This window comes from Schistocerca piceifrons, chromosome 6 (assembly GCF_021461385.2).
Source record: "Schistocerca piceifrons isolate TAMUIC-IGC-003096 chromosome 6, iqSchPice1.1, whole genome shotgun sequence".
NCBI classification, from domain to species: domain Eukaryota; kingdom Metazoa; phylum Arthropoda; class Insecta; order Orthoptera; family Acrididae; genus Schistocerca; species Schistocerca piceifrons.
The window spans coordinates 33,865,526-33,937,614 of record NC_060143.1 but is presented as its reverse complement, the minus strand read 5'-3'; positions in this window follow the sequence as shown (position 1 = coordinate 33,937,614).

The following is a 72,089-nucleotide window of genomic DNA, read 5'->3' as shown; positions in this document are numbered from 1 at the left end:
GTGATGTCCTTAGGTTAGTTAGGTTTACGTAGTTCTAAGTTCTAGGGCACTGATGACCTCAGAAGTTAAATCCCATAGTGCTCGGAGCCATTTGTCCTAAAAGCGGAAAATGATAGTATATTGAAGTGTTCAAATGCTGAAGCATCCTGTTGATAGCACATGTCGTCCAGAAGCTACTGCTACACGGCCTGCTAGTGGACAGGGATATGCAAGAAAGACGAGGAGGATCTCGTGAAGGGGAAGGTAAAAAAGATCCAGAAACCAAGTTTATGGGTGTCTGGAGAGGGCAGGAGGATATTAGAAGGGTCTTTTGATTTTTGACTGTGCTAGAACCTCCAACATTACTGATCACACCACACTGTTGCTTTGTTTCCCTAGCATCTAACACAGACAGGAAGCAACCATAAGAAGAGGCACGGCGATATAGATCGAATTAATGTAAAAAAGGAAACAAGACAGGGTTTCATTTTGTCTTTCTTTAATGTCAATGTACACGCTGCAGGGATAATGGTGGCTGGGTGAGCGGGAGAGAAGAGGATGGGGGACGGTGGAGGGGGGGGGGGGGGAGCACTTGGGAGGAGAGGACGTACAAGCCGATAATCATTCCTGGAGAAGAAATACATATAATTGTAAACTGGAGGAAATAATATAAAGTATTTCGGAGATGCTTATGACCCTGGCTGAAAATGCTGTTGTTAAGAATAACAAAGCGAACAAACTGGCCTAGAGCTGAATGTGGAGAAAAGAATGAGAACAATCAAAGCGATCATTCAAGGAGTGGCTGATTTTAGTAGGCTGTGTTATGTGGATTTGGATACATTTAAATCATCTAGTGATGTAATCATCACTAACCGAACCGAATACAGACTGTATAATGCTATTATCTTTCCAATGGCAACATAAAGCCGAGTAATGAAAAGAGAGCTGAGAAGCGGGCATCTGTAATGTATGTGGCCAAACGTCCCACAGGCGACGTCACCCACAGGGACAAAAGATGCGTGGGCCAGTCCTGGGAATTAAACGCGCCTCAGCTATCTGACGCCTGTTTCATCGTGTCCTGCTTCAGCTGCCTACGGTATTGTCTTGTCTACTAGATATGCAATCTACGACTTCTTTACGATTGCCATATTTGCACTGATAGCTGTGCTTTAAGCGACGACTATATGCTGTATGTGCTGCATCTCCGGACTTTATTTGAACACAGTGCATTAACCACTGACCCTCCCCCTCGAATGTAGTTTAATAGAATCGGTGTACGTGCACCACACGTATCAGTTCGAGAAAATGAAATCCTCAGCAGTGAGTCCATAGCGACAGGCTGTTGGCTAATAGAATGAGATTTTCACTCTGCAGCGGAGTGTGCGCTGATATGAAACTTCCTGGCATATTAAAACTGTGTGCCGGATCGAGACTCAAACTCGGGACCTTTGCAAGACTCGCAGGAGACCTTCTGTAAAGTTTGGAAGGTAGGAGACGAGGTACTGGCGGAAGTAAAGCTGTAAGGAGGGGCCGTGAGTCGTGTGTGGGGTAGCTCAGTTGGTAGAGCACTTGCCCGTGAAAGGCAAAGGTCCCGAGTTCGAATCTTGGTCCGGCACACAGTTTTAATCTGCCAGGAAGTTTCACGTTGGCTAATAGTTTGACGGTTTGCTTCGACTTTGTGAAAATAATTTTCTGTAGAGGCATAGGTAACACCTTAATCTTTGGAATACCCCGTGTAGATACTCACACTTTTCCAACATTATACTTGCTCTATCTACTGCTCTATCCACTCTAGTCCCAAACACCTTAGTTTCTGTGGTATGATGATGCAATATAATAGCAGTCAAGCACAAAGTTGCGTAGAATATCACGTTCATATTTCTTAGCTTCATTTTTTGTTGAATCTTCAAATGTCGCACTCATCAATAAAAGTGTGGAAAATGTTAAAGAAATGCCATAAAAGATTTTAGCTTTAGCGTAATATGAAATATATTCTTCCGTCGTTAGCGTAGTGGGTGCGTAACTTACTATTCTAACTATATTCTCAGTAACGTTGAAAGTATTTGCTTTTGCGAGAGTTTCTACTTTTTTCTCGCTCATCAACATGATGGAAGTCAGCAACTGTCTCTGCACACTACTCTCCTGTAGCAGACCTCGCTTTCTTTAACGTGGCGTGTAACATCGTAAAATTATAAAATGCAGTTGCTGTTGACCCGAATGTCATTTACGTGTATTGAGTCCCAAGATCAAGCAAAAAATTATCTTTGTTTTTTCAATTCTGCAATCAAAACCTGTGCTGCAGCCCACTCAGAATAGTATGTGAGGGAGGTGTGCCAGGTAGCGGAGAAATAAGATTTCCCTCTCACCCTTCCGCCCTTGGCTGCCCATGGTCTGTGTTATCGGCTGCCGAAAAAAAACTCGCCTTCCTACTACGCTCCACAACGTTTGTAATCATTCAAAAATGGATTCTATGGACAATAAACAGCTGTATTATCTCGTTTTGACATTCCACCTTGGATATACCAAACAACAGGAGAGAGTGTTGCACCTTGAAATGAGTTTACCCAGTAACACTGATGTTTCTTGATTGGTGCTTCATTCTAGTGACCGGTTTTAGAATCACGTGAAGGGGTGCGCGTTTTTGTGGTTGTGAAACATGTGGTTGTGTTTTGTGCAGCATCTGCGAATATTTTTAGTTCTGTGTATTTAAGTCCTGAATAATACATTAAAGCTAACTGGAAGATATTGTTAATTCTCCAGTTACAGAATTTTATAGTGAGTAAAATTCTATATATTTCTAAAACTAACTACATAGCGCCTGAATCGTTAAGCCAACTATATCAGTTGTGCACCATCTAACACTTAGCGACACAAAATCTTCTACCATGGAACATATGATATTTGGAAATAAACTGATTTTCTTTAATGTCTTAACAACTTTACACCTCTTCAGAATGAAAATTTGTGTTACTTTTCAAAACCTTCTATTTCAAAATGTGATAAACTTTTAACTGGTCTTTAAAAATACTTCTGCCTAATATGATTTGACTTACTGGTTATTGAAATGTAGTAAAGTAATAACGTGACAGTAGAACATTAAATATAATTTTATTATGTAATGAATGTCCTCAAATCTACGTAGTCCTTTTCCGTTTTCTACAAGTTTGTAACTTGTATATAAGAAATTTAGTATTCTATCTGTAGTTACATAAGCATGCTAATCTCCAGTTGTTTGCTTACGAATCTCTGTTGAGATATTTTTATTTTCTATTTTGTCTCCAGTTAATAAGACAGGTTTCCTTAATGATTTTAAATCATTGTTCAAACTTTTTCTACGTGTTTTCACAGAGTTCCTTCGTGTATTATGTACTCTATACTACGGCCACGAGTGATCTCACAGAACTTCGCAGCAGGTGCCTATAGACTATTCTGGATGCGAACGTTCAACATGTCGCATGAACTAGGAACTGCTTTTCAACACACGCGAAGTCATGACACATACATATTGTTTCTGCAGTCCGGACTAGACTCTGTTGTATTTTTTCAGCGTAGCAATGTTCACATTCACACGTTATCGCGATCACATCCAACTTACGATTTATCTGCTGTTTTCTGCTATCCACCCCGTCTATGGTTTGCACAATTACGCCTCAACACTCACGCCCAAAGCGCAGCACGTATACCGGCTAGCAAAACTAGCACCTTTCAATCAGTTAAAGTTGTTAACACTTGTGCTAGAAACCAACACAGTCGCACTCATGATCCAGCGCGCCCACCGTCCACCACAGCTGCAGCAGCTCCAGAGTCCCTTAGGGTCCTGTTCTGCCTGTCTCACTAAGATGAAGGCCTATTATTGTTTGTACTATTCACCTTATCTGACTGGCTTCCACACATCTTTTTTTCGATTTGTTTAGTTCGAAGCAGTTGTAACCTTTCTTAGCTACGAATGACTTAATATATTTACTGTATGTGTCCAAATTACGTTTTAATTTACTTATTCTTATCCTTGTTCCTTTTTAGTATCTAAGACACTTTACGTTAAGTATTCAGCCCTAGCTACTTCCTCCAATTATTGGGCTCGCTGAAACATCTTACTATATTTGGTCGTCCTACGCTTGACATAGCACTGATTGGATTAAGCATTACAACACTGCACAACACTTTGCCATCGAAAAGATTGAATTTTATTTTTGCTCATTTGCTGAATGAAGCACAATCGTTGAAAGAAGACTGACGAAAAAAAACAAAAAAACTGAGAGGATTACGCGACCATCGGATTTTTGTGATATTTAATGTTCATGGAACATGAAATTCAGAACTGAAATAAACATCTCGCGAAACAGTTAGATGCAGCTCTCTAAAATTCTCGAGGAAATCGACTATGGAATTTTCCAACAATGTTAAACATGCTATAATAAGATGCAGATTCTGCGAGGAGCAGCGCGGCTCTGTGGTAGAATGCCCGCTCACTATGTGTGTGTGTGTGTGTGTGTGTGTGTGTGTGTTTGTGTGACGGGAGGGGGGGGGGGGGTGCCTCGAATCGATTCCAGATGGAATAAATTTTTAAACGAAAGTGCATCTTGTACAAGAACTTCTTTAAACCGCAAGAGACTGATAGTTGCTAGATCGAGTCTCGTTTCAGCCATTATTGTTTTCGTTTTTTCCGATCAGTTCGAATAAATATGTTATTTAAATATAAAATTCATCAAATATATTATACTTAACACGTTTAACTGTCGTTTTTATGAAAAATGCACATCTTCCTATTTCTAATTATACGAGGGCATAAACCGAATTGTTAATTGTAATAAAGGTTACCTCTCTTTTTGGTTCTTAAATTTAATATCAAATTTATACAAAAAGTGGACTTTTAATTCTGCATTGTTGTTAGTGGTACAGAGGGCGTTGCTTCGCTTACATGATGTAAGCTGTGGCTACTTGTACTGCTCTGTAAACAGTACCCTCAGTTAAAATCTGGCAATATGCATGTTAAAGTCGTATACTAACACACGTTGCCACAAGCCTGATGAGACTATATGAATTGGTTTAAATGGTACGTTAGCTAATATGTTGTCACTACTATTGTGCAATTTGATTTTAGTTCATGTCTTTCATTTAACAATTTCTGTATATTTCTTGTATTTTTTATCATTGAGCATAGTTATTCAGTAACTGAAATCAAAATCTGCAATAAAATACAGATTGTACTTGTGACTGATTGCTCAATTCCCTTCCCTTTTCGGGTTGATTTAAGGACTGTAATAACAACAAACTCAACTTTGACAGTTATAATTTATACAATATATAATCGAAGTTGGTATTTACCATTAGCACTACCATTGGGATCAGAGGTATGCCGACTATAGTGTCGAAGTATGTAGACTTATGGATCATCTGCGGTACGACTTGTAAACAGTAATCAGCCGTGCAGTCCGCAGCGTACAGAACGCCTCCTCTCGCAGTGTTATAAGCTGACTGTTGGTATAATATGGAGAGGATGGACAGGTACTTGTTCTTTACAGACGATGTAGTTTACATTACTATTTGATTCAGGTAATGCTGTATACATGGAATGCACCTCGGTATTGTCCGCACCCGGAAGCTCAGTGGCCAGCGCGATAGAATGTCAATCCTAAGGGCCCCGGTTTGATTCCCGGCTGGGTCGGAGATTTTCTCCGCTCAGGGAGTGGGTGTTGTGCTGTCCTAATCATCATCATTTCATTCCCATCGACGCGCAGGTCGCCGAAGTGGCGTCAAATCGAAAGACTTGCACCAGGCGAACGGTCTACCCGACGGGAGGCCCTAGCCACACACACACACACACACACACACACACGACCTCACTATTTCATGATTTGTTAGTTAGTTTATTACATGTTCCACAGACCATTTGAACGATTCTTTAATGGAAATGATGTGGAATGAGTAAGAATATGTAGTGGCCAGCGCGATAGAATGTCAATCCTAAAGGCCCCGGTTTGATTCCCGGCTGGGTCGGAGATTTTCTCCGCTCAGGGACTGGGTGTTGTGCTGTCCTAATCATCACCATTTCATCCCCATCGACGCGCAGGTCGCCGAAGTGGCGTCAAATCGAAAGACTTGCACCAGGCGAACGGTCTACCCGACGGGAGGCCCTAGCCACACACACACACACACACACACACGACCTCACTATTTCATGATTTGTTAGTTAGTTTATTACATGTTCCACAGACCATTTGAACGATTCTTTAATGGAAATGATGTGGAATGAGTAAGAATATGTACACATAATTAGTGTTAACATTAATGAATACACTACTTTTTTAGTCCTACTCGTGCAGCTACACTTTTTTTCTTTGGAATAGGACATGTTCAGGAGAAATGGTTTTAAGTAAGTTTTGAAACATACTCTGCTACGTGTCAGAAATTTTATAATACTAGACAAATGATTAAAAGTGTTTCTTGTTGCATTCTGAGCTGCTTTCTGAGCCACTGACAGCTTTAGCAATGGGTAATAAATGTCATTTTTCCCTCTAGTGTTGTAGGTACAGACATCAGTGTTCTTCTCAAATTATGAAGGATTAATTATGACTAATTTCATTAACGAACATGTGTGTTGTGATCTCTGTCATAAATGCCTGTCAGTTAAAAAGCCTAGCTCCTTGATGAGGTACATACATGACGTCCGTGGTTGATCATCAGATATTATTTTTACTGCTCGCTTTTGTGCAAAAGATATTTTCACGTCATCAGTTACTCTAGAAAATTATTCCGCAAGTATTATTGAGTGGACATATGCAAAATATGTCAGGAAGTTATATCGTATGTTTCCAAGATTAACAATTATACGAGGAGCAAAAGTAGCTGAACCTGACTATTGTTAGTTTCTCTCTAATGGGATTTATTATAACATTAACAACGTCTACAAAAAGAACCAATTCTTCATACTGAGTGTTAAGTAGACGATCATCCAAGTATATAAGGCACTGGAATAGACCTGGAACTGAACCCTGTGGGACTCCCTTTGCGATTTCTCCTCAGGTACTAAAATGGTACACCCTTCCAATATCTTTTGAATTATTCAGTACAAGCTTTTGCATTGTGTTTTTTAAGTATGATTCAAACTAGCTGAGTGTAAAACTATCAGTTACATAAAACGTGAGTTTTTCTAACTTGATCTACCCAGTCAAAAGCCATGGAAAGGTTACAAAAAATAACAACTAGTGATATTTTATCTTTTAAGACTTGTTATGTTTGATAAGTGAATATTTAAATAGCAGTCTCAGTCGAGCAATCCTTCTGGAAAGTAAATTTTGATATGTCAAGTAAATTAGTACTACTTAAATGTGAGACATAGTCTGTTAAATTACTTTACCTTTCGTACTTTTACTTCCGATGACGAACCATGTATTTCATATTATTAGTTACCAAGGATTTCTTATCGCTTTGTATGTTTTTTTTGTTGTAAATATTTTATGTGAGTGTGTGTAATATTATAATTTGAGCTTCTCGTAACATAGTTAGTAGTATACTGTTTGTTCAGTTTTTAATGCATTTCATGTGCTCCTTCAGTTTGGGTGCAGAATTCCTGATAACAGCCTATGGACCGAAACCAGTCGTATAAGAAACAAAAAATTTATCGGCAGCTTCTGGCGATGAATTATGACGCTTTTCAAATATGTACGATGTGTGGGGCGTTCTTATAAGCCGACTTCATACTTGGCTATGCGAGAGTACCAATGGGTGGGGAAGCCGTTTCTTTCACTCGTTTTTGCTTCCGTTCGGGAAAGTCAATCGTTCTCTTTCTGTTTTGCTTTTCTCAACGTCCTGCAGTTTCTCAGTTCTACCTATGGGCTCACGGGATTCCTTGACAGCATGTACGTTCAGCCTGTGTAAAGGCAAGTCCTTTGGTGGCTGGAACTTTTTCTACAGCCGGTCAAGCCACAAACAAATTCACATGTGCAAGCCGTCAGGTAAGCAACTGAAAAGCATCCTGTATCAAACAGAGCTTGCATTTTGCAGAAATCCTTGCCATTGTCATGCTCTTCATTCTTCATCATTTAGGTTGAGTAATTATGGAAACAGATATTTGTAAAAAAATACTCACGTTTAGTAAAATGTTCTTCGGATGAGGGTGTTACCAACCATAAATCCCAGTGAACACCCGCTCACACTGAACCCCCTGCCCCCTCCTCCTCTTGGATCGGCGCCTGGATTGTTGAATCTTGGCGATGAAAGAGATTTTCGTCAACATTACTTTGTGGCTGAGGTATAATGTGCCGTAAGACTTTGCATAAATGTCCTGGGATCAGATACCTTACTTTCCGTACAGTTTTATATAAGTAACTATATGCAACATGGTGCCCATAAGCAGCCAAAATCCGCTCTTCGACATTTTTCCAGTCGGCATTATACTTACTTCAGACTTAATCTGAGCACATCGCAATGGGAGAAATAAACGCGGATTTATTGAGAAACACTCCTTCCGTAATAAATCTGAGTACTTGTAATGACTTCAGTGTTATTCCACTATAAGCCATACACAAGACGGTGCACAATAACATCCTTAAACATACAGTCGCAAGTACACACTCTGAAATAGTAAGAGATACCAGCTTGTGGTCTCTCAGTAAGTGACGTAATATTTGCGGTCTGATCCTTACAGCCCTCAATCGTTTCATGCAACTTGTAGGAACATTAAACATACAGATTATGCCACTCTTACAGCGCATTGCTCAGAAACAAAATTACATCAACTATCGGTAGGCGGAAATATTCATGAACTTAATGATAATCTGACGGCTCACTACAACAAAGATGCGCCCAAGCGTGTAGTTGGAAAGAGAAAAGTGTGGCTTCTCTACTCACAACTGATTTACGTCAAGTGATGAACAATTGGATGCTGCTCGTGGATATTTTACACCAAATCTGACGCCTTAACGCAACAGACATACAGAAAACAGTGAAACGGGCAAGGCGATGCGTTCTCAATGTGAAAACAGGCACATTCATTCCATTGCGACAGTCATACGTGTTCCGCGATTCTGTGGGAGATATTTCGTAGCAAGGTTGTTGCAAAGACAAAGCAATAATCCTGAGCGGTCCATTCGGCATGTTGTTGGGGCCATCTGTACCGCGCTCCATGGTGTCGTTGTTGCAAAGATGGACCTCGCCATGGACGTTGGGAGTGAAGCCTATTGCGCACAGTTTGAGTCGTAACACGACGTCCTGTGTCTACGCGAATAGCATTATTCAACATGGTGGTGTTGCTGTCAGGGTTCCTCCGAGCCATAATCCGTAGGCAGCGATCATCCACTTCAGTAGTAGCCCTTAGGCGGTCTGAGCGAGGCATGTCATTGACAGCTCCTGTCTCTCTGAACTTCTCTATGTCCGAACAACATCACTTTGGTTCACTCCGAGGCGCCTGCACACTTCCCTTGTTGAGAGCCCTTCCTGGCACAAAGTAACAATGCGGACGCGATCGGACCGACCGCGGTATTGACCGTCTAGGCATGGTTGAACTACAGACAACACGAGCCGTGTACCCCCTTCCTTGTGTAACGACTGGATCTGATCGGCTGTCGGACCCCCTCCGTCCAATAGGCGCTGCTCATGCATGGTTTGGGCGGGTTTAGTGACATCTCTGAACAGTGAAAGGGACTGTGTCTGTGATACAATATCCACAGTCAACGTCTATCTTCAGAAGTTCTGGGAACCGGGGTGGTGCAAAACTTTTTTCGATAATAGGAAAGGAAATAACGAAAATCGTCCGAAGTGAAAGTAAGTGACAATCCAGGCATAACAATGATCAAGAAATAGAAACTAAACAAAGTCCAATCTATATATAAGAAGGAAAACCCAGCATAACCGAGCGACGTGGCACAGTGGTTAGCACACTGGACTCGAATTCTGGAGGAAGACGGTTCAAATTCTCGTCCGCCCATCCAGATTTAGGTATTCCATAATTTCGCTAAATGGCTCCAGGCAAACGCCGGGATGGTTAATTTGAAAAGAGCACGGCCGATTTCCTTCCCCATCCTTTCGTACTCCGAGCTTGTATTATCTCTCTAATGAGCGCGCTATCGACGGGACGTTAAACTCTCATTTTTCTTCCTGTCAGAAGAACGTCTTGATTATTGATCACGATTTTACTCTTTGTATCTAAAGCCGTGAAATACTTCACTTCACATACTTCGTCCACAATAATTTGACTGACTTAACCACATTCAACTTGTCAGTCCCCTTTCGTAAGCGCCATCCTACGAGTGCTGCACAAATTAATGTGACTGGTGGCCTCAAACATGCCGTAGACAACTGGAGGCCACGATGTCGACATCACTGCACTTCAACAATGTATTTAGTGCAGTCAGCTGTGACAAACTTTTCACAGAAACGTGACTTAACAAATTTGGCGTAGTACCGGACAAGAGCGAGTTGTCTGAGTGAGTCCATCGAGAAAATTCTCTCAGGAATGTCACAGGGGTCGAACTGGTCCCACTGTTGTTCCACTTGTATCTCAGTGATATAAATACGTACCATTTCTCTGCCAATGACCTTCATATTTACTTAAGTACAAGACCTGATGATACGAGTATCAATTTTGCAATCGTCCAGCTGATCGTCGACGTGTATTAGGTGTTCAGACAGGCGCAAAATCTGTGTTAAATGCTAAACGGCAGAGAGCTCCAAAATAATTGTAGTATCGTATCACGAGTTAATTTAATCCTGAAGTCCGCGAAGAAATGACTCTGATTCTGTTCGACAAAACTCCCAAAACCCTGTTACGAAACAAAACAGAACTTAGGTGTAGCTTAGAAGACCATATCAGATCGGCAAGAAATATTGTCGCCATTTTCACGCATATTTTCTCTTGTCTCTTCCACACGATGTGAAATGGAAACTGTTGTAGTTTCTCGTTCTGCCGAAAATCAGTCTTTTTCTGGATTATCAGTTATAAGACTGTTTTGATCCAGCCCGCCACGACTTCATTTCCCATGCCAACCTCTTCATCTCAGAGTAGAAACACCCAATGTCCTCAGCTACTTGTTTGACGTATTCCAGCCTCTGTCTGCCCCCACAGCTTTTACCTTCTACAGCTCCTAATAGCACGGAAGTTATCACCTGATGTCTCAACGGGTATACTGTTACGAAAGACGGTGATTTTCCTGCTTCGTACTAACAGTGGAAAGCGCTCAGCTCTGTAGTCTCTGCAGAAACGCGATTGCCTCCAATAATATTCTCTGACTGAGGTAGCTGTAAACTAGCTGTAGACTTACTGCACTACACTTGTTGACAGGACGCAAAACGATTTAATTTTTCCAGATCTGACTATACCACAAAATAACGAAAGCCATTGGCTGTAAACCCCGTTTTCTGTACAGTTATTACCCAACAAGTCGAAATTAGTAAACGTTTCAGAAATGAAAGGACGAAAACTGCCCGACGTCAAAGGCGACGTAATTTTCCAGGAACACTATTGACAAAATTTAGAGAACCGGAATTTAAAACTGACTGCAGAACGGTTCTGCAGCCGCCTACGTACATTTCGCGTAAGAAACACATAAGATAATAGAAATCAGGGCTCATACGGCCGCATATAGATATTTGCTTTTCCCTCGCTCTTTTTGTGAGTGGTACATGAAGGAAATGACTAGTAGTGGTACAAGGTACCCTCCACCAAACACCATTTGGTGGCTTACGAAGCATGTATGTAGATGTCAATGTAATACGTCTTCCATACGTACAACAACACGTTCTCTCTCTCAAGTAGCCAGCTTGTTTTCACCCTGACCTGAAATTGAAACACGGTGTTTTAATAGTTTGAATATTCACTCATACGCTTTGCATTACTTCAGACTTGGAAAGTTAACGATTACGACTGCACAGCACGCAATGTGGAAATATTGTCCTATTAACGGAAGTTTCAGGTGACACAGAAACATTCCAAAATTTCCATAAACTTCGTCTACTTTTGTTCCCAAGCATTTTCTGATACTTTAAAATTTCCCTACTACTCAATAAAACGTTTTACAGCTGAGTGCAACACGAATAATCGTTACCGGATCTGAGCACTGATTCCTCTCAATTCAAGTTCACAACTCCTCTACCACTACTACAGCTCGTGAAATATCTCTCTCCTGACTGGCTAAATCGCAATATGTCCAGTCAACTTTCGATTATGATTCATAAAAACTATTTTCTCGTCTTGGATCGACTCCATTCCGGTCTTCTGACTGGCTAAATCGCAATATATCCAGTCAACTTTCGATTATGATTCATAAAACCTATTTTCTCGTCTTGTATCGACTCCATTCCGGAATCATTTTAGTCGAGATTATAAACAATACCTTCTAGAAAGAAAACACATTTTGCCCCCGATATGTGACTCAAATCAGCACCACACAATCAGATTCCCACTCTCATAGATACTCTGTTACGCACAATTACAATGATTCATACTTCACATACATGGTAGATTTATTCCCTCAATACTCATATATATATATATATATATATATATATATATATATATATATATATATATATATATTACTTAACAGAATCATGATTACTTAAAAATGAAATTATTCTTTAATATTGAGCGTTTTTCAAAAAATGACTTCTTTCATTATTTATAGATCAGATATTCAGTCAGCCTTCTCGACAGACTTCTACACAAAACATATTAACATGTCCGTAAGTGACTTTTCAATGAAAGTTCTACATTGGTGTTTTATGTATTTCTGTATATCTCAAAAATTACTTTACATAATAAACTGAAATACGTGGTGTTATTTTTATTACAAAAAATTTCCGAAATTTCATCTTATTATGTGTATGGCAGAAGTCGGTTTCAATTTACAGTACTGAACGTAATAATCACTCATTCTCCAGGTACCTACACGCAGCTCGGATTGAGATATATATCATCAGGAAAGATAAAAAAATAGTAAAAAATAAAGTAGTATAGAAAATCAAATAAAAAATAAATATCAAAATACGTAGTGAACTAAGATTATATTTTTTATTTCATTTTATTGTAAACATGATTTCTGAGTGACCATTTAAAAAGTCAACCAGATACACTTCTTAATCAGCAAACAGATCTTCAGAACAAAAAAAATGCATTCCTCCATAATGTTACTCACTTCCTACTAATCACCAATTGGAAATGATCTTTATACAAAAATGGATTCTGATTTTCTACCATATCATCTACACTCCTAGATAAAACATCTGCTACTACTTTTTCAGTTTCATTAATGTATTTGTTTTAGAAGTAATATTCCTGTAAATACAGAGCCCATCTTTCTAGCCTTGGTTGTTCCAACGTAAAGATTTGTAAGAAAGTCAAAGCCCTGTGATAAACATAATCAATTACATTGTGTCCCAGTAAATACTGTTGAAATTTCTGCAATCCAAAAGTTATGAGCAAAGCTCTCTGCTCTGAGATACAATAATTGTTTTCTGCTTTCTGTAGAGATCTACAAGCAAATGCAATGGTTTGTGTACTTCTCTGTCCGCTTGAAACAATGTCTCATGCACACACACTGTTATACAGAATAGTTTTGCGAAGTCCGGGTAAGGAAGTAAAAAAAATTAAATCGACTTTTTACTCACAGAAGAAACATCACATACACTCTCATACCATCCCGTTTCCTCCTCCTATTCTGAGTACTTCAGTTTTTTTGTCCGTTCCTGTATGTATGATATTATGTTAAATAAGAGGGGCACTTGAAATGTGTAGCAATGAAGGCGAATGGAAAACAGATTTGCTCTGAGCCACATGGGAAATTTGCTGTTCATCTGCAAAGGAAACACACCCGTTGTAGAAAAATCCTTTGCCCTGTGTCGTGTGCTAAGAAGTACGAAATGCGGCGAACATCACTGCGCTTCATGTTTGGGTGCCACAATAATGAAGATAATTGGCTCTGAGCACTATGAGACTTAACTGCTGAGGTCATCAGTCGCCTAGAACCTAACTAACCCGCCCGCATCTCGTGGTCGTGCGGTAGCGTTCTCGCTTCCCACGCCCGGGTTCCCGGGTTCGATTCCCGGCGGGGTCAGGGATTTTCTCTGCCTCGTGATGGCTGGGTGTTGTGTGCTGTCCTTAGGTTAGTTAGGTTTAAGTAGTTCTAAGTTCTAGGGGACTTATGACCACAGCAGTTGAGTCCCATAGTGCTCAGAGCCATTTGAACCATTTTCAACCTAACTAACCTAAGGACATCACACACATCCATGCCCAAGGCAGGATTCGAACCTGCGACCGTAGTGGTCGCGCGATTCCAGACTGTAGCGCCTAGAACCGCTCAGCCACTTCGGCCGGCAATGAAGATAATTGCTAACAGTTTGGATTCGTATCTTTTGTTCTGTTGGAGTCTGCAAGGTTTATTGCACCTGATGTACATACATTGACGGAAAAGAAAATCACATCACCAAGGAGGAGTTGTTAGGCATGTTTGTACATCTGAAAGACGATGTCTGTTCAAGTTTTGTGCCAGTCGCATAAGAGTGGCAATAATAGCGCCACTATGAGAATGCAGATCAGGTTTGCTTTAAATGCACGCTCTAACGGTCGTGAGCGTTAGTTACATTTAAGAATGGACGTTATGAGTTAAAGTTAGTCATGAATGCCTTAAGGCAACACCGACTCAGAGGAAGGCCTCGGCGCTTGTTGGTGACGTCACGTCAGCTAGGCACGGTGAACGCCAGGTTTGTTGCGGGCAGAAACGCCTGGGCGTGCTTATCACTATAAATCTCTTATTTTTGGACAAAATGTTTGCTATTGTTTTGGATTCTGCAGTTTTATTTAGATGAAAGATTTTCTTACTATCGTAAAGCTACAAATAAAGATCATAGTTCTGTATTACTGAATCCTGTCGAAACAAACGTAGATCAATATGAGAAGATGCTTTGCCCCATTGCAAGCTTCGGAAATTTTGCATTCAGGAAACTATATTTACTTGATCCATTTTGTTATCGAAACTTACCCCAACCCCCTTACAATTAATTCGTTTCTTTTATTTATTTATTTGTTTTCGTTTGACATCGTCACTGGAAACGTGAACTAATTTACATGTGTAAATGTCCAACTGTTGCCAGTCATTAGATTACAGTCGTTTTCAACGAAAGGAATTCTAAACAGGAAACAAAATAGCTTCATACATCGAAAATACTGCTGAGCTTAAACTTTTTTAAACATGCACACTAGAAAAGATAAATATTCCCCTCTTGCAACTGAAAGGAGAAACTTTATAAGATAAAAAAACTTAATTTGATAAAACAAGTATCTCTCTTTTGCCTCTTCTTCTGTCCCCCAACCCTCCCCCAACGTGTTCAATCGAAATATATTTCATTAAAATTCAGTGCTCCTCACCCCATAGCCAACCAAGATACGTAAAGAAGAACACCATTATGTTCACAGTTTCTCGTAAAAGCAATCCAGTACAAACGTAACTTTCTCAGATTTACAAATAAGGTAAAGAAGTACGAATTCTGTTGCTGCTGGATCACGAAGTTGTTTTTGTATGTCAATCCTTAAAACAGGTGGAAATTTAAGTTCAGGGGTACACTATTTGTTAAGAACTGTAATGAATTGCTCAATTAATTGATTGCAGAAATCTCTCAACAACAATGTGTGTTGGTCAACTACCGCCAATAGTTACACATTTTCCTGTGTCAGGGAGGGAGACACCACCATTATGAGTATGCCTGCAACAGACCTGGCGTTCGCCGTGCCTAGATGACGTGACGTCACGAACAAGCGCCGAGGCCTTCCTTTGAGTCGGTGTTGCTTAAGGTGGCAAACACACCGTTGTCATAACCTCACTGAGGTTAAACGGGGTCGTGACACTGGATTTTCGTTTTGCAATACTACAGAAAGACTTGGCAGGAATTTAGCCACTGTACATGATTGCTGGCAGCAGTGGTCACGATAATGTACTGTCGCAAGAAGACGAGCTCAGAACGGCTACATGGCACTACCGAGAGGGAAGAATAGCTTGTTGGGCGTATTGCTCTGGCGCATTGTACTGCACGGTGACACAATGAAATGTTATAAATCGCTTACTTTAAGGATAACTCCGAGACAGATGCCCTGTGGCGTGCATTCCACCGATCCAAAAACACCGCCATTTGCGACTGCAGTGGTGTCAAGCTACTGCTCATTGGATGTCACGGTGGAGGTGTATTCTTTTCTGATGAAATCTGTTTCTGTCTCGGTGCCAGTCGGTTGATCACAAGGAGACCAGTTGAGGGCCTGCAACTACTCTGTCTGTGTGCTAGACACACTGGTCCTACGCTTGGATTGATGGTCTGGGGTGCGATTTGGTACGACAGCAAGAGCACTCTCGTGGTTATCCCACGTATGGTGACTGCAAATTATTCAGTCAATCTGGTGATTCGACCTCCTTTGCTGCCATTCATGAGCAACATTCCAGGTGGTGTTTTCCAACAGAATAACGCTCACCCACATACCGCTGTTGTAACCCAACATGTTCTGTAGAGTTTCGATATGTTGCCTTGGCCTGTTGGATCACCAGATCCATCTCCAATAAAGCACATACTGGGGCACCATCGGGCGAAAACTCCAGTGTCAAATACAAACACCATTTACTGATCAAAACATGGTTCAAATGGCTCTCAGCACTATGGGACTTAACAGCTGAGGTCATCAGTCCCCTAGAACTTAGAACTTCTTAAACCTAACTAACCTAAGGACATCACACACATCCACGCCCGAGGCAGGATTCGAACCTGCGGCCATAGCGGTCGCGCGGTTCCAGACTGAAGTGCCTAGAACCGCTCCGGCCGGCACCATTTACTGTTCCTCGTATTGACGGCCAAGCGCAACAGACATGGAACTCCATACCACGGAGTGACATCCGGCACCTGTACAGTGCAATGCAACCACGTCTGCATGCTTGCATTCAACACTGTGGCGGTTACACCGGTTGTTAATGTATGAGCATTTCACATTTGCAATGCCTTTTCTCGACCATACAATAAATGGTTCAAATGGCTCTGAGCACTATGGAACTTAACTTCTGAGGTCATCAGTCCCCTAGAACTTATAACTACTTAAACCTAACTAACCTAAAGACATCACACACACCCATGCCCGAGGCAGGATTCGAACCTGCGAACGTACGGTCGCGCAGTTCCAGACTGTAGCGCCTAGAACCGCTCGGCCACTCCGGCCGGCTCGACCTTACACAAACCTGTGATCTCGTAATGTTAATCACTTAAATATGTTACCTAGTAAAATGTATTCCCGAAATTTCATTACTCTACATTAATTATTTTTTTATGTTGTGATTTTTCTCACCGTTAGTGCATTGCTGGCTGTTCATACTAGCTTTGTGCAAAAGGCAATATTATCCTCTCTGACTGTCTCATGGACCATTTCTCCTTATCTTCTTAGAATCTCTGCACAAGCATAGCTTTGGAACTTTATTCAGTAATGTATAGTGACAATGGTTACCTCATGCTGTGACCAGCTCCTACCATCGTAGCTGCTCATTATGCTCCAAATTTCGTTAAACAACACTGATTGCACATTGCGTCATCTTTATTCACATTGAGTGAACGTTAGCAGCGAATAGAGGTACCATGGGAATAAAATTTTTAAAAAGCGGCTCTTAAGACTTACACTGTTAAGTTAGAACATTACGACCATCGCCCACTATAAGACGGAGTACCGTCTGGTGCCGTTTTGGACAGAGACAAGTGGAAAACCATTCAAGCCGTAAATTAGTTATAATATTTTCATATGTTTTCTGCTATTGTCAATATTGCGCCTTTACTGAACTGTGACATAGATAAATGAGCGCACTGCGGAAGTAGTGAATAAGACCCTTTGTGTTCAGTTGCGTGTGGTTCACTTGTTAGTGAGTCAATAGTATAGCGCTGGGGCGTTCTTATTTGAGGCATAGTAGCGAGCAGTTGAGTTTTTCAGAGAATGAGATCTGTTATTTGTAAATCTGGGAGAAACTATCTGGAATACTTAATTATGGAGATAAAAACTGGTTTACAATACTGTTTTATTTTTTGTGTTAATGGAGAAGCTTTTTGGAGGAATTTTTAAACGTAACCCATGCATGCGCAAGCAAAAGATGTTTGTTCGTCAGAACTTGTAATTGAAGGAAGTAATTGAAGGAAATCTTTGTCCCTCAGATAACTAGTAATATTTATGATTAGTGCTAATTTCATCTCTTTGTTTTCATTATACCACAAATTACGCAATTGGTTGAGATGCCTGTAATTTTTGCAATAAGAGAATTTCGTAGTTGGTAGAGTTATCAATAAACAGAGTTCAATTTTCCAAGAACGATTTTCTTTAAAGTAAAATCTGTAAGTAGGCTGTTTAGGTTTTCTTATTGGTAACGCCACGTAGCGCTCTGTATGAAAAATGACTGGCTGTGGTGTGTGCAGTCTGTGGCTAGTTTGCATTGTTGTCTGCCATTGTAGCGTTGGGCAGTTGGCTGTTAACAGCGCGTAGCGTTGCGCAGTTGGAGGTGAGCCGCCAGCAGTGGTGTATGTGGGGAGAGAAATGGCGGAGTTTTGAAATTTGTAAGACTGGATGTCATGAACTGCTATATATATTATGACTATTAAGGTAAATATATTGTTTGTTCTCTATTAAAATCTTTCATTTGCTAACTATGCCTATCAGTAGTTAGTACCTTCCGTAGTTTGAATCTTTTATTTAGCTGGCAGTAGTGGCGCTCTCTGTATTGCAGTAGTTCGAGTAACGAAAATTTTTGTGAGGTAAGTGATTTGTGAAAGGTATAGGTTAATGTTAGTCAGGGCCATTCATTTGTAGGGATTTTTGAAAGTCAGATTGCGTTGCGCTAAAAATATTGTGTGTCAGTTTAAGCACAGTCATGTATAATTGTTCAAAGGGGACGTTTCAAATCCACCTCCGTCATTCTTAGTAAGGTTTTGAATATTTTGTCAAGTGTACATTGCACCTTACGACACGCGTAGCAAGAGATAGTTTCCGACAAAAAAAGAGTATTTTTCTTTAGTTGCTGGTTCTGCTGATCCGTATCTGCTTTCGAGAACGTCAGTACATTGGACGAAAAATAGCATGCCGCGCAAGCGGGTAATAGACAAAATTATCATGTGTTGTGCTAACCAAGCCAATTAATTTTTAGTGAACAGTTTTGGTAATTTCATACAGTCATTTTTTCTGAGTAGAGCAGTAATTTATTTTTGTGGTTATTCCAGGTCAGACATTGGATGGACTTCGTAACACCCAACTTTCATAATGTACTTCGGTATTGAGTTTCGGTTATGTAGTTTTCACTGAGCACACAATTAGCTTCATTGGGCAGTTAATTAGATTCATTTTCATTATTTCAAATTCTGCATTTCATTAAGTTTAAAATTTTGTTTCACGTCACTGTTCATATCTGCAGCACAGGGTCAACCAATAGTCATTATTGGTCAGCAGTTGAACACAATATCTAAACCGCACATTAAACGAGAAGAAACATTTGGAAAACAAAATATTCAGTATTCACGTACTGTAAGATGTATGCTTCGCCGGCAATGGGCGAGGCATGACAGAATCTCTGACCAGAGATTAGTTTATCGTTAGTTGTTGCTTGTCGCTAGTCTGCGCTTGTCTGCGCGAGTCGGCAGTAGTAGTCGAGTAGTAGTCGGACGGAGTCGGCATGCGTCGGCTGTGTGCTCTGCTCGCGACTGTGGTCAGGACTCTGGAGGATGAGTATTGTTGTAGAAGGTAAAGAAGCAGCCTTGCGCATATTTAATAATGTATGTTAATTGTAATTTAATTTGTTCCAAAAAGATGCCACAATAATAATTTATATAATATGAAGTAACTCTTTTAAAGAAAAGCATTCATTTCAATTTAAAGAATATTTCCAATGCATAATCATTCCTTCCAATAATAATTTAAAAAAAATATACGCCAGCACTGCACGAAGCTGTGTCGGAAAATATCTAATTAAGAGCAGATATAATTGCAGGTTTTATTGAGGTAAGAATTTTTTGCTTTTTTTATTCAGAATACAGGGCCGAAGGTCAGCGTTGCTGTCCTCATAAAATTTATCAGGTTACTAAACGTTTTTATTATTTTGGGTGTTTAGAAATTTTTCTGTTTCGAACTTGACATTAAATGAGAAAAGAATTTTGTGGGAATATTAAATGTGAATGCATTTTTGTACACAGACTATAAATGGGAGCCAATTTTGTTCAGAGGTTACAATATTAGAAAAATTCATTTAATTATTATTTTTTTGTGGCGAGGCTACACTTGGCTCCATTTTCATTTTTCAATAATATTTTTGTGTGGGGAGGTTACAATACATACACAAATTTTTATAAAAAGCTTACAGAGTGCATTTATTCGCAAAAGCGACTTTTAGAAAGGGCAGATTGTTATGCCCCGCGGCCTGGGAAAGAGCAACTCGGCGAGACTGATCGGCTTTTGGCGTGCTGCTGTCATAAGCATCTATGGAAAGTGGTTGAAGGACGGTGAAATCACTAGGCGGCAATGTGTGGGGCGTCCACGCCGCCTCGTCACAGAACGTTGAGGTCGGAAACTTGTCTGCTCTGTAAAATATGATAGGCTGTGGATATGGTAGATATGGCGACAGAGCACAATGTCGGCGCAGGTACAAACGTTTTAAATCACGGTGTTCAGCGCACATTGTTGAACATGTGTCTTCGCAACGGCCGCCCCGTGTGGTTCCATGTCGATACAACGACATCGTCAATTGCCATTGCAATGGGCACAGGATAAACTTGCCATCTGGTCAGATGAATAACGTTTCTTGTTAGGTCAGGTCGATGGTCGTGTCTGCATCCGCCATCATCCAGGCGCATCGCTGCTCGGAACGTGGACCGCGCCACAGATGCAGACTGGCGGGGCCAGAATTATGTTCTGGGGGAAAAATCTGACCTGTGATAGGAATAGAAAGTGCCTTTTCAGCTGTCTACAACGTGAACATAGTGCTCAGAGCCATTTGAACCATTTTCGAACTTGACACATCACAATTTGGATTTCAGAAAGGCTGCACGACTCTAAGTGCTATTTATAGATTCACTCATCAAATAGTGCAAGCTTTACGTAATAATATCGTCTATTGATATTTTTTGTGGTCTCTCCGAGGCCTTCGACTGTGTAGATCATACACACCCTCAGAAAAACTCAAGTTTATGGAATTGATGGTTTTACATACGGCTGGTTTGAATCATACTTGACAAACGGAACAGAAAAGGTTATGCTGAATAATTTAGATAATGTCGGAAAGGTAGAAACTTCTAGCGACTGGGGTAAAAATCACAAACGGAGTTCCACAGGGTTCAATTATGGGTTCATTCCGTTCCTTGTACATGTGAATGACCTTCCACTTAACATTCATGAAGCAAAACCGGTACGTTTTGCAGACGAGTTAGTAAATGATACTTTCCACAGAATTATTAAGTGATTCCCAGATAACGAACTGTCCCTAAATTTGGAAAACACACACTACGTTCTGTCACAGTCGTACCAACGACTGATGTAGCACATGAGCAGGAGTTAGTAAGTAGGGTAGAATGATCCAACTTATTGTTGAAAACTGGAACGGCTACAAGCACATTACTGGGTTTCTCAGACAATTAAGTTCAGCTACTTTTGCTCTCGATATAGTTGCTCATCTTGGAAGCAGACGTATCGAACTCCTGCACATTTTCACTCAATAATGTCGTACGGAATAATTTTCTCGAGTAACTCATCACTTAGTAAGACGGTATTGATTGGGCAACCGTGAGCAGTAAGAATAATGTGTGGTATTCACCCAAGGACATCATATAGGTATCTCTTAAAGGAGCTAGGCATTTTAACTGTGCCGTCACAATACATATTTTTGCTAATTAAATTAGTCATAAGTAAACCATCCCAGTTTGAGAAGAACAGTGATGTACGTACCTACCACACTAGAGGAAAAAATGACTTTATTACCCATTGTTAAAGCTCTCTGTGGCTCAGAAAAAGAGTTCAATATCCAGGAACAAAAAGTTTTGATCATTTTCCCAAACATAAAATGTCTGACAGGTAGTGAAGCAAATTTTAAATCTATTTTGAAAGCATTTCTCCTGGACACATTCTTCTATTGCATTGACGAATTTCTACTTAGGAACTGGTAAAATAAAAGAAAAATTGGAAAAAAGATAAATTAAGAGTAGGTGCATTAGTACGACTAAAGATAATAATGTCTTTTAAAGTTAACAATAATCATGTACACATATTCTGTAAACTGATTCGCTCCACCCCATTTTGTAAAAGAATCGTTCAAATGATCTACGGAACAGGTAACTAACAATTGCAGACCTGCATCCCTTCGTGCTTGAGTCTTCCCCAGAGGCGGCGACATTTTTCAGCAAGATAATTGTCCGTGTCACAAGGCCATAATCGGGTTATAGTGGTTTGAGGAGACTGATAGTCAACTCACGTTTATGTTTTCTTTCTTTCACGTTTATGTTTTTTTTTTCTTGGGCCCTGACTGGTTTGGTGTAGCCCGCCACGAATTTCTCTCATGTTCCAACCTCTTCATCTCAGAGTAGCACTTGCAACCTATGTCCTCAGTTTTTTCTGGATGTATTCCAATCTCTGTCTTCCTCTAGAGCTCCCTCTAGTACCATGGAAGTCATTCCCTGATGTCGTAACAGGTGTCCCTCCTCGTTATCAGTGTTTTCCACATATTCCTGTCATCTCCGAGTCTGCGCAGAACCTCCTCCCTCCCCACCTTATCAGTCCACCTAATTTTCAACATTCATCTGTAGCACCACACCTCAAATGCTACGATTCTCTTCTGTTCTGGTTTCCCCTCAGTCCATGTTTCTCTACCATACTATGCTGTGCTCCAAACGTACATGCCGGCCGAAGTGGCCGTGCGGTTAAAGGCGCTGCAGTCTGGAACCGCAAGACCGCTACGGTCGCAGGTTCGAATCCTGCCTCGGGCATGGATGTTTGTGATGTCCTTAGGTTAGTTAGGTTTAACTAGTTCTAAGTTCTAGGGGACTAATGACCTCAGCAGTTGAGTCCCATAGTGCTCAGAGCCATTTGAACCATAATCCAAACGTACATTCTCATAAATTTCTTCCTCAAATTAAAGCCAATGTTTGATACTAGTAGACTTCTCGTGGCCAGGAATGCCCTTTCTTCCAGTGCCGGTATTCTTGTGATATCCTCCTTGCTCGTCACTGGTTATTTTGCTATCTAGGTAGCAGAATTGCTTAACTTCATCTACTTCGTAACCATCAATCCTGATGTTAAGTTTCTTGCTGTTCTCATTTCTGCTCCTTCTCATTACTTTCGTCTTTCTTCGATTTACTCTCAATCCATATACTGTACTCATTAAACTGTACATTCCATTCAGCACATGATGTAATTGTTCTTTACTTTCACGGTGGATAGCAACGTCATCAGCGAATCGTATCATTGACACCCTTTCACCTTCAATCTTAATTCCACTGCTGAACCTTTTTTTTCATTTCCATCATTGCTTCTTTGATGAACAGATTGAACAGTAGAAGCGAAAGACTACATCCCTGTCTTCCACCCATTTTAATCCGAGCACTTCGTTCTTGGTCGTCCACTCTTATTATTCCCTTTTGGCTCTTGTACATATTACCCGTCTCTCCCTAAAGATTACCCTTATTTTTCTCTGAATTTCAAACATTTTGCATTTGAGATTGTCGAACGCTTTTTCCAGGTCGACAAATCGTATGAACATATCCTGATTTTTCCTTAGTCTTAGTTCCATTATCAACCGCAACGTTAGAATTGCCTCGCTGGTGCCTTTACCTTTCCTAAAGTCGACGTGTAACACACCCTCATTTTTTTCTCCATTAGTCTGTATTTTATTCTTGTAAGCAACTTGGATGCATGAGCTGTTAAGCTGATTGTGAGATAATTCTCAAACTTGTCAGCTCTCACAGCCTTCGGAATTGCGTGGATTATATTTTTTCGAAAATCAGGTGGTACGTCTCCAGGCTCATACATTCCACACACCAACGTTAATAGTCGTTTTGCTGCCACTTCCCCCTATGATTTTAGAAATTCAAATGGAATGTTATCTATTCCTTCTGCCTTATTTAATCTTAAGCCCTCCAAAGCTCTTTGAAATTCTGATTCTAATACTGGATCCCCCATATCTTCTAAATCGACTCCTGTTTCTTCTTATATCACATCAGAGAAATCTTCACCCTCATAGAGGCTTTCAATGTATTCTTTCCGCCTATCTGCTCTCTCCTCTGCATTTAACAGTCGAATTTCGGTTGCACTCTTAATGTTACCATCCTTGCTTTTAATGTCACCGAAGGTTGTTTTGACTTTCCTACATGCTGGTCAGTCCTCCCGACAATCATTTCTTTTTCGATTTCTTCACATTTTTTCATGAAGCCATTTCGTGTTATCTTTCCTGTTCTTCCTATTTATTTTACTCCTCAGCGACTTGTATTTCTGTATTCCTGATTATCTCTTAGCTACCAAATTCGAGGGATCTAAACCCGATGGAAATATCTTGGATGTTATCGGATGCCAACTTCGCGTCCTCCAAGGCATTAGGCGTACCATGTTGTCTCGAAGATGTGTCAGGGTCTTGTGGCTCAGTCTTTAATTCTGCGTTCTTACACACCATTCGTAACCGCGCTAGAAGCAGTTTGTTACCAGGTTTATTGTTCATTTCAAACAATAATTCGTGTAAATGTATACTGGGGCTTCCTGGTTAGCAAAATCACTTGTCCACAACTATCCCACATTAAAAAGCTGTTGTGATGTTAATGGATACGTTTACGAGTGACAAATTTATTTTTGCCGTGAACGTGTCGGTAATATCATAAGCAAAAATTTACACATGTTAAAAAAATTGGAAAAAAGGTTTATGTAATGATCAAAACATTCGTACTGCACAGGAGCGGGGTTTTAATTCCAGTTTGGAATTTTTAGAAGGGTTCATTGTATGGCTGTTCCATTTCAATTCGGGTGGCAGGAAACCGTGCATATTTTGTGGGCGTTGAATTTTCTGTCGTGTAAAGTAGACGTTAAGTTAACGTTCCTTGCAAAATCGCAGCTGTAATAAACAAAGACCTCCAGGTTTTTTAAGGGTCAAAGTTACCGTAATTTAATAACATCACGCAATTCTGAGACTCGTAGGTCATAACCGTCCAAAGCAAAATTCTGATATAAAATTCAATAGGAAGATAACATTGTAAAATTTGAATGGTATTTTTGCAGTAGGTTTAGAACATAAGTGTAACATAATTTTCATCATGTTTCATACTTTTCCTGAAAAACACAATTGTAAATGGAATAAAAATTACGAAATATTTTTCAGTATTTGGTTTAAGAGCGGCAGTAGAGAACATTTTATAGTGTCTTCAATAGAGAGGTGTAGAAAGAAAGAAAAAATAAACAGAAACAGAGGCAAAACCCGCTGTCTGTACTACACCATATTACACAACGCAACTCTGTAAGCCTTTCTAATGTTGGGAGGTAGACGGTAGGCTATCGCGACATAATTACAGAGCGAGTGAAAATATTTATTTTTTAACTATTTTTTTCGTTTTCCAGACAAGGAACTCCATAAAACTTAAATCTGAAGCCAAATAGCAATAAAAAGAGGTTCAAGCTTATGTAAGTTCAATCTTTATGAAAATTGTGTTTATATATTTTTTTTTAAATTGTGTTAATTGGTCTTATGTTCCTGTACATCTTCATCAACAATAGACATTCAGCTTCAAAATTAATCGTAGTTCACTAAAATCCGATGTAAGGTTCTTGAGTTACATGGCAGACAAATAGTTTCGTTCGAAAACGAACGCAAACTTTACCGAATTTTAAGTCGAGAAGTAGTTAACATTTAAGACATAACTTCCTGAATGTTTTTCTCTTTTACATTAACTGACACATGTAGGGATCATTACTGGTTTTAAAAAACACGAGTTAATTTCTAATTATTCGTCCGATTCGAAGTGGAATAGCCCCGTATGCAGCAGATTATCGACTACGTGGATAGTCGCCCACACAGCGCGCACCAATATCCGCCTGCAACACACCGAAAAATTACAATTTTTAACTTACCTATGTGACCCTCATAACAACAGAGGAAGAAATAAAAATGTGAAGAAACGTTCACGAACTTCCGAATCATAGCGTTGGACACAGCCCTTAAAAAGGACACGAATATCAACAATCGTGCAGGCCAACAAACCGTTCAGCTATATCGACAGACACATACCAATATGAAGACGCAGCAACGCAGCGGGCTAGCATTCGTCGTTCAAGCTGCCTGCACGAACTTTTCCGTCTACACGGAGTATGCTTCCTAGCCACACCAACCTGCCGGGTGCGAACATTACCGATGGACAAGGATCACGGATATGAAACATGAAGGAGTTCGCATGAGTGGTACAGAAATATTTGTTTTACTGAATTACTAATTTATATGTTTATCTTTGTTATCTTTTTTAATTATTTCTTTTAACCATTACTGCGTCAAAAAAAACTTACAGTGCACAAAAAATTGTTGATAGCAAACTCTTTTTTACTTTAATTTAACTTCCAATGAATATCAAGAGCACAGATGGGAACTCAGTTCTAAGCAAAGAAGGGAAAACAGAAAGGTGGAAGGAGTATATAGAGGGTCTATACAAGGGCGATGTACTTGCGGGCAATGTTATAGGAATGGAAGAGGATGTAGATGAAGATGAAATGGGAGATATGATACTGCGTGAAGAGTCTGATAGAGCACTGAAAGACCTGAGTCGAAACAAGGCCCCGGGAGTAGACAACATTCCATCAGAACTACTGACAGCCTCGGGAGAGGCAGTCCTGACAAAACTCTACCATCTGGTGAGCAAAATCTATGAGACAGGCGAAATACCCTCAGACTTCAAGAAGAATATAATAATTCCAATCCCAAAGAAAGCAGGTGTTGACAGATGTGAAAATTACCGAACTATCAGTTTAATAAGTCACAGCTGTAAAATACTAACTCGAATTCTTTACAGACGAATGGAAAAACTGGTAGAAGCCGACCTCGGGGAAGATCAGTTTGGATTCCGTAGAAATATTGGAACACATGAGGCAATACTGACCTTACGACTTATTTTAGAAGCTAGATTAAGAAAAGGCAAACCTACGTTTCTAGCATTTGTAGCCTTAGAGAAAGCTTTTGACAATGTTGACTGGAATACTCTCTTTCAAATTCTGAAGGTGGCAGGGGTAAAATACAGGGAGCGAAAGGCTATTTACAATTTGTACAGAAACCAGATGGCAGTTATAAGAGTCGATGGGCATGAAAGGGAAGCAGTGGTTGGGAAGGGAGTAAGACAGGGTTGTAGCCTCTCCCCGATGTTGTTCAATCTGTATATTGAGCAAGCAGTGAAGGAAACAAAAGAAAAATTCGGAGCAGGTATTAAAATCCATGGAGAAGAAATAAAAACTTTGAGGTTCGCCGATGACATTGTGATTCTGTCAGAGACAGCAAAGGACCTGGAAGAGCAGTTGAACGGAATGGATAGTGTCTTGAAAAGAGAATATAAGATGAACATCAACAAAAGCAAAACGAGGATAAAAGAATGTAGTCGAATTAAGTCGGGTAATGCTGAGGGAATTAGGTTAGAAAATGAGACACTTAAAGTAGTAAAGGAGTTCTGCTATTTGGGGAGCAAAATAACTGATGCTGGTCGAAGTAGAGAGGATATAAAATGTGGACTGGCAATGGCAAGGAAAGCGTTTCTGAAGAAGAGAAATTTGTTAACGTCGAGTATAGATTTGAGTGTCAGGAAGTCGTTTCTGAAAGTATATGTATGGGGTGTAGCCATGTACGGAAGTGAAACATGGACGATAACTAGTTTGGACAAGAAGAGAATAGAAGCTTTCGAAATGTGGTGCTACAGAAGAAAGCTGAAGGTTGGATGGGTAGATCACATAACTAATGAGGAGGTATTGAATAGAATTGGGGAGAAGAGGAGTTTGTGGCACAACTTGACTAGAAGAAGGGATCGGTTGGTAGGACCTGTTCTGAGGCATCAAGGGATCATGAATTTAGTATTGGAGGGCAGCGTGGAGGGTAAATATCGTAGAGGGAGACCAAGAGATGAATACACTAAGCAGATTCAGAAGGATGTAGGTTGCAGTAGGTACTGGGACTGAGGACCACAACAACAACAACATAACTTCCAAGTGCACTGAAAAATGGAAATGTTAATTAACAAACGTTGAATCATAATTTCTCAATAAAAAAGGAGTTGTCTTTATGGGCCACGACATTGACTTCATCGGTTCACTTTCTTTTCGGAAAAATTTAATGTTTGTATCTCGGCAATTGGAGCACATAGAGCCATGTTGCACGTAACGCAGTTACGCGAGTAAATGGATATTTATTGCAGTATAGTCGGCGCCAAGACGGACGTCGCAGTACGTCAGCTAGAGACGAGAGTTCAAAAGGTACAACCGCCTGATCCCAGTCACCTTAGCAGCGGTGCGGCCAACAGTAGTGTTTGTCTATCCACATAGTCTGAAACATTTAGCCGGCCGGTGTGGCCGTGTGGTTCTAGGCGCTTCAGTCTGGAACCGCGCGACCGCTACGGTCGCAGGTTCGAATCCTGTTGCGGGCATGGATGTGTGTGATGTCCTTAGGTTAGTTAGGTTTAAGTAGTTATAAGTTCTAGGGGACTGATGACCTCAGATGTTAAGTCCCATACTGCTCAGAGCCATTTGAACCATTTGTAAAACATTTCAGTACACAGTGACCCGACAGGTTTGTGTCAAAAATAAATCATGTGTCCGTGTCTCATAACATGCAAACATTTCACATTTTAAAAATTCGAAACAATACGTTCGTTAAACGGTTTACTCAAAAAAACGAGCATTTCTCTCTGTAATTAAACAAGTATGTTTTTTATCTAGCAAGAAACTGAAGTAGCTATATTTTTTCATGGAAAAATCGAAATTTTAGCGGGTTTTGAATAGTAATGAACAGAGCAGAACGCCTCTACGATGCATGCAGTTTACCCAGTCAGAGAGTTCTACAAAAACGGGGCTACATCAAAGTATGCTAATAGCACAGTTTAACGTCCATTGCCACGTATAAACATCAAATGACGGGATAAAAAACAGTGCTGTTGCGACAGAGCTCTGTTTCACATTTAGCACATTTCCCGTGACATTTTTTTGACATTTTTCCGCCAAGCTCAGAATGTGATATATGTGGAGTACCGAAATTCAGCATAGAACGATAAGTCAGTCACAACTATTCTCAACCTCCAAGTGGAAGTTCCCACTAACCTAAACGGGTAAAACGAAAAAGGGATTCATGTTACCGCAACAGAGCTAAGTCACCTTCGTTTTCTGACGACGTTACCTGTTTTCCTCTTGTGCATATAAACTTAAGCAACCCAACTAAAGAGTTTAGTCGAGGTTGTTTGAAAGTAGGTCTCAAATCATCTATAATCAGAGTGAAAAACGTATTTTCAACAAACAGAAAAGAAAGTTAGTGACACTTTTCTCCCGTCACGCTATATTTGAAATATTCACTTAGTGGTTACAAATTTAACCAAGACCTTCAGAAATTATTCACTTCCTCTTAAAGTAGTTCCCATGTTCCAGTTTCGGTCTTCCATCATAGTTGCCAATATTTTTATGTAGAAATTTAATACTGTAGTTAACTGAAGCACTACTGTTAAAGTCACTGTTTATTAGACAATTTAATACTTCATTTCTCAGTCATACCCGTCACTGTCTTTACAATATTTTCACTTTGGTTATCGCCACTCTGGAACATTTCCCATCATATTTCTCAAATCTTGAATTAAATACCGTTTCGGACGAGTACCATTTCCCATCATAACTTCTTAAATTACCTTCCCCCGGATTGTTTTATTAATATGTTTCCTATTATCGCACTTTCTACTTCTTGTAATAATATTATGCAATACGTAATATTTACATAATATTGTTACATTCCGTCCTGGATTTTCTACTTCTTGTCTTTCACGAACATCATTGCTACTTAACAATCGCAATATTCAATGCAACTCGTTTCATTTAACATTCTCTCTACCTCTCATCGCACCACGTTTCCGTACTCAATTGTCAGTTCCTAACCTCCGGATTCATTTTACTCAGCTAGAAAAATAATGTTGTGGTGACGACAACGCCCAAGTAATGTCCACTTCCCGAAAGAACTAGGTACCACGATGTGTATTGCTAGGGGTAGTATCTTTGGTTAGTTATCAAAAGGTCTTCAGTCAAGGGTTCGAAACCCGCCATCGCCTAAATTTTGATTAATAATCGGCATTGGCGGCCGAAGTCTTGCGGAATAAGAAGTGACCCTCATTCTGCCAAGGGCCTTGCCAAAGAGAGCGGAGGAACAGACAGAGGCACTCTCTTGTCCTTGAGGTGGGAAACTGCCCCTAAAGGCGGAAGAATCAGAAATGATCAAGGGCATGCGGATGCAGGCAATGGAAACAACTGCATTAAAGGCACACAACGTGTATGCACAGGACATATAGCCCGTAATTGAAAAGGTGTCATGATGATCTCTCGCATTGGCAAAACATTCCGGAATAGTCCTCCATTCGGATTTACGGGAGGAGACTGCCGAGAGGGGAGTAGCCATGAGAAAAAGACAGAATAACCAACGAAAGGATAACATTCTACGAGTTGGAGCGTGGAGTGTCAGAAGCTTGAACGTGGTGAGGAAACTAGGAAATCTGAAAAGGAAATGCAGAGGCTCAATCTCGATATAGTAGAGGTCATTGAAGTGAAATGGAAAGAATACAAAGATTTCTGGTCAGATGAGTATAGGGTAATACAACAGCAGCAGAAAAAAGTGACATAACGGAAGTGGGAAGGGCAGAGAGTGTGTTACTCTGAACAGGTTAGCGATAGGGTTGTTCTTATCAGAAACGACAGCGAACCAACGCCGACAACCATGGTTCAGGTGTACATGCGAACGTCGAAAGCTGAAGATGAAGAGACAGAGAAAGTATATGGGTATACTGAAATGTTAATACAGTATGAAAAGGGGGAGGAAAATCTAGTAGTCATGAGAGACTGGAACGCAGTTGTAGGAGGAGTAGAAGAAAAGGTTACAAGAGATTATGGACTTGGGTCAAGGAATCAGAGAGGACAAAGACTCCTCTGTTCAAGAATCAAAAGAGGAAGAAGTGTACGTGGAAAAGGCCAGGTGATAGGGGAAGATTTCAGTTAGGTTACGTCGTCGTCAGAGATTCCGGAATAGATACTGAATTGCAAGGTGTACCCAGAAAGAGATGTACTCAGATCAAAATGTAGCAGAGATGAAGAGTAGGTTGAAGTATAAGAGATTGGTCAGGAAGAACGAATACAAAAAAAAGTGGGATATGGAACTACTAAGGAATGACGAGATACGCTTGAAGTTCTCTAAGGCTATAGACACAGCAATTACGAATGGCTCAATGATAGTGCAGTCGAAGAGGAATGGACGTTTCTAAAAAGGGCAATCACAGAAGTTGGAAAGAGAAACATAGATACGAAGAAGGTAACTGCGAAGAAACCATAGGTAACAAAAATGGTTCAAATGGCTCTGAGCACTATGGGACTTAACATCTGAGATCATTAGTCCCCTAAAACTTAGAACTACTTAAACCTAACTAACCTAAAGACATCACACACATCCATGCCCGAGGCAGGATTCGAACCTGCGACCGTAGCAGTCGCGCGGTTCCTGACTGAGCGCCTAGAACCGCTAGACCACCGCGGCCGGCCATAGGTAACAGAAGAAATACTTCAGTTGACCAATAAAAGAAGGAAGCACAAAAATATTCAGGGAAATTCAGGAATACAGATATGCAGGTCACTGAGGAATGAAATAAATAGGTAGTGTGTGGAAGCTAAGAGGAAACGGCTTCAAGAAAAACGTGAAGAAATCGAAAAAGAAATGATTGTCAGAAGGACTGGCTCAACATATACCAAAGTCAAAACAATCTTCGGTGAAATTAAAAGCAAGGGTGGTAACATTAAGAGTGCAACCGGAATTCTGATTGAGATGTAGGTGTGTCCGGCTCTTCGAAAAGCGCGCCAGGCGGTGTGCTTTCGCTTCGCGTTTAGTTTTTGCGGTGGCGATTTAGGCTTGGCGCGCTGTTTGGATCGCTACCGCCCGCTGGCGGGAGATGGAGCAAGAGTACGGCCGCGTGACAATCGAGGAGTTACGTTCTGGGCTGTGACCGAGAGAGGTGGTGGCGGAAGCGGGGCCCTGCTGTTGGGGGTCGTCAACTGCTCGCCACGTGCTTTGGCCGACCTCTTGGCTGTCAGGGGCTGAGTCTGCCTTAACCGCGTGTACGTGGCTTATGAAGCTTAGAAGCCGTGGTGCAGGAGATCAGTGCGCGGGGCCATGTGTCTTCTTATCGGCCGTTGAAACCACTGGCAGCGGTTGGCTCTGACGAGCATAAGGAAGTGCAACGTGATCCCGGCGCTGTGGTGGAGAGTGAGAAGTTGAGTACTGTTTTTGGTTCAAATGACTCTGAGCACTATGGGACTAAACATCTGAGGTCATCAGCCCCCTTGAACTTAGAACTACTTAAACCTAACTAATCTAAGGACATCACACACATCCATGCCCGAGGCAGGATTCGAATCTGCGACCGTAGCGGTCAAGCAGTTCGAGACTGAAGTGCCTAGAACCAGAACCGCTCGGTCACCTCGGCCGGCTGTTTTTATGTAACAGAGTTAGTTATATAGAAAAGGGTTTTTCAAGTTCTAGTGAAGTGTGAGATTCTTCCATAAAAGGGTTTTTCAAGTTCTAGTGAAGTGTGAGTTTCTTCACCAGTGGTTTTGTCGGGGTCTTCCTACCACAGATTTCGTTTGCCTGTCCGCGGGAATGTGGTAATTGCTTCGTGGTCGCGCCGTTTCATTCACACCTTGATTGGGTGATTTAGGGTCGGTGTTTTGTGTCTATGTGGTTCAGAGTCTGTACAGGCGCCACCCTTGCTACATCTTCTGGTTTTGGGTAACTCGGGGAGATGGTGGCTTGTAATGCAAGTTTTTGTGGGGCAGATCTGCTGCGGCCCTGTACACCACCAATAACTACTCCGACTATTGTGATCTGGGCCCCTTTAGACGTGTCACTCCCTCACCGAGATAAGGAATTATTTTATATTTTATTTTATTTTATTTTATTTTTTTTTTTTTTTGGGTGGTACCGTGAAGGTTTGTGTGCTGGCTTATTCACATTTATCTTGTAAAAACTGACAGGTGCAATATAAGTTATGTAATTGACAATAGATAATTATTTTAACTTTAGTACAAACTAGCTACGTAAAGGGTTGTTTTTTTTATTGGGAAGTTGTTAACTTCATACCTTGCAATCTTCTTTTCATAAAGAAAATTTGTCAGCTATTGGAAATTGGTTTGAAATTGTTTTTTTTTAAAAAAAACGCCAGACTTTGAAATTTATTATTGAGAAAGTCTTTTAAAATAAAAAGGTATCTTTAGCAGTGTGCGTTCCTTCACCAGCACCTCCTGGCCCCTACTTCCACGATAACGTTTTGGAATAACATGTGTACTTGAGTTGTTGTTTGTGAACCGCCCTAATTGATGGTTCATTACTGGTAACAGAGCGTGGTTGTACGTTCGCTACCTGATCCCCTTGAGTTGCTGGTGGAAGTTTAGTTAGTAATGATTATTTTTTTATTTTGTTTGTTCACATTTACTTTTAGAGTGTATATTTCAGGTTGTGGTGGCGGTGAGGAGGTGCCCGGGCTTAGGATTGCTCCTGCTCGAGCAGCTTTTGTACGAAATTAAAATTCGTGGGATTGACAAGGGCAAGGTTCCAGAGCTGGCCGCATGTTTCCGAGATTCCTTGCAGCGGCCTGTTGTTGCTAAGGGAGTCATTGGGGGTCTGCTGGCCGGCGTAGCCGTGGCCTTTGAGGCGGTGGGTGAATTTGAAAACAATCTTTGTTGGTTTTCAGTAGATCAGCCTAACCGGAAACAACTTACTAATTACGTGCACATTTGATGCATATTTCTAATCGGGTTTCTGACTTAGAGCAAATAGTTTAGAGTGACGCTGATCGTAAGATCGTTTCGAAGTTGCAGCAGAAGGTGGCTGCGTTGCAGCTAAGCTTAGCTTGTTTAGAATTTGATTCTGAGGAATTCAGTGCGCAGGTCGAGCCGGATCGGGCGCAGGCGGGGATCTTGCCGAGTGTTCAAAACCAGAAGATGGAAGGTAGTTTGGAACCTTTTGCTAAATCACGTAACCTAATTGTACTTCTTTTGAAGGATATAGGGAAGTTAACTGTTGATTCTTTGAGTAAGCCAAAGGGGGACTTAGAGATCTTGTCTCTAGAGCTCTCGCTGAACAGATGTCCTTGCTTCAGCTTAGGCAGAAGATTATTAGTGAGAGACTTACTGCGTGCTTTAGGAAGTATTTAGGGTGTCACTACATTTGGAGGGTACACGGAGAGTGCGGGAGCCTACAGCAGTATGTGGAGAGGGTGAAAGTTGCCTCACAAGCGATCTTGGTCGATATGTCTGAGGACCAGTTGGTTTCCGTGATTTTGGAAGGGATGGCTGCTACAGATAAATTGCATTTTATCTTCAAATCCCCTCCGGTTACATGGGAGGATTTGCGTGGAGCAATAGCCACGGCGTCTGCGTTAAAGCTGCGAGAGGATACAGGGGGCGCTAGGGTTTCTAGGCCCGTAAAAGAACTTTTGGTGGCCGAGGAGCGCGGTCGGGGTATAACCGCTGGGGTTGAGACAAGGCGATGTTTTCGTTGTGGTGAGGGTGGTCGTTTAGTTCGGGATTGTCCTGTTCCCCGTTGTAGTAGGAGTAACAAATGACATAAGGGAAGGCGGCGCGCCTTGTTTGGTAAATTTACACCTTGTTGTGGGTGTACCGTCGTAGCCGAGTCCCGATCGTCTTCCCTATATTTGTGTTCAGCTTAACCACGAACCCATTTGTGCTTTGTTGGATTCTGGTAGTACGTACTCCTTACTTAGTGAGGCTTGGTTTTTGGAGTTTGGCCGCCTTACTAAACTTAAACCCGAGAAGATCCCGCTTCGGAGATGTCGTGTCGCTAATGGTCAGGTGTTGCCTCTGGCGGGGTGGGTTAAGGGTAGTGTTTCGGTAGGGCAGTTTTCTTGGCCAATCATCTTCGCTCTCGTGACGCGTTTGCCAGTGAACCTGGTACTTGGCTGTGACTTTATTTCTAAAACGCAGCTGGTGCTGGATTATTTTGGTGGACTCTTCTTCTTTAAGTTTGCTTCATTGGAGAAGTTCAGTCTCTGTGAATGTCGGGAGGTGTTGTCAGTGGTCCCTGCCTTTCTGGTAGCTTCTGTTGATGAAGTGGCTATTAGCCACCTCTCGCTGCAGCAAGGTCAGCAGGTGCGTGAGTTATTATGGGAGTTTCCGGATTCACTGAGAGATAAACTGGGGGTGACTATCATTCTGGAATATGTCATTCGTTTGACCAATTACGTTCCTGTTAGGCAGTCCCCGTACCGGTCGTCTCCTCCCAAAATGAAAACACTACGAGGGAAGGTATGTAAAATGTTAGAGCAGGGGGTTATTCGTCCCACCACATCTCAGTATGCCTCCCCGATATTTCTGGTCCCCAAAGATCAAGGGGGGATTTCAGGGCGGTAGTAGACTACCGGCGTCTTAATGAGAAAGTGATTTTGGAATCAGTATCCCTTCCTGACCTCCACAACTCGTTTACTTGGTTTGCTGGCGTGACTTGGTTTACGGTACTTGATTTGAATCAGGCCTATTATCAGATTCCATTGACTGAAAATTGTAAGCATGTTACTGCCTTCTGTAGCGATTGGAATCTGTATGAATTCAATAGCGTTCCATTCGGTCTTGCCACTGGGGCTGTTGTTTTGACCCGTTTATTAGATAATGTGTTGGGTGATTTATAGTTACGTTGCGTCTGCAATTATTTAGACGATCTAGTTATTTATAGTAGGTCATTTTGAAAGGATACAGTACCACCCGACATTGAAAATAGGTACAACATACTTCATTATTTTTGTCAGAACAACACATTTTTTTGTAAAATAACTCAATTTCAATTAATACAGCGAAGCCGGATACCAATGTGGGAAAGAATGACAATTTATTTATTTAATTGATCACATGTGCACTATCACAAAATAAATCCCTAGATCCAGTTTGGTGAGATCTGTGAAATGAATGAATGTATGGTCGTCTGCTAACCGCAGATAGTGAATGTGAATATATGATCATCTTTGAGGCGATCCTTTTGCCACCTTTGGTGGGACCAAAGAGATGAAATTTACCTGAGCTTTGAGCGCCTGAAATGTGGCTGACCAATACGGTAGCAAGGTGCTCCCCCACTTCGACAGAGGTGCGAGAGGACCCGAAGAACGGCCATGTTTCAGCACTCTGCCGCTGGATCTGGTGCTGTTAAGACCTGTCTTAGGTGTGTTCCGTAAAGACAAAAGAGTGGAGACATGGTATGCACGTGGAATACTTAAGAGTAGTTTGACATAATAATTACTCTATTTCAGGAACTTTTGTGGGGAGAATCAAATGTCAGGCAGGTAATATTAATGGGATCGTAGTAACCTTCAGAAGTGACCAACGGTCACAATGAAACCACGTGTAGCAATAAGTTGAAATACTTCCGTGTGCTTAAGTTAAGCTGAATTACTAGCGTGCGTACTATAAGTTGAAATATTTAAGAAATGGCATGTGCAGGACTTGAAATTAGAGACGAGTACTTCCACGTGGTGAGTACTGTGTCAGCCTCAATCTGTGTATGAGACAAAGGTTAAAGAGAAGTACTCGTCCATGGTATCAGTTGAGGACTCGCGTGTGTGATGAATATGTTCTTAATAATACTTTGCACGTTATGTTTCCGTGTGACGCTTGACTCAAACTATAATACTCTGAGAGAGAAGCAAGGTGAGTCAGCCGTCTATCCAGCAACGCCACTTGGCTTGCATTGCACAGGAAGACGTGCATATATCTCCAGAGCTCATAGTAGGAAAGTAGAATTACGAAGTGGGGCAGTGTCGTGTGAAGCTGGGATAAATATTAATTGAAGTGGGAAAGCTGAAAGTGATAATGTTGTGACTATTCCCTGTGTTGTATTTCATGTTGTAGTGTGGTGTATGTCATGTAATTTAAGTATGTGTGGTTTGCATGGGAGAGTAGCAAGGTAGTTTCAGAGGTAGTGGGTTATGCGTGTTCCTTTTGTACCGCTCGTTCTGGAGGAAAGTTTCGTGATGATGGTTGTGAGAGTCGAAGTGTGAGATATAGCAAAAAGATCCACCATCCTATCCAAAAAGTGCACTGTAGCGTTAAATAATTACGAGACCATAAGGTAGAGAATCACCAATGTAAAGTCATGCCCACTGGGCGGAATTTCTCATGTGTTATTGTTGTAGGTTATAGAATTTGTGTGTTTAGGTTATAGAATTTATCGGAATAAATAAGATAGTGAAAAGAAAAAGATTGGTGGCCTTTTCCTTCGAATTGTATGTTGTCATGATATCCAGAATTCATAATGTGTGCGCCACTCATATTCAGAGCGATGGCCAGGTGTTGATAAAAGCCGTTAAATAAAAAAAGAAAATGTGGTATTGCCAGTGCGTAGTGAACAGAGTTCTGTAAATTACTGATAGTCATATGGCGTTTCCGTTGCGTATTATTCATATAGGAGGATAATTTGTAACTTAATTGTGAGTACGAGAGTTCATGTTACTCGATAAATAACAATGAATCCACTCGCTTGGCAGACCACTCATCTTGCAGGCCTGACTGCTTGATGCCACAGTATGAGCAAGGCATGTGGGTGCCTCTCATAATTTCGACCCTGCCAGGATATTTTGCTGTTAGAGTTTGCTGTTAAGATTTTTTTATTTGATGGAATACATTGTGATAGCGCTAAGAAGTAAATTTTTTTTTGTTTGCAATTTCTTTCTGGATTCGTGAGGATCTTTTATTTTTTTTATGTAATCGCTTGCCACGTCGTCCAAGGCTGGAAGATCGTTGTATAATTTTTTTTGCGTAATGTCCGTAGTAACTAGGTCGCAGTCGAAAAGTGTAGTCACCATGGAGAATAGTGATTCTGGGGTGAACGTAGCAGTGCAGCAGGAAGTAGGTGTCGACCATGGGCTAATGAGCGAGAACGGCAAACAGAAGGGGCTGAATTCTTTTCCCGACGACGCGGGCGAGCCGGGACTAGGTCAGGTATGCAGTGAAAGTGAAGCTACCCTTAGCGAAGCTACCGTTTCTCAGGCGAACGAGGTGAGCGCACCGAAAGTAGCAAATGACAATGTGCTACTGCAGCTTTTACAGAGGATGGATAGAGACAAAAGGGAGAGAGATAGGGAGATTAAGGAAATATTGGAAGCGATGGATAAAGATAATAAGGAAAGATGGGAAGCGATGGATAAAGATAGTAAGGAAAGTATGGAGGCATTGGATAAGGGAAATAAAGAGGCAATGAGGAAGCTACGCTCAGTTATCGATGAGCGTCTGCCCGCAGTTAATAATCGGTTAGATGAGGGGGAGAAGAATCTGGGTGCGTTGAGGCAAGTATGTGACGCCGTGAAAGAAAAAGCCAATAATTTGGAGGTACGAATAATTGCAATGGATTGTAATATTACAGAACGTAGGGACGTGTTGCCAGATGAGCGAATCAAAGAGGTAGTGGAGGACTTACTTGCAGATAAACAAGGGGCATTAGACAGCGTGGAAGCTCAAGTCACCCGGCAAGAAGTGGCGCTAAATAAACACAGGGATGAAGTTGCGGAGGTAGTGGTCAGAATGAATACGATTAGCGCAGATGTAGAAAAGATCAGTATAAGAGGCGAAACAGGCTCTGACAGTACGCAGCGAGAGGTTTATGCCGACCAGGAGGAGATAGAATCACTATTACAGTTTAAAGAGGCACAATTAGAAACAAATAGGAAACATAGGAAAGAATTAGCACAGTTGCAATTACCGTGCAGAAGCGAAGGTGATACACCACCAGGTAGACTGCAGAGGGAGAGTGAGATAAATTCAAAAAACGAAAATAGGCAGAAAGAGGAAGACGAACTCAGAGTTAGAAGAACGTTTGTGTCGGATAAAACAGGTGGCAAACTCAGCTGGGTATAGTCCAAGGTCGGAAAACATAAATGCGGAAGAAGAATGTAGGAGGCACTTCGTGTCGGTACAAACGTACACTTGTTTTCCGGATCCTGATAATTACCAACATCCATGCCTGTGGCTGTCTCAATTTCAAGATTCGTTACCTTCATCGTGGGGACCGCTCCTCAAAATGAAGTTTGTGTGTAACCATTTGAGGGACGAGGCTAGAGCGAAAATGCAGGAAGTTATTAAAGACTTTAGTAGCTACAAGATATTTTGTGACAAGTTTTTAGATGAATTTTGGTCGAAAAGTAAGCAGGACCAGGTTAAGCAAAGCATATTGATGATGCCAAATTGTGACGAGGGTAGTATAAGAGATCCAGTGTCGTGCTATCAGGAAATGCTGAGACGAAACAGGTATTTGGATGTGCCATACGAACCTGGGGAGTTCATTAGGATCTGTATAACGAAGTTGCCAGTGAGATTGCGCAGAGATATAGTGATAGAAGGCAGAGGCTTAGACGATTCCGCGTCATTTCAGCACTTGTTACAGGAACTGGGTAATGAGAGCAATATTGTGAACGGCGACACGACGCATAGGTCAGAAAGTGTCGAGGATAGGAACGGCAGAAACTATCAGAATGACAGGAGAGAATGGAATCCTGGCATTTCATTCTTGTCATAATGGATTGAAGGATAGGAGAAACTAATCCAACATATCAGCCCTTAACATCTTGCGTTAAAACACATGCAGCTGGCACTGAAAATTGTCTATGTAGCAGACATACTCTACTAATATGTAGGAATGCAAACAGCATACTTCTGATCAGAGAATAAAACACCAGTAATGGCATCTGTTAGGCTGGTCTCTCAGAGCAAAATTTGCAAATTTTTATTTGGGACAGTAAAGTAAAAGGACTGTTACCTCAAAACAAAACAGTTGTTAAAAAAAATGTTGTGTAATAATGCCAATGAGTCCAATTTAATTAGTGTGATTTGACTATTGCAGGTACTTAACACGTAATGTAAAAAGTCAACATGTGATCGAAGTTTTTAAATTAGATGCCATCTGATCTATAGTATGTCACAGTCGTGGTGACAGTTATAATGAAGTGCTGCGTATGGTTGTTCGGAATCTGGTGTTAGTGAAAGAGGCCACTGGCACCAAAGTTTCTAACACTTGGGCTGTCCCATTTCTCCCAGCTTGTATATTCTCTGCACACATTTAATTTTCATGTAAGCACAGATTCCTAACTAGCAAATTCTTTGCTGTGTATAGTGGACCATTCAGAGTGAGGCGGATTGTCCATGAAAATGCTGTACTGATTGAGACGATCAAGGGAAAACAATCGCGTGGGCTTCATCACATTTCTAACATCAAATTATGGAAAATTGAAGGATAGATCGAAAGTAGGCAAGTTGTGGTAGATAGTCAGTGTATTTACTTGTGGTGTGTAACGTTGTGCAGGGTCAAATCGAACATAACAATTTTCAGGCGGGATGTCAGGAAGTATGACGGAATAAACTGGTCGAATGAGTCATGAACAGGAGTCAACAGAGTGGTGTATGTACGTATTTTTTGTCATATGAATAAGGATCAAGCAGAAACGACGTGATGATTAATGATTGGATAAAGATGGTAGACAGAGAAACGACGTGATAAATAGTAGTGGATAAAGGTGATATTTAAGGAGGGAAGCGACGTGAAGCAGTGTGATTAATAAAGAGAGATTCGACGTGATGAAACAGTGGTAAATAAAGGTGAGTAGAACTAATAATGTGGAGATGTCTTAGATGTATGTTACAGAGAGGCCTGTGTATGCTGCAATCGAGATTGATGCGAATGGCGAAGGAAGACCAGGAAATGATGGAGTAATGGACGGACGGAGAGCCGAAATACGAATGAAAAGATGAGGACAACTGCACAACGTGAAGGGACATAAAGGGAGTATGAGATCCAGATGGTGAACGTTGTGGAATACTGACGTAAGATGTAATATAGGTGTAAATCTAATTCTTACCATACATTTGCAATATGAAAAAAATAACTTTTGTTGTTGTTGTTGTTGAAGCCTGTTACCAGTATAACTAATCAAAACGGTACCAAGAATGAGTACAGTTATTTTGCAGGATGAATAATTTGTGTATTTTTTGTTCTTAGATGAAATGTCGCAATTCTAAGTTGATATTTAGCAGGATGAATAATCGGTAAAGTGAATGCAGAGGTAAGCCGATGGAGAGAGGTGCCAGAGTGAAAGGACGAATTCGGAGACTGGAATGTTATCTCCGAAACAGCTTCATGTGTTATGTGGTTGAGTATAAGGGAGCAAAGGTATGGTATGTTGTCGTGAGTGTGGTGGTGTTATGAGTATAAAGGAGCAAAGGTATGGTATGTTGTCGTGAGTGTGGTGGTGTTAAGGTTAGCTGACTTCTAGACCTATTCTGTTAGTGTATTAATGGATTGAATGAGAAGAAAATGTGATGTCTGGTGAGTGAGAGTCGTAGAGTAGTGTGATCAATGCACACTCCTGTAAAGGGGATGCTACCGATCCATAACTAAAACATTATTGTGTTTTATTATTTGATTTGGATGAACCTCGATGGCAGGTCAGCATCTGACATCATGTGGATGGTACATACATGTCCTAGAAATGTTGTTATATATAATAAAAAGGTAAAATATATAAAGAGATACTAATTTCAGTCTGTCACAAGCACAAAGGTGCATTGTATGTTGTAGATTTAGAGTCACAGTTTCTAAAATGTTTATTGTGTTATGATGTTAAAGTAGTTTACTATTTAATAACATGTGGTAGGTAATTGAGAGCTGTGTAGATTATTTCTTATTTTTTTTGTTAGAACACTTTCAAGGGGTATTAATTTCAGTCTGTCACAAGCACAAAGGTTCATTGTATATTGTAGCTTTAGAATCAACAGTTTCTAATATTTTCACTGTGATAGGATGTTAGAGTAGTCTACTATTTTATATTGCAATTATGAGTTGTATAGATTGTTTCTTATTCCTTTTTTTTTTACACTTTCATGTTTTGTATGAGGGATGACAGGTACAATCAACAGCACAAGTGTGGGCTGTATATAGAAAAGAGATAAATGTTGATGTTGTATATGTAGAAAACTAGGGTGTATAATTTTATGTTTTTTAGAACAAAGATTCTTTTATTACCAATGTATCTAATAGATCATACATGTAATCAGAGTATTTAAATAATGTAAGAATATCCTTTTGCCCGTAATGTTGCGAGATGCACGGAAGGGTCTGACTGATTGGGTGTCGTTGCGCTGAGGTGCTACGCAGAACGCACCCATACCACTGGCGGGAGGCCAGGCTGACGTCGGCATCGGAGAGGTGACAAAGCCGCGGCACTCCCCACTCCACTGCCGGTCGAGGTACACTCCACGCGCCCACTACAGCAGGTCAACGGCCTGGGGCGACACGCACGTACCACTGGCCATTCATTAGTTCCACCACCCTTACGACTGGGGATAGTATCCCGCAGAGGCAACAGCGGGTGGTTTCTTCTGCTCAACGGCTCACGTGGCGGAGCCATGGCAGAATGAACGACGCGCGGCAGAGTCCGGCGGGCATTTTTTACCAGCAACTATTAACTAGTACTGGACTGTGGAGTTGTGAAAGAAGATGACTGCTCGTATGTCTCCATAAGGTGGAAAGTCAAGGACTGGTGTTTCCACGTTGGGAGTGGTGGAAAAGATTTTTGTCTTTAGCAGACAGGACGATTGTTTTGTTTTGTCTTGACCACTGAACGGTGGGATCCATAAGCTTTTGGCAGTGACTTGTTAAGTGTGCTTTGTGAATTGCATGTGGGACGCTTGGTATACTTAAAGAGGACAGTTGTCGTTTGGTGACTAATTATTGTATGAACGCAAGAAACTAAGTGGGACATTGACATTTGCATTTGTAGTAGGAGACATTTCTTTAATTGGTGTGGGAATAAGTGCTGTTTATTGGAACTTACGACTTTTAATTACACCATGAACTGAAAGGACAGAACCGTGGGTAATAGTAGTTGTAGGGCCATATCTGGACGACCAGATTCGTGTGGATGGTACTCTGAGAGTGACTATGACATTTGTGTTTAATGTGAGATACAGTTTAATGTTCAGTGCGTGTTCAAAATGCCGATCTGAGTGACCTAAAGACTTTCGTCCAGGTAACCATGGGAGAGCTTTGACACCGAGACAGTGTTTCTAGGGAACCTGTCAGCAACTTTTTTGACACCAAGAAAACCACAGAATGAAATGATTCCGTGTGACTCGCAAGATAGGGAATAATGTATTTGTACTTGTAAATGTGTAAATTTTTTTTATATGTTTCATTCCTGAAGGGACAGCAAGTGTAATTGTATTTCATTAACGTATGTGTTTAGAATAGTTAGTGTGTTTTTTGTTTGTTCTGGGTTATCAAGTTCACGTAGCATGTTTATTAGAATATTTGGTACAATGATGCTTTAATTATCAGCCAGTGGCGGAATACTAACTTAACGGCTCTTGTTGCATTGGTCAGAAAGGTTGTCACAGTGGACAAGAGTTTGCATTGCACAACAAATATCGGAATTAACTGATGCATTTGATGTCGTGGACAGTAATGACCTCGTTGGTGTGTTGACTGAAGCCACTTATTTTCATTATCACAGTGGTGATATTTCACATTAGTGTAACGAAGGCTAGTCAAAATGCAAGTTCTTGTCGTCTCAATGTGTAACAACAGAGAAATGAGCAGTAGAGTAAGATACGAGAGCTACTGGTGGATTCAAGCACTTATTGCTAACTATTTACTGCGTGTATCGATCAAAGTTGATGGACTGACTAGCTCAGCAGCAGGTATTTGTACTGGTGAACAAGGATAAGGTTAAACTCACAGCCGAGTAGTGGTGGCAATTGCTTAAGTGATGATAGTTAATGAGGTACGACATGATGTCTTAGGTTGACTATATTACGTAAGCAGTATGTAACTTGTGGTATATGTCATTGTTTTTCTTCTCAGTTTTATTTCTCTGTAGGTTTGATGTATATTTTAGAGTACTGATATGGAGCCTGACTTCTACGTGTAACTAGTGTACGCAATTTTTTCTTTTGTTGATTTTGTTTTGTATTTAGACATTGACGTGTAAAGATTATTACAACGCAATTTATGAATGTCAGATTACTTGTTCTGTGTTTGGGCGGTGAGCTATTTAAAATTTTATGAGTACAATTAGTATTTTTTTATTTGTTTTAGGATTATTGAAGTTTGGATTCCTCCTAAAAATAACGGAGATCCCGGTAAATAAGCAAATTTTTATTTCACCATTATTTTTTATTTGTATGATGTAATGTTTTATTTGTCATTTGGATTGTTGTAAGTTTGTATGTGTACATTACTCCGGATTGTAGAGAGTACAATTATACAACAAATGTGTCAATAATTTGGTAAAGTAACAGCATTTGGTCGTTTATTTGAGGTCACCAGGGACTAAGGTCTCCTCCTGGTTACCTTGATGACTTGCTACGTTTGTTCTAATACAGCTTTCTTAAAAAATGTTCGGAACTACCCTCACATTGCAAGGATAGTACCGTGCCATTTTTTTCTGCATGGGTAGCCGGTGGTGAAAGGGTACAGTACCACCCGACATTGAAAATAGGTACAACATACTTCATTATTTTTGTCAGAACAACACTTTTTTTGTAAAATAACTCAATTTCAATTAATACAGCGAAGCCGGATACCAATGCGGGAAAGAATGACAATTTATTTATTTAATTGATCACATGTGCACTACCACAAAATAAATCCCTAGATCCAGTTTGGTGAGATCTGTGAAATGAATGAATGTATGGTCGTCTGCTAACCGCAGATAGTGAATGTGAATATATGATCATCTTTGAGACGATCCTTTTGCCACCTTTGGTGGGACCAAAGAGATGAAATTTACCTGAGCTTTGAGCGCCTGAAATGTGGCTGACCAATACGGTAGCAAGGTGCTCCCCCACTTCGACAGAGGTGCGAGAGGACCTGAAGAATGGCCATGTTTCAGCACTCTGCCGCTGGATCTGGTGCTGTTAAGACCTGTCTTAGGTGTGTTCCGTAAAGACAAAAGAGTGGAGACATGGTATGCATGTGGAATATGTGACGTAGCATGTGAAAGTTGCTGAATTGGACGGGTTACTCCTGTAACTTAAATATCAGATCTGAAGATGGTTCTGAATGAACCGAAACCGGTCATATGAATAATAAAAAAATTTGCAATCAAGACGGATTTAAAGTAACAGAATATTTAAGAGTAGTTTGAAATAATAATTTCTCTATTTCAGGAACTTGTGTGGGGAGAATTAAATGTCAGGCAGGTAATATTAATGGGATCGTAGTAACCTTTTGGAAGTGACCAACGGTCACAATGAAACCACGAGTAGCAATAAGTTGAAATACTTCCGTGTGCTTAAGTTAAGCTGAATTACTAGCGTGTGTACTATAAGTTGAAATATTTAAGAAATGGCGTGTGCAGGACTTGAAATTAGAGACGAGTACTTCCACGTGGTGAGTACTGTGTCAGTCTCAATCTGTGTATGAGACAAAGGATAAAGAGAAGTACTCGTCCATGGTATCAGTTGAGGACTCGCGTGTGTGATGAATATGTTCTTAATAATACTTTGCACGTTATGTTTCCGTGTGGCGCTTGATTCAAACTATAATACTCTGAGAGAGAAGCAAGGTGAGTCAGCCGTCTATCCAGCAACGCCACTTGGCTTGCATTGCACAGGAAGACGTGCATATATCTCCAGAGCTCATAGTAGGAAAGTAGAATTACGAAGTGGGGCAGTGTCGTGTGAAACTGGGATAAATATTAATTGAAGTGGGAAAGCTGAAAGTGATAATGTTGTGACTATTCCCTGTGTTGTATTTCATGTTGTAGTGTGGTGTATGTCATGTAATTTAAGTATGTGTGGTTTGCATGGGAGAGTAGCAAGGTAGTTTCAGAGGTAGTGGGTTATGCGTGTTCCTTTTGTACCGCTCGTTCTGGAGGAAAGTTTCGTGATGATGGTTGTGAGAGTCGAAGTGTGAGATATAGCAAAAAGATCCACCATCCTATCCAGAAAGTGCACTGTAGCGTTAAATAATTACGAGACCATAAGGTAGAGAATCACCAATGTAAAGTCATGCCCACTGGGCGAAATTTCTCGTGTGTTATTGTTGTAGGTTATAGAATTTGTGTGTTTAGGTTATAGAATTTATCGGAATAAATAAGATAGTGAAAAGAAAAAGATTGGTGGCCTTTTCCTTCGAATTGTATGTTGTCATGATATCCAGAATTCATAATGTGTGCGCCACTCATATTCAGAGCGATGGCCAGGTGTTGATAAAAGCCGTTAAATAAAAAAAGAAAATGTGGCATTGCCAGTGCGTAGTGAACAGAGTTCTGTAAATTACTGATAGTCATATGGCGTTTCCGTTGCGTATTATTCATATAGGAGGATAATTTGTAACTTAATTGTGAGTACGAGAGTTCATGTTACTCGTTAAATAACAATGAATCCACTCGCTTGGCAGACCACTCATCTTGCAGGCCTGACTGCTTGATGCCACAGTATGAGCAAGGCATGTGGGTGCCTCTCAATTTGAACATTTGCTTCATTTGCGTCAGGTCCTGGCTAGGCTCCAGACGGCCGGTCTAACGGTCAAACCATCTAAGGTTACACTGGCGAAACCACAAATTTCCTTTTTGGGCCATATCGTTTCGGGGCAGTCAGTCCGGATCGATCAGGATCGCATGAAAGTCTTGCGGGCCTTGCCCCTTCCTTAGGATAAGCGGGGAGTGGCAAAGTTCATTGGTATGGCGAACTATTTTAGACGTTTCGTACCGGATTTTGCCTTCTTAGCCACACCATTGAATCACCTCGTAAGAAGGGTGTTCGTTTTGTTTGGGGTCCCACTGAGCAGGCTGCCATTGAGCAGATTAAAACGGCTATTGCCAACCCGTCGGTCCTTGGGGTCGCCGACTTTGAAAAACCCTTTGTTGTGCAAACGGACGCGTCAAATGCTGGAGTTTCGGCTATTCTTTTACAAGAGTCGGAGGGCCATAGACAACCTTTGGCTTATGCGTCTCGCAGGCTAAATTGACGCTGAGTCGAAGTACTCAGTGTACGATTGCGAGGCGTTAGCTGTTCTCTTTGCTTTGGAGAAATTTAGTTTTTATCTGGAGCATAAGCCTTTCCAGCTCGAGACTCATTATCAGGCTTTATGTTGGGTCCTGGCCAGACCACGCAAGACGGGGCGGATCGCCCGGTGGGCCGCGAGGATCTTGGCTTTTAAGATCACGGTCAAATATATTAGGTGTACCGAGAATGTGGTGGCAGACGCCCTTAGTCGAATGTTTGACCAGCAGCACGGGGGTTTGGGCGACGGACAAGATTACTCACAAGAAGTTCAGGCCATGGTTTGGGCGAGGTATCCCAGCTGTTCGGGGATCTTGCCGAGAATCAGGATCAGGATTCCCAAATAGCACCGATTAAGCAATGGGTGAAGTCGGGTGAGTTAGTTCGGGGATATAGTATTAGGAAAGGAATTTTGTGTAAAGACGTGGGTCGAGATCGTCATCACAGGATCTGCTTCCCCCAAGTGTCGATTCAACCCTTCATGGGGGGACATTTGGGCACGTATAAAACTATTCAAAGGATTAAACAATACGTTACGTGGCCTCACCTTGAACGGGATGTTAACAGCTGATAGCTAAGTGTCACTTATGTTGGGCTGCTAAAGCTAACAATGCTGTGTGGCAAGGTCTATTGTCCTCCGAACGTGAGACCAACCCTATGGACCGTTTATATATTGATTATGTGGGTCCGTTGCCTCGGTCCAAGAGAGTCGTCATTGATGCTTACTCTGTTTACGTGGCTGGTTCCTAGCCGGAACGCTACTACCGAAGTCACTATCTCGCATCTCACCAACATCTTCTCTGTTTTCAGTCAACGTAAGAGTTTGGTGAGTGATAATGCTCCCGCCTTTTTTTCGGCGAAGTTTAAGGCCTTTTGTTTTGGGAATGGTGTTAAACATATAACCACTATCAGGGATCTTTTGCAGGGTGCGTGAATACGAACTTGAAATCAGCCCTTATAATTTACCATCAGGGTAGTCCTAGTAGGTGGGATTCCAATTTACCGTGGATCAACTTCGCATTTAATATGGCGGTACACGAGGCGTTGAAAGTTGCTCCAGTCTCTTTATTGTTCGCCTAACTGATCAATTCCCCCTTGTCAAACTTGTGGCGGATCCAAGATCTACTCCCCGAGCGGGTAACCCCATGTCTGATTAAGAAGAATTGGAATCAGGTGCGCCATAATACTGCTGCCGCTCGGGGTAGACAAGCTTTGAGATATAATCGCAATCGGCGGCATTATAAGGGAAAACCAGGCGATCAGGTTTATATCAGGAATTTCTCTGGCTGGGGGAGGGATGAAGACAGAGTAAGCAAATTTACTCTCCGCTTTTTGGGCCCTTGTACCATCCTTCGGATTCTGGATCTGGTTAACTTGCTGGTTAGGCATAATCAGTCTGGTAGGGAGTACCAAGTCCATTTGAGCCAGGTTAAGTCCGGTTAAGTTGGCTTTCGGTTACCAGCGCGTGGTCACCTTTGCGGGGGTAGGTTGAGACGTAGTTGTGTCCGGCTCTTTGAAAAGCGCGCCAGGCTCTCGCTTCGCGTCTAGTTTTTGCGGTGGCGCTTTCGGTTTGGCGCGCTGTTTGGATCGCTACCGCCCGCTGGCGGGAGGTGGAGCAAGAGTACAGTCGCGTGACGGTCGAGGAGTTACGTTCTGGGCTGTGACCGAGAGAGCTGGTGGCGGAAGCGGGGCCCTGCTGTTGGGGGTCGTCACTGCTCGCCACGTGCTTTGGCCGACATCTTGGCTGTCAGGGGCTGAGTCTGCCTTACCCGCATGTACGTGGCTTATGAAGCTTAGAAGCTGTGGAGCAGGAGATCAGTGCGCGGGGCCGTGTGTCTTCTTATCGGCCGTTGAAGCCACTGGCAGCGGTTGGCTCTGACGAGCATAAGGAAGCGCAACGTGTTCCCGGCGCTGTGGTGGAGAGTGAGAAGTTGAGTACTGTTTTTATCTAAGAGAGTTAATTTTATAGGTTTTTCAAGTTCTAGTGAAGTGTATGAGTTTCTTCACCAGTGGTTTTTTTGGTGTCTTCCCACCAGTTTTCGTTTGCCTGTCCGTGGGAATGTGGTAATTGCTTCGTGGTCGGGCCGTTTCATTCATACCTTGATTGGGTGATTTAGGGTCTGTGTTTTGTGTCTCTGTGGTTCGGAGTCTGTAAAGGCATCGCCCTTGGTACATCTTCTGGTTTTGGGTAACTCGGGGAGATGGTGGCTTGTAATGCAAGTTTTTGTGGGGCTGATCTGTTGTGGCCCTGTGACTACCAATAACTATTCCGACTATTGTGATCTGGGCCCCTTTAGACGTGTCACTCCCTCACCGAGCTAAGGAAAAGTTTTCCTTGGGAACTGCCTTTAATGTGAAGGTTTGTCTGCTGGCTTATTCACATTTATCTTGTAGCAACTGACAGGTGTAATACAAGTTATTTAATTGACAAGAGACAATTATTTTAACTTTAGTACAAACTAGATACTTAAAGGCTCCTTTTGGGAATATATATATATATTTATATTTGTATATGATAAGTATAAAATCTTATTATTGGGAAGTTGTTAAGTCATACCTTGCGACATCCTTTGCATAAAGAAAATTTGTCAGCTATTGGAAATTGGTTTGAAATTGTTTTTTTTTTTAATGTCAGGCTTAAAAATGTATTATTGAGAAAGTCTTTAAAATCAAAAGGTATCTTTAGCAGTGTGTGTTATTTCAACAGCACCTCCTGACCCCTACTTCCACGATAACGTTTTGGAATAACATGTATACTTGAGTTGTTGTTTGTGGACCGCCCTAATTGATGGTTCACTGATGTTAAATGCAGAGCAGAGAGCGGATAGGTGGAAAGAGAACATTGAAGGCCTCTATGTCGAGGAAGATTTGTCTGATGTGATAGAAGAAGAGTCGATTTAGAAGAGATAGGGGTTCCACTATCAGAATCAGAATTTGAAAGAGCTTTCGAGGACTTAAGATCAAATAAGGCAGAAGGAATAGATAACATTCGATCAGAATTTCTAAAATGATTGGGAGAAGTGGCAAAAAAAAAGACTATTCACGTTGGTGCCTAGAATGTATGAGTATGGAGACATACCATTTGCCTTTCGTAAAATATCATCCACACAGTCTTGAAGACTACGAGAGCGGACAAGTGCGAGAATCATCGCACAACCAGTTTAACAGCTCATGCATCCAAGTTGCTGACAAGAATAATACACAGAAGAATGGAAAAGAAAATTGAGGGTGTGTTACACGTCGATCAGTTTGTCTTTAGGAAAGGTAATGGCACGAGAGACGCAATTCTAACGTTGCAGATGATAAGGGAACTAAGACTAAAGAAAAATCACGACACGTTCATACGATTTGTCAACCTGGAAAAAGCGTTCGACAATGTAAAATGGTGCAAAATGTTCGAAATTCAGAGAACAATAAGGGTAAGCTATAGGGATAGATCGTTAATATACAATACGTACAACAGCCAAAAAAAGGAAATAATAAGAGTAAACGACTAAGAACGAAGTGCTCGGATTAAAAGGTGTGTAAGAGTGGAATGTAGTCTTTCGCCCCTACTGTTCAATCTGTTCATCAAAGAAGCAATGACGGAAATAAAAATACGGTTTAGCAGCGGTATCAATGATACGATTCGCTTATGACATTGCTATCCTGAGTGAAAGTGAAGAACTACATCACGTGCTGAATGGAATGAACAGTCTAATGAGTACAGAATATGGATTGAGAGTAAATCGAAGAAAGACGAAAGTAATGAAAAGGAACAGCAATGAGATCAGCGAGAAACATAACATCAGGATTGATGGTCACGAAGTAGATGAAGTTAAGCGATTCTGCTACCTAGGCAGCAAAATAACCAGTGACGAGCAGGGAGAATATCACAAGAAGACCGGCACTCGAAAAAAGAGCATTCCTGGCCAAGAGAAGTCTACTAGTATCAAACATAGGCTTTAATTTGAGGGAAAAAAATTATGATCATGTACGTCTGGAGCACAGCATTGTATGGTAGTGAAACATGGACTGAGGGGAAACTGGAACAGAAGAGAATCGATGCATTTGAGATGTGGTGCTACAGACGAGTGTTGAAAATTAGGTGGACTGATAAGGTCAGGAATGAGGAAAGAAACGGAATATGTGGAAAACACTGGTAAGGAGAAGGGACAAGATGATAGGACATCTGTTAGTCCTCAGGGAATGACTTCCATGGTACTAGAGGGAGCCGTAGAGGGTAAAAACTGTAGAGGAAGACAGAAATTGTAATACATCCAGCGAATAATTGAGGACAAAGGTTGCAAGTGCTACTCTGAAATGAAGAGGTGACACAGGAGAGGAATTCATGGTGGGCCGCATCAAACCAGTCAGAAGACTAATGACTCAAAAAAGATATGTATAATTGTGAAACGTTGTTAGCAAACAGGCTTTTAATCACATCACTACTACAGAACCTGAATCTGCAGTAACAATAAACAAGCTTTTTGTAGAGAGCACATTGTGCTCATGTGGGAGTTATCTAGATGCTTGTTAAACAATAAACTGGTAGCCAAGATCGCAGGAATTGTTTTTATTCCATGATTACCATTTTCTGCGAAACTAAAGCCACCATCATCGGATCTTAGGAAACATACAGGTTACAACATCAAGGCAAACAATGGTAATATTAATAGTTGCCTGTAGGAAGCAGGCCTTACAAAATTGTCGTAAGTAGCACATAGGCGTCCGAGAGAGATGACACTATAAATGTTAAGTGTCTCCATCACATACAGCTCTCACATACGAGAACTGTTTAAAAACTAGGAGTTACTAAGAGATCATTGGAGAGATGCATCTTGGGAAATATTAGGGGAGATATGAAAATAAATTACTGGAGTAGAAGAACTAATGACTGCAATGAAAACTGTACAGCGATGAGAGGAACACGTAGTCAACCGAATGGACGGTAAACGGCCCAAGGACGTTCTTTGCTAGATTCCAAGGCGAGAAGAGACTGAGTTGACGACCTTGGCCGGCCGGAGTGGCCGAGCGGTTCTAGGCGCTACAGTCTGGAACCGCGCGACCGCTACGGTCGCAGGTTCGAATCCTGCCTCGGGCATGGATGTGTCATGTCCTTAGGTTAGTTACGTTTAAGTAGTTCTAAGTTCTAGGGGATTTATGACCTCAGCAGTTGAGTCCCATAGTGCTCAGAGCCATTTGAACCATTTTTGACGACCTTCGAAGGCCGAAGGATCACGTTATCATACTTTAAGGGGCAAAGCGGATGCATAACATTGAAAACCGTACCACAAGGAAAACTGTTGAGAAGTCATTTATCCACCAGCGTATGGCACATGGTTCCTGCTGATAATAATGATTTAAACAATGGGCAGTTCACAGTTTCGTACATGTCCGAAAGAACACACACCACCCATTTATACAGGTATAACAATTCGCCTTCATGGGCAATAAATCCACCTCTTCATTGCGGATGTATAATATCGTTCGGCATCCAGTGGTATTCTCAAAGTGGCGACCATGGACGGCATGGACAAGGATTTGGGATAGGTGGTGTTAGATGAGAATGGGGGTCGGCCGGTAAGCGTGCCGTGATAATCCGTGCCATAGCGGTAAACATTGTGTCCAGATGACGCGGTGATTACCGTATTTTGCGGGCTATAAATGCACTTTTTCTTCGAAAATTGCCTCCAAAATTCAGGTGTGTGTTATACTCGAAATTAGTGTAAAAATGTCCGGTGTCTGATTTAAAATTTCCGCCACTCTTAAAAATGGCCATATATTCGATGCCATGGGAAACCCACCTCTATCTAGTAACATCGGATTCAACTGGCAAAAGCAGTGCAGTGATGCGTCGAACTTGATTTGCGGGGATTCACAAGCTTGCTACCCAATGATGCGTCATTGCAGTCTAAAGTGCCAGTGAACTTAAAAGTGATTTGTGTTATCGGTAACAGTGCAATGCTTTTGTTATTAGCTAGTTTCGCAATGGAAAAAAATAAAAGGTATTCATATGATGCGGAATAAAAACCTACCAACTGAGCGGCATTTCGGCCCTGACCCAACAGAAAAACCCATTCCCGATTGCAGGGTTAGTAAAGAAGAACTGAAAAAAATGAGGAAAACTAAATGCGCAAATAAAGGAATAAATGCAAAATGGTTTTGAAATTGATTCAAGGACACTGTCGAATTCGCATTGGAATTAATACAAAATGATTCACATACACGTTCATAAGGTAACACTGCAGTGGAACGTAACGGACTTTAAGGGTGGAGTTGGTTGGTCCTACAAGTTTATGAAGTGTCATGGACGTAGCATGCGAACCAAAACCAAAATATCTCAGAAATTTCACCAAGAGTATGAAGAGAAAGTATTATCTTTCCATCGCTTTATTATTCAACATTGAAAGAAAGCCAGTGTGGAACTACGCCAAATAGCGAAAATGGACGAAACTCTTCAGACATTTGATATACCGAGTAATAGAACTGTTACCAAGAAAGGCGCAAAACTGTAACTATAATAAGAGGACATGGAAAAATGCACTACACTGCTGGCCTTTCCTATTCTGCTGACGGTACTAAACTTAATCAAATGATTTTCAAAAGCAAAACAATGCCAAAACCTTCTGAAATATGGCCAGGTGTTGTTCACGTAGATGACAAGGGTTGGATGGACGAGACTGGTATGAAATTATGTATTAACAGTGTGTGGGAGAGAAGGAAAGATGCTGTATTGAAGAAGAGTTCTCTTCTTGGGAAAGATCAGTTGAGTAGTCATTGAAAAATTCTGTGAAAGAGAAATTGAGACAGGGAAATACAGAGCTTGCTGTTATTCTGGGAGGACTTCCTTCGCAACTGCAACCTCTTGATATCACGATAAATAAATCATTTGAACTGCAAAATACTGCAGTAAAACAAACCCTGTCCTTTCCTTTTGTGTTATTCTGCTAGGTGTTTGTGTACCCTTGTGTATTTGTGTTTTTCCTGTCTTTATGTGTTTATCCATTAAGATTTATGTTGTAGAATTTTTCTAATACTAAGCTACATTCACTATGGTCAGGAATACTGTTATCCTCAAATATAATTTGCATTAATAATATGTTATTTTCTTTGTAAAGATGTTTAAACATTATTTTCGAAAGCTATTCTGATCTTTGATATATTTACTTATGTCATAATTCAAGTAACACTGATGTATATGTTTATTTCTATTCTTTTGTAAAACCTGTATTACTACAAATGTTATCTGTATTGTTATGTACTTTAATGATGTATTTTTTACCTTTGTAATTGTATTATTATGCTGTAAATTTATAATTGTATAGACACCAGTTCTTCAAATTAAGTTACATTTCACTGCACACGTTTCTGTTGGTCATAGTATATGAACAATAGATGAGAAGTTGGGACTTTTAGTGTTTGCACGTGTGTTAATAATTCAGCAAGGGACTGGATAACAGCATTGCTGGTTCTAAGGACAATTTCAAAAACTTTGTGAGTGCACAAGTGGTGGTTTATGGACTTGCTATATTGTCCGCAAGACTCTTCGATGGTGATTGTGCACCTGCACAGTCACAACAGATGCCTGTTGGCTATCTCTACAAGGACTACAGTGGGTCTACATCTTTGATGATCCATCAATACCATTATTTCTACAAGGACTGCAGTGGGTCTGCACCTCTGGTGGCCCACCAATACCGTAATCTCTACCAGGACTACAGTGGGTCTGCTCTGTGATGACCTACATACCAATATTCTTCAAAACGTCGACTGACTCTGCGGTAGGTTTGCTCTGTTGTGACCCATTACCTGTCTGCATGTCAAGAGTCAGCACTGTCTTTCCGTTGGAAGGACAACACTACTTCTTCAAGACTACATGGAAATCCACTACTTCCGTGTGCATTGTCTTTTACTGCTCAGACTTTGAGAAAACAAACTGCAGTTTTACTGTGATGAATGATCAGGACTGTCTTTATGGACTGTGAGAAAATTTTAGCTTTTGACCAACATTGTATTAATAAGTGTGTGCATTTGATATTTTTCTTACTGCAATTATGAAAAATTTTCTCAAATCTGTATTGGCCAGTACCCAAAGCAATTTGTAAAATTGGCTATGTAAGTAGACTGTCTAGGTTTTTATGTTGGTAACGTCACCTAGCGCACTGTATGAAAATCACTGACTGTGCTGAGTGCAGTCTGTGGCAGGTGGGCATTGTTGAAATAGTTGCTATTGTAGTGTTGAGCAGTTGGCAGTTAACAGCGCGTAGCGTTGCGCAGTTGGAGATGAGCCGCCAGCTGTGGTGGGTGTGGGGAGGGAGATGGCGGAGTTTTGAGAGCGGATGATCTGGACGTGTGTCCATCAGAGACAGTAAATTTGTAAGACTGGATGTCATGAACTGATATATATATATTATGACTTTTGAACACTATTAAGGTAAATACAATGTTTGTTCTCTATCAAAATCTTTCATTTGCTAACTATGCCTATCAGTAGTTAGTGACTTCAGTAGTAAGAATCTTTTATTTAGCTGGCAGTATTGGCGCTCGCTGTATTGCAGTAGTTCGAGTAATGAAGATTTTTGTGAGGTAAGTGATTCATGAAAGGTATACGTTATTGTTAGTCAGGGCCATTCTTTTTTAGGGATTATTAAAAGTCAGATTGCGTTGCGCTAAAAATATTGTGTGTCAGTTTAGTGATGATCAGAATAAGTAAAGAGAGAAATGTCTGAGTACGTTCAGTTTTGCTCAGCTGTTTGAAAATCAAATAACGTAAGGAGTTTACCAGCACAGTAATTCACTAATTTTTCTAAGGGGACGTTTCAAATCGAACTACAATCAAACAAGTGTGTCAGTGGATAAAACAATCATGGTATAGAGTGAGAGAAGACATTATTGTTATACCTTTAAAGAAGAGCGTCATAAGTAATGCTCTTAACGGAGCAGAGTATGGGGAAATGTTCATCAAAAATTCCTACCGTCAGATCTCACATCTATTTAGTTGAGTGCCATCTACAGGAAGATTCCGACTAGAGAGAACTTACACAACATTATGAATCGTGCCCCGACCTGTCAGTAATTCGTAGCCCGTCGCTGAGGCAAATATTTTGGTTGAGGGAGATGGCGCGCATGGAGTGGCAAAGAGGATTTTGACAATACGGGGAGGTGCGTGGTGGAGAGAGCTAAGTGGCGGTTGGGTACTGATGTTATCCCGTGCCGTTCTGGCTTGCAAGGCTCCTGTGTCCCATAGAAGATGTTGTGATCATACAAAGAGCGGGGCGTGGAGAGTTTGATGCTGTTTGGGACATCTGGTCTACTTGCAATAGGATCTGCTTTGGGAGGTTGTGAGCCTTCGGAATTTCGTTCGCCGACCTCCCTGACACCGCCACCCGGATCAGCTGTCTTCAGCGCCGATGAAGGATACGGTGAGAACATACTTAATGTGGAACCATTTGAATCACGGTTTCGTTTCTGTGCTGCATTTAACTGGTTGTTGATGCAGGTTAATTCGACGACTATTTCATGACTCCGTGCTAATGGTTCCCGCCAGAACCTTAATATTCGCTAGTTGTACTGTTGGTAGCCGATATTTTACTACTTTCTATAGAGAGTTTCTGTTCAGCCTCCCTGTATTGTAAGTGTTCACGGATTAGCGCCACTTCCGTCCATGCTGCAGTATTCTGTGTATGAGAGACTTTGATATCTGTGCCTCCCTGGTCGTTAACCTATTGGCCTCGATAGTATTGACGCTGCTGATTATTATCTAATTAAGACGTTGGTACTGTGGATATTGATTATCCTCCGGTATTTGTGTACCTTACGCTGTGAAACAGAGCAGACCGACTTGCCTTGTGCGGCTCTGTTTTGTAACTTGCTTCCTTTTTGTGGGAAGATTAAAGTAAAAATTAACCAGTATAATAGCAATGCGTTTATACTGGGATGTGTTTGTTCAAGTTTAAAATCAGTGTGAGCGAGCTTTCCCAAACTGTCGACTGATTACAAAATCTGGTCTAAGTGCCAAAAATAAAAAAGAAATTCATTTTATTGTAAAAAATATTTGCCTAACCTTCATCAACTATAACCGGGCTACCTAGGAATCAGTGTGAAAGTGGTTTAAAACATTGCCACCAGAATGTGCCAGGTGCTAAGTGCCACATGCTCTGAAACAAAATGCATGCTGTTGTTTTTAGTTTGAGATTCAATTGTGTTCAAGTTTCAGTGATTAGTCCTGTCTGTTGTGTTTACTATTGTGGTTTATGTAATGGATGAAACAAGAAAACGTAGGAAAAGGGGTGAAGGTAGTGTTTGGCAAATAAATAAGAAGCTAAGAGTCGAGGGAAAAGAGAACAATAAGAAAGTTACCTTACCTCAAAAACAACCTCCACCTGATGAGTTAAGTGTATATGATAACTTTAACGCCTTAGGGCTAAGGCTTCTTTGAAGAACTTCCCTTGATTATGATTTTTCTGTGGCGTTTCAAACTAACCTATGTTTAGATTATGCAGACCACGTTAGGTTAGGTTTGACTTTGTTCCTGGACTACATTAGACCTAACTGTGCAGAGTAGCAAGCAAACACGCTATTCGTGGCAGTCACAAATTAATTAATGCCTCTAAGTCCCGTGTTTGTTTGTTGTAGGTTTCATGCCGGTGCCGCTATCAGTGTAGAGACATTTCACTGGAAAACCAATTAAACTTATTCAATCAGTTCTACGAAATAGGTGATAATGTTGAGCAAACCTCTTATTTGATGGGAAACGTAAGTGCGTGCAATGTTAGAAGAAGGCGTCATGGTTGTTACGAAGAACCTGAGGAGAGTCGCAGACCGACTAGTGTTTTTTTATACAGTTCCTGATGACGAAGGCGGACATTTTCAAGTTTGCAAAAAAAACGTTCTGTAAATACACAGGTAAAAGTGGAAACATTGGTAAAAGCAAAAAAGAGTAGTGGTGTTACCTACGTTAAAAGTAGGGGAAATGAAAACAAAGAAAGGAAATATACACCTGCTGATGTAAAACGCATTGTTGAACACATCAAAAGTCTCACCAAGAACGAAAGCCATTACACAAGGGCTAAAAGCTCCCTTCTGTTTTTAAGCCAAGATTTAAATTACAGCAGAATTTATGAGGCGTTTTTTACGCTTTACCCAAACACAAACATTAGATATTTGTACTACAAAAAAGGATTGAAAGAACACTTTCCCAAACTGAGATTTCGCCGCCCAAGGAAAGATACCTGTAACGCATGTGATCTGGTCAAAAGTAAAATGTTGAATGTACATCATACTTCACTATAATTTCATCACAGACGCGCTGAAAAAGCTAGAGAAGAGATGAAGCGTGATTGTGTATATTCTACTACTCCTACAAGATACATGCACAGTATCCATAAATTTATAACAGGTTTTCTCTTTGCCAACATTGTCACACTGCCTAATGTATTATTTACGTCGACTTTCTTGTTACAATTTGGGATTGCATATGGCAGATAATAATAAAGGTTTTATGTTTCTTTGGCACGAGGACATGATTGGTAGAGGAGGCAAAGAAACAGCGAGCTGTGTGTTAAGGGGGATTAAAAGTAAAATTACCCGAAAAAAAAGTTAATAGTGTGGTCTGACAACAGCTGTGGCCAAAACAAAAATCAAATGGTATTGTTCCTATGGATATAGTTGGTCTAAAATGATTTCTTTGATGAAGTTCACTACAAGTATGTTGTCTCTGGACACTCATACTTTACCTGTGACCGAGATTTTGTTCTAATTGAAAGATGAAAAAGAGTAGAAAAATGTTATGTTCCTTTGGATCTTGTGAGAGTTTTGTGTAATACCAATAGCAAAACTCCTTTTCTAGCCACTATGATGAACGATGATGATTTTTATGACTCCTCCAAAGTAGCTAAAGAACACCTCATCAGAAAAAAAGTTGGAAATTTCTAAGGCTGCTTGGCTCAAAGTTTCCAAAAGAAACCCAGGAAAAGTGTTTACAAAAAAAATTTCAATTAAGTTGAAAAGTGGACGCAAACGAATGTATTCAAAAAAGGTGTGAAGATGGAAATCATAAAAGGCTTAGATCTACCCCAGCTTGAACTAACAGCCAGATTGAAAACTGAGAAGGAAAACTTAAAAAAGATTATACTGTGTCTCAAGCAAGAAAACAAACAGTTTTACCAAAATCTGACTGAGTAAACACAGCAGCTGTTTATAGACTGTAAAATTTTAATATTTTGTTTATAAAACAGTGGTAAATTAATACAAAATGTGAGTTTTTAAACTTTTTAAAAGGAATTTCTTTTGAAATAAAACTTGTAAGAACACAGTAATGTGCTTGATTTTGTCTGTGTTCTTTAATTAGTTTGTCTGCTAACACAGCACTTCTGCATGCATAACTGACTTTTCATAATAATATAGTTATTGTAGAAAACTGTAAAGAGTAGTTGCCAGATTTTTATAACAGTGAAATTATTATTATCCTTCCCACACGCCTTTATTTACAGATATAAGTGGTAGACTTAGCCCGGTTTTTATGTTAGGGAGGTTGGCACATAGCCTTGTTCTTGTTTTGTTCCATCAACAATTTTTGTTGTTCTTGTTAAATGTTTTACAGTAACTTTACTCTAAAAAATGTTTGTAGAATAACTGTCTTCCTTTGTTTAGGCTATAAAAAATAAGGATATCAAAAAGGAATGCTTTCTGGACTTCCTCAAAACAGCAGTTGTGGCACTTACCACGAATTTTATGATTAGTCGAAAATTTTCAGGCTCTTCCTGCTAAGTCTTGTGCGCTGTTTTCTCCTGTTTTTAATTTAGTCATTGGTCTTGTAAGTTGCCTATAAAATATTGTCTGTTTGTGAGAGAACTGAATACATTGATTTAGAAAACTTTCTCCTCATACAATGTGTACTTTAGATATCGTATTCAATTGCTGAGCAAAATAAACTGTTGGATGAACCTGTGTTGCGCATGTGAACAGTGTAGTGAAATGAAACTTTAAACTTCATAAAACACAAAATTTGAAATAAAGAAAATGAATACAATTAAATGCCAAAAGAAAGTAATTGTATGCTTAACGAAAACTATTCAACTAAAACTCAGTACTGAAACATGTTATGAACGGTGCGTAATATGAATTGCAACGTTAAACTAAAAGTAAGAATACCCTCAAAAATAAATTACTGCTCTACTCGGAAGAAAATAATTGTTTGAAATTAGCAACATTGTTCACTGAAAGTTAATGTACTTGCTAGCACAACACCTGACAATCCTGTCTACACATTGTTTGCACAAGAGTGCAGGGTGAGGTCTGCCCTGAAATAAAAGTGACTTGCCTCTTGCTCAGCATGCTGTTTTGTCTCTGATGTACTGACGTTCTCGAAAGCAAATATAAATCAATAGATGCAGCAGTTAAAGATAAATAATCTGCTCCAAATTCCTTTTGTCAGATACAGTTCTGTGCTTCGTGTGGCGCAAGGTGCAATGCACACACGATAAAATTCAAAAATTTACTATGAATCATGAAAGTTGGTATAAGTTTTAAGAAAATCGTTTTTGAGAAATCAAACTCTGATTATCGAGAAAAAGACAGCACAAAATAAGAAGACTCTAACAATTACATAATTCTCTCATTACAAAAATTACAAACACCCCTTAAAAGTCATCCAAAATCTTCACCAATATACAGGGTGTTTCAAAAATGACCGGTATATTTGAAACGGCAATAAAAACTAAACGAGCAGCGATAGAAATACACCGTTTGTTGCAATATGCTTGGGACAACAGTACATTTTCAGGCAGACAAACTTTCGAAATTACAGTAGTTACAATTTTCAACAACAGATGGCGCTGTGGTCTGGGAAACTCTATAGTACGATATTTTCCACATATCCACCATGCGTAGCAATAATATGGCGTAGTCTCTGAATGAAATTACCCGAAACCTTTGACAACGTGTCTGGCGGAATGGCTTCACATGCAGATGAGATGTACTGCTTCAGCTGTTCAATTGTTTCTGGATTCTGGCGGTACACCTGGTCTTTCAAGTGTCCCCACAGAAAGAAGTCACAGGGGTTCATGTCTGGCGAATAGGGAGGCCAATCCACGCCGCCTCCTGTATGTTTCGGATAGCCCAAAGCAATCACACAATCATCGAAATATTCATTCAGGAAATTAAAGACGTCGGCCGTGCGATGTGGCTGGGCACCATCTTGCATAAACCACGAGGTGTTCGCAGTGTCGTCTAAGGCAGTTTGTACCGCCACAAATTCACGAAGAATGTCCAGATAGCGTGATGCAGTAATCGTTTCGGATCTGAAAAATGGGCCAATGATTCCTTTGGAAGAAATGGCGGCCCACACCAGTACTTTTTGAGGATGCAGGGACGATGGGACTGCAACATGGGGCTTTTCGGTTCCCCATATGCGCCAGTTCTGTTTATTGACGAAGCCGTCCAGGTGAAAATAAGCTTCGTCAGTAAACCAAATGCTGCCCACATGCATATCGCCGTCATCAATTCTGTGCACTATATCGTTAGCGAATGTCTCTCGTGCAGCAATGGTAGCAGCGCTGAGGGGTTGCCGCATTTGAATTTTGTATGGATAGAGGTGTAAACTCTGGCGCATGAGACGATACGTGGACGTTGGCGTCATTTGGACCGCAGCTGCAACACGGCGAACGGAAACCTGAGGCCGCTGTTGGATCACCTGCTGCACTAGCTGCGCGTTGCCCTCTGTGGTTGCCGTACGCGGTCGCCCTACCTTTCCAGCACATTCATCCGTCACGTTCCCAGTCTGTTGAAATTTTTCAAACAGATCCTTTATTGTATCACTTTTCGGTCCTTTGGTTACATTAAACCTCCGTTGAAAACTTCGTCTTGTTGCAACAACACTGTGTTCTAGGCGCTGGAATTCCAACACCAGAAAAATCCTCTGTTCTAAGGAATAAACCATGTTGTCTACAGCACACTTGCACATTGTGAACAGCACACGCTTACAGCAGAAAGACGACGTACAGAATGGCGCACCCACAGACTGCGTTGTCTTCTATATCTTTCACATCACTTGCAGCGCCATCTGTTGTTGAAAATTGTAACTACTATAATTTCGAAAGTTTGTCCGCCTGAAAATGTACTGTTGTCCCAAGCATATTGCAACAAACGGTGTATTTCTATCGCTGCTCGTTTAGTTCTTATTGCCATTTCAAATATACCGGTCATTTTTGAAACACCCAGTAGGAAAAAGAAAGTATTAAATGAATTTCCATCTCCAAAATAAAGTATTCCAGATAGCTTCTCCCAGATTCACAATTACAAATCACATTCTATGAAGAACTCAACTGCTTGCTACTACGCCTCAAATAAGACTATCTCAGAGCTTCACAAACACAGCCTAGCACAACTGACTGAGTAATAACTCAACCACAGATATAACTAACCACATAGTCAAGGTTCTTATTCACTACTACTACGGTGCATTCATTCACCTTTGTCCTAGTACAGTAAATGTGTCAAATTATTTACAAAAGCAAGAAACATACGAGAACCTTGCGGTCTACCCTAACTTTTCTGGCGCTCCAGGGGAGTCGTTTATTATTCCGGGGGAAGGAGAGGTTGATATCAGCTTAACACTAATTATTCATTGCGTTCTTAACTCGCTCACCTGAATATGTTGTTTCATCGATCTCTCCTAAGCTGCACTCACACCTGACATTGTGGCTGGTTCCTTAAATTGGTATTTAATTGTTACGTATATTTGTAAGAGAGTATCTTGTGTGTTATTGACGTGTTCTGCTCCCGTGCTTAGCTTAAAGGTCAGTGTCGCGCGTCGGCTGGCGAGTCGGCGCCGGACGGGACACTGCACTTTTCCGCCTGGGAGGCAAAGGCGATTTGTACTAACCCTTATGTTTTGCTGTACTTACGATACCGCTGTTATTTTGTAACTGTTCTTGTTTGTAAAATTTTATTTTAACTTTAGTATAGCGAGAGAAGGTAGCCAAAGAAGGCATTTTGGAAAGACACAAGATGGGCTTTAATGATATTAAAGAAATGGAACCCCACCTATCACAATCAAAGGTGGCAACATAAGCGGCCAAAGACTCTACCAGCTAGGGCATAACCACCTATGGCGAGCCAACATACATCCACAAGCGACAACATCGGCAAGCCCCTGCCTATCAGCAACGTTGGCTGGGTATGCCAGCTGCTATTAAAGACGACCAACAGACTACAGCAGGGAAACCGACAAGCCACCACACTGACGCACAAACAAACCGCCGACACTACCCTACACTGTGAATCTATCGGGCATAAAACGATGATGAACCTAACTGTTGTAGGTATGCTGATGCTGACCGAGAAATCAACACCGGCACCCAGCGGCAGCCGCCGAGTGACAGCACCGCACAACGACAAATGTATCGACCCACACGATACCCACCACTGACAAAGCCTACCCTTAGACGATCTGTCGCAGATAGCAAGAAAACCCAACTATCGCAGAGGTTTTTTTTCCCCTTGGGTCTTGCCTTGACACTTTTTTTCCTCTGCCCTTCAAACCGCTACCCTTGTTCAACTTTTGACACAATCTATCTCCACATGACCGCGTCTAATGTTTAAGCTCAACCAGACTTAGGAGCAAACATCGCAGTACCCACATCCAGCGAGTGAAAACTAACCCTTATGCAGAGATGGCAGTGGACCTTTTGTGTTGGCCATCATGCCGGTGAGGGCGTGGGGGGCTCCACCTCTTTTATAATAAAAAAAAAATGAAACCTCCTGCCCCACTCTCTCCCTTCTAGGCCAACAGTGAGAGAGGGGAGGGAGGGAGAGAGAGTGCGTTCGAATCCAAAAGATGGGTGAAATTTTAATCTCCAGAATCTGGTCGGCAGAGGAAGAAAAAGTGGTAAGATTCCTGATCACCAGGGTATTCGCCAATGTCCTGGGCTGAATTTGATATCGTCCACAGAGTTCATGGAGCGTCGGCGTGTGAAGGCGTTGGCGGTGAGCCTTCCATAGTATGGGGAAGTTAAGTCCGGCGGTCCTCTTCATGCTAGCCAGGTTTCACCCAGTCCTTTCTTTCACCATCATACGGCACAAACATAACATCCATCACAGCCACCTACACTCAACAAATAACATATAAGACACAACTCCTATACGGGGGCCAGATAAAAGAATGGGAACACCGCGAGAAATGCGTGCTTGAACATAAATGCAGATGCTAGCCGAGCCTGCAGCGTGCGCTGTTGTATTTGACCACGAACGGCATCCGTGCAAAGCCCACAATACAAGCGTCAGTCGAGGTCAAAACAGTGTTCTTTGTAGTTCAAATGGCTCTGAGCACAATGGGACTTAACAGCTGTGGTCATCAGTCCCCTAGAACTTAGAACTACTTAAACCTAACTAACCTATGGACATCACACACATCCATGCCCGAGGCAAAAAAAATGGTTCAAATGGCTCTGAGCACTATGGGACTCAACTGCTGAGGTCATTAGTCCCCTAGAGCTTAGAACTAGTTAAACCTAACTAACCTAAGGACATCACAAACATCCATGCCCGAGGCAGGATTCGAACCTGCGACCGTAGCGGTCTCGCGGTTCCAGACTGCAGCGCCTTTAACCGCACGGCCACTTCGGCCGGCTTATGCCCGAGGCAGGATTCGAACCTGCGACTGTAGCAGTCGCGCGGTTCCGGACTGCGCGCCTAGAACCGCGGCCGGCGTTCTTTGTAGTTGTGAGTGGATTGTGTCGGAGCTAAGTGACCCCTGAACGTGGGCAAATTTTTGATTCTCATATGACTGGGTGTTTCAGTAACCAAGACAGCCGATGTGTTCGGTGTTTCAAGAGTCACCGTATCGATGATTTACAGGAATACAGGAAAAGTGAAAAAACATCGTCCGCCAAGTCACTTGCGAATGAAAGTGTGTGTTGCTTAATTGTCACTGACAGCCACGTAAGGGGATTGTGATAAAAATAAGAGGACGACAGATGTAAACTCACTGCAGAACTGAATGTCGCACTTGCGAACCGTATCAGCAACAAAATACGAAGACAACTCCATAACCTGGGAACTGTACGGCGAATTGGAACTCCAAAATCAAACATCATTGACGGAAATGCCCATAACAAGAAAAAATGGTACCGAAGCCATAGAATCTGGGGTATGGAAGAAAGTCATTCGGTCGGCTGAGTCTTGTTTCACACTGTTCCCAATTTATTGCCGAGTTTACATGCCACAGTGAAACAAGGCGGAGTGCATAGCGTGGTATTCCATGGGCTCCATGTGATCCTCTGTAAGGATTGTGTGACCATTTTGGCTGATCAGGTTCATCCCATGATACAATCTCTGTTTTTCAATAGTAATCCTGTGTTCGCAAACACAGAGACCCTGTTCATACGATAACTTTATCCTGGAACTCTTCCATTTGGTCCTTGTTCGCAAAGAAAAACAATAATATCGGAATTGTGAGTCCGCCTTGATGCAAAACACCTTGTTATTTGGTTGCTTATTTATTCCCCAAACTAGTATCGCCGACAAAAATCAGCGTCGCCGGGCCGGCCGCTATGACCGAGTGGTTCTAGGCGCTTCAGCACGGAACCGCGCTGCTCCTACGGTCGCAGGTTCGAATCCTGCCTCGGGCATGGATGTGTGTGATGTCCTTAGGTTAGTTAGGTTTAAGCAGTTCTAAGTCTAGGGCACTAATGACCTCAGATGTTAAGTCCCATAGTGCTTAGTGCCCTTTGAAACATCAGCATCGCCGAAACTAGTTTGGGGGAATAAATAAGCAAATAAATAGCAAGGTGTTTTGCAGCAAGGCGGACTCACAATCCCGATATTGCTGCTGTTCATAAAGATCGCATTGTTCAAGACTGGTTTTTTGAGCCCGATGACGAATTGTTATGTCTCCGCTGATCACCACAGTCATCACGTCTCAACGTTACTGAGCGTTTGTGGTCTTTGTGATCGTTATCCACCTCCATCACTGTAACCTGAACTTACCACTATTTTGCAGGAAGAATGGTATAAGATTCTCTTGGATACCATACAAAACCTGCTTATATCCATTTCCAGAGGACTAGAAGCTGTTATGAATGCCAACTGTTTTCCCACACCGTGTTAGGCATGGTAATGTGTTGTGGTCTTTGTGTTTCTATATCTTTGTTCTCTCCCTGTATATCCGCGAGAGAAGGGGCCATAGTGTGCGGAGGAAGGCGGTTGAACACACCGCGTGGGATCTCCCAGTCAACAATGCCATACGACTCTCTCTTTTACTATTTTTTACGTTCTACGTACATAATAATAGTGCATATTTTGACATGTACTGAATAGATCTGCGTTTATGACCGTATCTCGTAGCTCTTTCCTTTCATACTGCGTTCTTCACCAATTCAGATTTTACATAGGTCTACAGTATGCAGCACAGTCCAGGCACAACACACAAATTTTTCGATACACTTTCGTTGAAAATTATACACAGTTGCTTAGTTATGTTGCGGTTTTCGGGAGGGAGGTAATTCATAGTTCCATCTGAAATTTATGTTTTCCTTGATTTCCCCAAGTGGCTTATAGCAAACGCTGCCATAGTTTCTTTGAAAGGGCACAACTGATACCCTCCCCAAGCCGGGTAAAAACGGCACGAGACTCCAATTTATCCCTTGTAACAAAACACATGCAACAAAACTACATACAAAATATTCCACATTTCTTCTGAGATTATCCGTCTTGTGTGAAAGCGTCAAAATTTCCTTTTATGTATTGAACTCTTCCTCTCAGGGAAGCAAATACACCCAAAATGTTCAATTATTTAATATATAGATTCCAACATCTGTCTTCACTAACAATTTTTTTCCCTTTATAGCCGCCCCTTGTGCGATGGAAGCTATACCCTGAAATTATAACTCATGTCCCTCCATCCACACCCTTCTTCCAGCCAGTGTTCTCCAAATACCATTTCTTCACTGATTCTGCGGAGTAACTCATTTCTGATGTTATCAGTCCACTTAATTTCAGCATGATTCTGTAGCACCACATCTCAGACGCTTCGATTCCCTTTTTTTCTAGATTTCCCACAGTCCATAATCCACTTCCATACAGTGCTGTACACCAGACGTTTCATTCCCAGAAATACCTTTTTCAGGTTCAATGTGGTTCATGTTCATCTTTTGGAGGGAAATGCTTCTTCTGCCTGTGTTGGTTTGCAACTTATGACCTCCTTCCCTCTACCATCATTCGTTATTTTGTTGCCAAGGTAGCAAAATTGTTTCACTTCGCATATTTCGTGCTCACCAATATTGATATTAAGTTTGTCGTTAATTTCGTTTGTTGTCTGTCATACCTGAAAGTGGACGATGCGGCCTATTCTACACCTTATTTTAGATCTATATGACGATGCTATGCTGATTATATTTATATGTTTTGACGACGCCATTATGGCCTTATCACTTTAGGACATGGCGTAAAAAAGATCTGAGGATGGTCATTGCGGACTGAAACCGGTCATCGTCTAAAAAATTCATATTGTGATCAAAGACAGAAATAAACATTTGACAGTATTGGGTCACTGTTTGTATACGCGACCATGTCGCAGTTGGTGATACCTGAAAGCCTTCCTATTTCTTTGGTTGACCCTAATTCCATATTCCGAGCTCATTAGACAGTTTCATTCAACAAGTTCTGTATTTCCCCCTCATTTTCGCACTGTATAGAAATGTCATCAGCTCCTTTTATTCTGGACATCAATCTCACTTCCGAACTTTATTTTGTATCCTTCATTGCTTCAGTCGACGTACAGATTGAACAACAGAAGAGAAACATCGCTTCCCTGATTTAAATATTTTTTAATCTGAACAATTATCTCGTGATTCTTGTACATAAGAGATCTATTAGGAAAGTATCCAACTTTTGGTCAGTAAAAACTGGCTTACCTGGAGCGTTCACCTTCAAAATAGTTCCCTTGGGTCTCCACATACTTCTCCCAGCGGAGCCGGCACTGTTGAAAGCATGTCTCTTTCGGAATGGAGTTTAGCTAGATTGTCGTCGCTCCCATAATGTCCTCTGTTGTCTGAAATCGCTTTCCTTTCAATGGCCTCTTGAGAAGCCGCAGGCAACCATATCAGGGGGAGTACGGAACCTGTTGAAGCACAGGAATTTGGCTTTTTGCCAAAGAAGTCTGAATCAAGAGCGAGTAATGTACTGGAGCATTGTTCTGATGGAGGCACCAGTTTCCAGTTGACCGCATATGCTCTCTCTTGCACTGCGCAGCGTCACGTACGCGACAGAGAACATGTCTGCAGTACTCTTTGGTGATTGTTTAACCCGTGGTGCGTAGTCGTGGTGTACTAGACCGTGGAAATCAAAGAAACCAGTCAGCATCACTTGGACATTGCTGCCCCTTTGGCGGGCCTTCTTTGGTCTTGGTGATAAGGAATGCTTCCACTTTGACGACTGGAATTTGGTTTCCGGGACGTACTCGTACATCCAGGACTCTTCACCTGTGATTGTGGCATTCACTTAGTTGGGGTCATTGTTTCTGGAGTCCAGCATGTCCAGTGAGACTACAACTCGACTTTGCTTTTGTTCCGCCGTCAGCAGCTTCGCCCCGAATTTCGCCAACACTCTCTTCTTGACCAAGTCTCCGCTCACAACGGAATGTGCCGAAAAAGGGTTGATGCCCGTCTCTTACGCAGTTTCTCTGATAATCCCGTTCACTGTGGCACTGGCCTGGTCATTTCGGCATATTGGTGTCCGACTGAAGAGTGACTCTCTCTCCCCACCGACGTGCAGCCGTCTTTAAACCGGTTGTACCTCCTCTTAACCTGTGTGATGCCCATAGCATCGTCACCGAAAGCCGTCTGGGTCTTCCGAATGGTATCCACCTGGCTGTCGCCCAGTTTCTGGCAAAATTTAAGGCAGTAGCGCTGCTCCAGTCGTTTATTCTTTGCCCTTGCAGTGGAAAACCGACGCGACCGCATCGCACTACCCCACTTAACTGCTGCTTGCCGGAAACTGACGCTGTCGACAGGCGGGAAAAAATTCACGCAAGTGCACGAAGGTTCAAGGTCGCCCCATGCAAGAGTGATAGTTTCAAATCCATCAGGCATTTGCAAAAATAATAAGGTCGGATACTTTTTTAACATACCTCGTATTTTACCCTAGTTTCGCTAAACTTACATCCATTTTTCCAAGAATGTGAAAGATCTCGCACAACCTGATGTTGGTGGAATCTTTTCATAGCTCTTCAGATCCTATGAAATTGTCTTGCTATTTCTTAATTCGGTCACTCTCGTGCCTAAAATTTCTTTAATCGAAATTATTCATCCAACAGATCCGAAACTTTCTTTTCCATATCTTTTGTAAATCATTCTGATCAACAACTTTGATGCATGAGCAGTCAGGATGATTGAACGACAATTTTCAAATTTTTCTTTTTCTTGCTATCAGCTGGATTGTGTGGATATTCTTCTGAAAGTCCGATGGAATGCCTCCAATTTCAGATTCTACACAATAACTTGAATAGTCGTTCGCTTACTATTTCTCCAATTATTTTAGAAATTCCAAGAATTTTTTATCCCTCCTGCCTCGTTTGATTGCATGTCTTCTAAAACTCTGTCAAACACTGAACTCCCTATGTCTTCTAGACCGACAACCAACTCATCTCCAGTAATTTTATGAGACAGTTTCCCTCTCTCGTAAAGGCCTTCAGTGTTCTGCTTCCACAAATCCGCCCTCTCATTTGAGATAAACAGTCGAATCGTTTTGCTTTTAAATTCTTTGAAAGCTTGCTCCTTTTTTCTAGGAATCAGTCAGTTGCATTTAATTTGTCATGCAGTAAAAGTACACCAGTCCATAGCAGATATATAAATGGAGTGCCCAAAAATCATCTGGAGATCTGTCGTTTATGACTTCTGAATGTAGCGGCCAGATGGAGGGTATAGCGCTAGTGTAGATATCATATTTGATCAGTCTGTTATAGACAACCATGAACCGAACATAACATCACGTGATGAGCTACCCGATTTTGAACGTGAAACGATAATCAGTGCTGAATGCTTACTGGAGATTTCACCAAAATTCGGGTTTCCAAAGTCACATGTGTCTAAGGTGGATCTTCAGTATCACATCAACTATGCTCTGATATGAAAGATAGCCCTTGTTTCCAGGTAAGAGCGCATTTTATTTTAATTCCCGGTTTGCTACTTCATACGTGAAGTGAATGTCAGCGCTACACTACGCACGGAGTAAGGAGCGAGCAGTAGGTTCCCATGCTGGCTAGCAGAGGCGGTTGGCCATCTAGCGTTTTCAGTGTCAGTGGGATGAGGTGCCGATGCAGAAATCGCTCGTGACGTAAGCAAAGAGATACGTAACGTAACAGGTAGGAGGAATTCCTATGCGGAGGCTCACTAAGTCAGTACAAGGACGGGTTGGCTTAAATATTGCAAAACTCATGTGGGAATGCGTGGCCAGTTACACTGTACGCCCCGTATACCACCATCTACGGACTCACCGGCTAAACTGAGACATTTCTGGAGGTTTATGGGTCGGCCGCTGTGGCCGAGAGGTTCTAGGCGCTTCAGCCCGGAACCGCGCTGCTGCTACGCTTGCGGGCACGGATGTGTGTGATGTCCTTAGGTTAGTTAGGTTTAAGTAGTTCTAAGCCCAGGTGACTGATGACCAGATGTTAAGTCCCATAGTGCTTGGAGCCATTTGAATCATTTGGAGGTTTATGAGCGGGGGTTATTGCAATGATCCAAAATATTACTACGACCGCCCACCGCAAGATTGAATGCTGGTGTTGCTAAAACGTGACTCGGTAAGGAAAAATATATAAAAGGGGCAGACGAATGGCAAATTATTCTAGGGATGATAAAGGCGAAAAAAGTGGACACACAATGACATAAGCATCTTTGACAAAGGCAGAAGTTATAGTGTGGTGCATGGGAACGAACATCTCGAAATGGCGAGGGCTAGTAGAAATCCTTGGGTAACAGAAGAAATATTGAATTTAATTGACGAAAGGAGAAAATATAAAAATGCAGTAAATGAAGCAGGCAAAAAGGAATACAAACGTCTCAAAAATGAGATCGACAGGAAGTGCAAAATGGCTAAGCAGGGATGGCTAGAGGACAAATGTAAGGATGTAGAGGCTTCTCTCACTAGGGGTAAGATAGATACTGCCTACAGGAAAATTAAAGAGACCTTTGGAGAAAAGGGAGCCACTTGTATGAATATCAAGAGCTCAGATGGAAACCCAGTTCTAAGCAAAGAAGGGAAAGCAGAAAGGTGGAAGGAGTATATAGAGGGTCTATACAAGGGCGATGTACTTGAGGACAATATTATGGAAATGGAAGAGGATGTAGAAGAAGATGAAATGGGAGATATGATACTGCGTGAAGAGTTTGATAGAGCACTGAAAGACCTGAGTCGAAACAAGGCCCCCAGAGTAGACAACATTCCATTAGAACTACTGACAACCTTGGGAGAACCAGTCCTGACAAACATCTGGTAAGCAAGATGTATGAGGCAAGCGAAATACCCTCAGACTTCAAGAAGAATATAATAATTCCAATCCCAAAGAATGCAGGTGTTGACAGATGTGAAAATTACCGAACTATCAGTTTAATAAGTCACAGCTGCAAAATACCAACGCGAATTCTTTACAGACGAATGGAAAAACTGGTAGAAGCCGACGTCGGCGAAGATCAGTTTGGATTCCGCAGAAATGTTGGAACACGTGAGGCAATGCTGACCCTACGACTTATCTTAGAAAATAGATTAGGGAAAGGCAAACCTACATTTCTAGCATTTGTAGACTTAGAGAAAGCTTTTGACAATGTTGACTGGAATACTCTCTTTCAAATTCTAAAGGTGGCAGGGGTAAAATACA